General features: G+C 42.2%; 1 protein-coding gene and 2 non-coding genes across 5 annotated transcripts; 1 reads left to right on the top strand and 2 right to left on the bottom strand.

The window, feature by feature from the left end:
• Positions 1–33435: 33435 nt before the first annotated feature.
• TRNAE-UUC lies at positions 33436–33507 on the bottom strand. The gene has a single exon. It is a non-coding gene; the product is annotated as a tRNA-Glu (tRNA).
• An 854-nt stretch (positions 33508–34361) lies between these two features.
• On the bottom strand, positions 34362–34433 carry TRNAE-UUC. Its single transcript has one exon. It is a non-coding gene; the product is annotated as a tRNA-Glu (tRNA).
• An 8197-nt stretch (positions 34434–42630) lies between these two features.
• Positions 42631–71807, top strand: LOC117361414 (ras-related GTP-binding protein A). Of its 3 annotated transcripts, none has more exons than XM_033946712.1 (10): positions 42631–42750; positions 43657–43690; positions 43881–43980; positions 44510–44576; positions 45618–45840; positions 48209–48304; positions 56746–56868; positions 60309–60400; positions 66974–67089; positions 69307–71807. In XM_033946712.1, the coding sequence occupies exons 2-10, from the start codon at positions 43664–43666 to the stop codon at positions 69402–69404; spliced, it is 942 nt and encodes a 313-aa protein (XP_033802603.1). In that variant the 5' UTR covers positions 42631–42750; positions 43657–43663; the 3' UTR covers positions 69405–71807. The 3 variants fall into 3 exon arrangements, with proteins under 3 accessions (XP_033802603.1, XP_033802604.1, XP_033802605.1); XM_033946713.1 differs by having other exon boundaries at positions 42725–42855; XM_033946714.1 differs by lacking the exon at positions 42631–42750 and adding an exon at positions 42924–43100.
• Positions 71808–72089: the final 282 nt, after the last annotated feature.

Raw genomic sequence — 72089 nt, 5'->3', positions numbered from 1 at the left:
GGGAATCGGATCAGAGGAGCAGGTAGTGGAGAGAAGATGTGCAGTTTCCTCTTCAGTGATTTCAGAAGAGTAGGAAAGGATGGCAGGGGTTGAAGTGAGATTGGCAGAATGGAGAGCTAGAAGGGTGGTAGGGTATTATCTGAACTGGTTTACCATCTCAGGATGTTATGATCTGCAGTGGTAGGCTGTGGGCAAGAGGCTCCTGAGCAGCATAACAATACAGAATTTATTCATGTAGTTACAATAAAGACTTCACAGCTTCCTCTTACTCACTTTCCAGTTCGTCAATGCCACTGTCACAAATACTTGGGATGTTCCTTCGTTTCAGCTGTTCCAGATGCTCTTCATACTGGCAGCAGGGTCCCTGCTCAAAATCCTGAATCGTCTCATCAAACTGACGCAAAATGTCCTCCAGAGCATCATCAGTAAATGCTGCTGCAACTGAGGAAGATAAAAATATAGTTAGAAATAGCCACAGCCATCCTTGGAGCCACTTCAGAAATCTTTATGTGCAGCACGTGTTATATTAATCAGGTTTTCTATTCCGCCCTAACCTATTCAGTGCAAGGTCGGATTGCATTACAAGAGGTTGGGTCAGCCAACGATAACCTGCTTGAACTTGTAACTATGTATCTGAAATTATGACCTAACTGTATTAGTAACTGTACTGATCTATCTATACTAGCAAAGCTATTGAATGACTATGTCAAACTGTCCATTGTAACTAATCCAACTTGTTGTAATGTAATCAGACCTTGAACTGAATAGGTAAAGGCAGAATAGAAACCCTGATTAACATAACATAATACTTATACCAAGAATCTTATAAGAATGGAGTGTGATTACAGCGTTCCTACATTCTACCTCAAAGATGGGGCTCCTAGGGCTTGATAAGGTATAAGGTAAAGGCTGCCTCTGCTCAGTCCCCAAGGCAATCTCATCCATCATGCAACAATGACCTCTAGTGTGCCAGACTAAGGTTGCACCAGAACCAGGTTTCAAAGGAAGTCACAGCCTGCCACAGGGATAACTCGGGTAGATAATGGGGCAAAAATGGGGCAAAACCCTGGGTAGCTCAATGCACCATGGTCTTGCAGGAGACCATTCCAAAAGAGCTAAAAATCACCAGGCCAAAAACATACAAAGAAATAAAAGTATACACACATAAGAATATTGGTCATGGGTATCTATCGGGTTTTCTAGAACTATCATAGAGATGAATCAAACCCAAAACATTACATATCCATCTGTCTATGTAAAAGAGTTTCCTTCCTTGTTTAAAGATACTCTGCTGTCTAAACTAGCATTTAGCAAGGTTACAGGACACTGAGCATGGAACTTTGGATCAGTATATTACAGAGGGCTGAAATATATGGAAGAATAAACCAGGCATATAGATCAGTGGACTTTTCTGCGAGAATTTGTAGAAAGACCAGAAACCTGTTCCAAAGTTCCCCTTCCTCTCTCTGCACACTAACGTAGAAGCTACTTAGGCACTGGAAAAGATAGAATTGACTTTCTTCAATATGAAAATCCTCTACGAAAGAGAAAGTTATCTGCAGCCTTCAGACATCTAAACTGAGCCCATCATCACAACAATAGCCTACATGGCTACATGGCTTATGACCAGTGTTTGCCACACTTTTAGCTCTCTGTTATAACTGGCCTGCTGGTTAGAACAATAGGCTGAGAATTGGGGAAACAAAGTACAAATCCTACATCCCAATAACTTGGCTTGTGATTTTCTATGTTATTCCCTTAAATATTCATGCAGATTGTAAGTTCTGTGGTGCAGGGATTCATCATACCTCAATTCAAATCATTCTGTATATCACCTTAGGCATTTATAGATTTGGAGCCTCAGTTTTCCTAGAACTATAGTACAAATCTCTGCATGAATGGGGTAGAACCAGTGGCAAGATACAGGGGACAGAGCTCTGCAAGGCTGCTCTAGACACAGAAAGGAAGAATTGTGCTGTATTGTAAAGGTAGGGTTTCCAGCTCTCCAGAAAAAAACTCAGACATGTCCTCTTTTTAGAAGATTGTCCGGGTGCCTGGAGGATTTCCAGCAGTTTGTCCAGGTTTTGGAAGCTCCCAACCAAAAGCCAAGGCTGGAGGGTGTCTGCGCATGTGCAGACATTGACATGATGACATCATACACGTGCACATGTGCGTGACATCATGCTGACATCCGCGCATGTGCAGAAGCGGTCCTGAGCTCGGGGAGGTTCAAGTGCAGGTGAGGTGGGGGTGGAACAGGGTGGAGCTGGAGGCAGGACCAGGTGTCTTCTTTTTTCATAGAGGAAATCTGGCAACCCTAAGTAAAGATTCTGCATGTGGTGGGGGGAATAAAAGAGAAATGAAACCCACCATAAAAGGCCTTAATACATTTAGGGTGGAGGAGTGGCCTAGTGGCTAGAGCAGCTGCCTCCACACCCTGAGGTTGTGAGTTCAATTCCTATTATAGCTCCTGATCAAATCACTTAACACTTCATTGACCCAGTTATAAAAATATGCAAACTGCTTAGATTGGAACCACACAGAAAAAGCAGTATGTCAAGCCCCATTCCCTTTACCTGCAGTATACATCCTCTCATTCCCTGCAACATAGGATTGAGGAATTGCACTTTCAAACTACCATCTCCTCTGCTGATCACAGACATGCAAACATATCCATGCATACACAAACAAACAGATGAACATACAAAACAGACACATAGATACAAACATGTGAATGCACATTTGTACACACATACAGGCAGAGGAGTTGGAAAGAATTTCATTAGCCATGCTCTGCATGCTTTTTCCACTTGTTAACTAGAGCAGATTTTTAACTAGGGTTCTATCTTTAGAATTTGCCACATTTGAGTTTTGGTGCTTCCGTTTTAAGTTATGACAATAAATACAGTAGAAGAGGATAGCATGGAATAATTGTTACTTTGGGGGGGGGGGGAGGAATGAAAAGAAAGCACAATACTGACCCTGTAGATCAGAGAACAAAATTAACTCCTTATATTGTTTCTGCAGATATCAGGAAACCCAGCATTGCTCTGCACATGCAAGGGACTGCTAAAAGCGACAACCACAAACTGCAGGGGGGGGCGGGGGGGAAGGGAGGAGGGGGGCATACTCTAAAGGCAGCAGGAGAGAAAGAAAGAGCCGGTGCCACCCTGTATGGTGATCAGCTATAGACCAAGGGAAAAATGCATTTACAGTTCATTCTATAGAGCCCATTTTCAGAGCACTTAGACACATAAAGTACCACAGGAGAGATGCTAACTAGCATGGAGCAGCCTAAAACACAAGGAGATATTTTTCTCAGGGTCACAATGTATTTTAAATTCCAAGAGTTCTCAAAAATCCTAGATCAGTGCCCTAAATCCTGGAGCACTACCCTACCCCTTCTAAACCCCCGCTATATCACTGGCACTTTCAGCTTCTGCATTTCAGCTCTAAATCTCTGGAAAAAAAAATATCAACAATTTCCAGTAGCGGAATGCCAAAAAACTTCTGGGAAACTTGAGGAGTAAAGCCAGTAGCTTACCAATATCTGGATTTTAAAATGACATTGTATAACTGCATAAAAATACAACTATAAGTTCTCCTTACAGAATGTATACCATAGAATGCCTTATGTATATGACCATGACAGTCTCTATTGCTATTCACATAATCAGGAGCATAGCTATCATTGACCTACCCCAGCAAAATGCCCAGGGCTGCCAAATGGTAGGAGCCACCTGCTGTTGCCCTCTTCCCAGCACAGATCCTAGCATTCCCCCATTTTTCTCCCCTCCCCACTCTCCTGTATCCCTCTGCGATCCTTAACACCAACTCAGCCTCTTGGGTCCAGTGTCATTTCTCATCTTTTCTTCCCCAGGTTTCAATCTCTTCCATGTGTCTCAATTTCCTCCCCCATACCTCTACAAGTCCTGGTATCCCTACCTTCCTCTGCTCCACCCCCTGTGGTCAAGCATCTCTGTAACCTCCTCCCCCACCCCATAGGCCTTGGCATCTCTCACCATCTACCCCCCCCCATCCCTGCAGAACCCAACATTTCTCCTTGCTCCTCCCCCTAAGAGTCCCACCATCTCTCTAATCCCCACCCCACAGCCTTGAAAACAATGGCAGGTCACCTGCAGAGGCATCAAGACAGAGTGCCTCCAGTTAGTGCCACCAAAGTCTTTCCTCTACTGCATCCCACCTCTCTGATGTCACTTCCTGGTACACTAAGGCAGTGGAAAGGCCTTAGTGTACCAACTGGAAGCAGTCTGTCTACCTCACTGCCTCTGCCAGCTGTGGGTTTTGAAGATTGCAGGGAGGCCATGGCAGGGTCATGCCATCTCACTCCTATATGTCAAGACCCTGCCATGCATCTTCCAGCACCAGCCATTGCCCAAATAGCCAGGAGTGCTATATCAGCAGCAGTCCAGACACTAACTTTCCCCACAACCTGTGCTGCCCCCAACCTAATTTTTACAGACTCTCAGCCACAGAACTCCAGAGCAAGGGCTAAATAGGCAAACAGAAGGCGGGGAGGGGAGACTACCACCAGGACCAAAGTGCAGTTGCTTCACAGCTTGGACAGATGACAGCAATTCAATGCCTCACAGTCACACACACAGATTAAAGAAGGCTTTTGCACTGTGTATATTCCAAAGGACTGGTGTTAAACGGAGCAGCCACACTATAAGGGCCCCCAAGCCTTCCTGAAGCTAAAGGAGATGCTGACTGCTGATAGGCCCCAGGCTTCAATATACAACCCCAGCCTTGGTTCTCCATAAAGTACATAAATAAATAAACCAACAGAACACTTGGGCAATCACCAGGGGCAAACTGACTAGTCTGTGGGCCCACAGCAGTAGAGAGCTCATTCTCCCCTAATCAATAATAGCCAGGAATATATGTTGGTTGCGTGATTAGGGAGCTATGATCCTAATTGTCTGGTTCCCCTAGTAGATACAGCACTTTTTCTAGGCTAATGAATGCATGAAGGTGCTTGTTGTTGGGCCCCTGCTGCTGTTGCTATGTGAGTAATGGTCAGAGACTCATACTGACATCATATAAGCATAAATACAACATAAGCTGAGAACGGTTCAGAAAAAGTTTTAAAATGGAGATGGTGCAGGCATAATGAAAAGGCACCAGCCTTTTATCCTCTCCTTCTCCCCCCATCCCACCCCAAACAAGGTGTACAACTGAGAAATAGAATATTTTTAGGGCCAAACAAGAAAACAGGAATAAAAAACAATGGAGCGACAGAAAGAAGACACAGGCAAATTGAGGGTCTGAAGAGACTAGTTGGCACTATATCCTTTAAAGCAGTGGTTCTCAACAAGCGTGTCAAGGCACACTGGTGTGTCACCAAAAATCTGACAGACGCATAATTTTGCTTTTCTTAACTATGTGTGCAGTAGGTTGGGGAGAGCTGAGAACCAGAAAGTCTGGAAAACTCTATAACTGGTCCCTACTTCTGTCACCAGCCCCAGATGAAAATGTTGCAGCCCACCTATCTCTTCCACCCAGACATCAAGCTTGCAACTGTATTTTCCTTACGTCATTGATAGCAACAATTAAATGACACGTGGAGGCATATTTTCAAAGCATTTAGAAACACAAGTTCCATTGGTTACTATCAGGCTCATAATAAAAAAACATAGAAGTCCAAAAAGCATCCTTAATCGGCACTTGGACATCCTAATTGCCAGGACGTCTAAGTGCCAATAATCGAAACTGTCTTTCTGTACATCTAGCAAGATGTTCCAGCCTCTGTGCATCCAGAACATGAGATGGGGGTGGTGGAAGGGTGCTAAGGGCGGGCTTTGAGCGGTCTCAAGGCTGGATTAGACATGGACATCTTGCAGTGATCATCACACATTTTGCAAGACATCCTGGATAGAACTTATATGTCTGGAACTAGACCTATTTTAGAAGGATCTAAGTGCCACAAAGGTGGCCAAACTGACCAGATGACCACTGCATGCATCAAAATGTCCCTTTGCTCTGTTGGGATGTCTATGTGGCCAACCCACATCTAAATGGTCAGGATTAGGACGTTTTCAACCTGGATGTTTTTCTGATTGAAATGGGGGTATAAAGGCGTCTAAGTAGACAACTTTTTTTTTTTTTTAATTATATTTGGACATCCAGCAGTTTGCCATTTGAAAATGGTCATTTTTGTTCCTCCAACTCTGGACATTCAGCTGGAAGCGTCCAAGTTGAAGTTAAACATTTTTTTCAAAAATGCCACTCCACGGTACTTTGTATGTCTAAGTGTTTTGAAAATGAGCCCAACAGAGGGTTTGTTTTTTTTTAAACCTGTGTTCAACTGCATATTGTAATATCTAGTGCAGGGGTGCCCAATAGGTCGATCGCGATTGACCGGTAGATCGCCCAGGCAAAGTGAGTCGATCGCGGAGCCCATCCCAGGCTCCGTGATAGACTCACTTTGCCTTGGCGATCTACCAGGCCGATCTGCCTTCCTCTCCCCGACGTCAATTCTGCCGTTGGAGAGGAAGTTCGGGCCAGCCAATCGCTGCCTGGCTGGGCCAGAACTTCCTCTCCGATGGCAGAATTAACGTCGGGGAGAGGAAAGCTGGTCGGCCCGACGCAGGGAAGCAGGGAGAGCTTGGGGCAGCGGCGGCTTTGGGGCCTGTTACCTGATGGCAGTGGCTTGGGGGCCTGTTCCTCGATGGTGGCAGCAGTGGCTTGATGGAGGGCAGGGAGAAAGAAAGAAAGGGGGCAGGCAGGGAGACAGAAGGAAAGAAGGGAAACAGAAAAAAAGAAAGGGGGCATGAAGAGAGAAAAAAGAAAGGGAGGCAGGGAGAAAGAAAGGGCAGGGAGAGAGGAAAAAAAAGTTTGGGGGGGAATGAGGTCTGGAGGAGAGGAAGCATACAGGCTGAAAAAAGGGAAGAAAGATTGGATGCACAGTCAGAAGAAGAAAGTGCAACCAGAGACTCATGAAATCACCAGACAACAAAGGTAGGAAAAATTATTTTATTTTCAATTTAGTGATCAAATTGTGTCTGAATTTATATCTGCTGTCTATATTTTGCACTATGGCCCCCCTTTTATTAAACCACAATAGCGGTTTTTAGCGCAGGGAGCCTATGAGTGTCGAGAGCAGCTCTGGGCATTCAGCGCAGCTCCCTAAGCTAAAAACTGCTATTGTGGTTTAGTAAAAAGGGAGGGGGGTATATTTGTCTATTTTTGTATGATTGTTACTGAGGTGACAGTGCATAGAGTCATCTGCCTTGACCTCTTTGAAAAAAACCCGGAATAGGAATGATAATTAACATTTTCTCAGCATACAGTGTGCTTTGTGTTTTTTAAAAATTTTATTGTTGGTAGATCATTTTGACTTGGTCATTTTAAAAGTAGCTCGCAAGCCCAAAAAGTGTGGGCACCCCTGATCTAGTGTGTCAGACATGTGAATATTGTCTACAAGGTGTTTTACAACAGAAGAGAGGTTAAGAACTACTGCTTTAAAGCTATGGTATTAATTTCCCACTCTAGGTACAGAAACTTAAGTTGGAGAGACATTTTAAATTGGAGAGAACTGGAATTACAGCATCACCAACCCCCTCCTTTACTAACGCGTAGCGTAGGTTTTAGCATCAGCAGCGGCGGTAATTGCTCTAATGCACATAGGAAGTCTGAGTGTCGGAGAAGTTACCGCCACTGCTGGCGCTGAAACCCGTGCTACGCATTAGTAAAGGAGGGGGCAAGTACAGTATAATCTCGTTATAACGGACTTCAAGGGACCTGGAAAAACTGTTATATCCAGAGTTGCATTTTTTTAAAACTTTATTTAGGTCAACTTGAAACAACATACAATCAATGAACAACAGTCACTGCACAAGCATGTCAGCAACATCAATAACAAAACTCAGCAAAACATTGGTATGGCACGAAATGATTGCAAAACCAGAACACGAAAAGATGTTCTAAAGCATTATGTCGTACTGTACTGGAAAGAAAAATAATCTGTCATTATATTCAGGGCTGCATTTTGATACTATATCACCGGCACGTCACGCGCCTTGTAGGCGGAGCCTGCATGTCTGTTATAGCCGAACAAAACTACAGCTAAAAGCAGCTCTGGGGACCAAATTGGTTGTCCGTTATATCTGAAAGTCCATTATATGCGAGTCCACTATATGCGATGATTTTCCGCATGTTTATAAAGGCACACGGCCGGGACCAGTGGACCTCGTCCGCTATAGACGAGGTTCCGTTATAAGCGAGTCCGTTATAATGAGTTTATACTGTATCATGACAGATAAAAGTAGATCCGAACTCACTATGGGATAAGATAGAACATATTTATAGTGCATAAAGTAATGTAATATCATCTTATATTCTTTTTTCATTTTATAGGTTTTTAGTTATTAAGTAGTCAGAACTTTGAGCCAAACTTTCAGTGGGAAAAAAATTGGGGTGCAGTGTGTGCTCTGGCTGAGATGTGAGGCTACATTCAGGGCCAGTCCAACTGTTAGGCAGGACTAGGTAATCACCAAGGCTGCAGCTTGAGGGGGGTGGAGGGGATGTCGAAAAAGCAGCTACAGCCAAAGCAAAACAATAGGTTCTGACAACCATACCAACTCAAGGAAAGAACAGGGGCTACTTTCTCCTGTTTCTGCCACTGTCTGGTACATCTCATGAAATTTTAGAGGAAGGTTGTAGACATTCGAAACCCAGCAATAATAGCTAGCACTCTTTGTCAAGATGGTACTTTTTTCTTTCACCCACTTAGAGGTGCTGTTAGCAGGTAAGCATTTTTAATATTTCTAGTAGACATGTATGTGTGCTTAATAATCATCTCATTATTTACTGAAATTTCTTATATACCATCTGCAAGTTGTTTAAATAAACATTTAGAAATACTATGAAGGCTTATTTGCTTTCAGAACTTTAACTTGGGTTCTGGAATGGAAATAGTTAATCTTAGAGGATGTGATGAGATCATATAGTATATACCAGGGGCCGCTGAAAAGTTCTCAACCCAAGCAAGAGAATGATGTGGAGTCATGATACTTACATGTTGTTCTACACTTTTCGTTTCATTTCAAATCATTGAAATGAAAAGTGTAAAAAAAAAGTGTGGCATAAGTGTAAGATTCATGGCTCCACATCATTCTCTTGCTTGGGCTGAAAACTTTTCAGCGGCCTCTCCTACAGCTCAGAAGTAAAGCTTTGTCAATCAGTCTATGACATGTCAAAGAGAAAATGGTATCATTCTAGCAACCCAGCATGCATCAAACTGCCACATCAAGAATTATACTGTATATATACAAAACGCAAGTCTGACCATGCCTCCCCACTCCTTGCCAAACTTCATTGGCTCCCAATAATCTCCAGAATCCATTTCAAATGTTCCTGCCTGGCTTTCAAGATCATTCACGGAATCCTGCCTCCTCTTATCCCACTGTCTTTCAACTCCTCCAGTCCCGACTCCTCCAGAACTGCCCAAAGGCTTAAACTAGCCTTCCCCTCTCCACGCGGCATCCACTATTCAGGCAAACTGGGAAAATCCCTTCTCTTCAAAATCACAGGTCTTTGGAACGACCTCACCACCCCGCTGCGGAACCTGAGCTCCCTTCAGTTATTCCGCAAACAACTGAAAACCTGGCTTTTCAGCAAATTGTAGCTCTATCCTTCCCCCCTTTCTCTCCCCCCTTCTACACATAAGTTCATGTAATCCTTTTTCTTCTTCTCTACCCACTATTTTAAGTTCTTGTAAACCGTGTTGAGCTCCATTCTCATGGAGATGATGCGGTATATAAACTTAAGGTTTAGATTAGATTAGATTAGATTAGATATAGTAGTTCTTAATAAAAGGCTGCATATCTATGGCACTAAAAATAGACAAGACTTGCCCTCTAGATGTAGGGTTTTTTTCTTCCTGCTCAGAAGAGGGGGGGGGGGACTTTCCATTACCTCATGGCTTTTCCCCATTTGCAAGTTTTTGAAACTCCTTCCTTTTAGTCATAATACAAAAAATAAAGCTTATAATTATTGCATGTTGTATAAAATCATCAATGAACAACACAAAAGATAAAACATCTTGCAGTTATTGAGGTTTCTTAACATCTAATCCCAAAATAGGAAAGTTAGGTGTGACTAAACTCCTAAGAGGTCCGCTATACACAGAGAGCACTGACAGGTAATTTACACCAGCTTCCTTTCAGCGATCTGCCAGGGTGCACTCAAAATCAAAGTTCATGCTGCAAAATCCTTGTTCAGCTTTCCCTCCGCTATCAAAATAGGCATTTGACAGCTTAAAGCACTAGACAACGCAAATCCATTTTAAAACGAGGTTTTAACAGATCAATAATTGCCTTGTCATAAATGGTGTCTTTTCTCAAACTGACATTTCAGTGATTGCAATTAAAAGATACGAACCAGAAATTATGAGCTCGTACTCACTATGTAAAGTGAGCATCATTTATGAATTACAAGTTTAAAAGCTTTGTTTTAAAGTGATTATTGTATAGCGATTGGGGAAAACATAGAAAGTGAATATTAAAATCCTGATATTTTATAATTTTAGAGAGAAAAAAAAATCATATTCTAAAAAATACACTAACCTGCATTCTCCGTGGTTTCTGAAGCCATGATGCCTGCTAAATTAAAAAAAAAAAAAGTTCCACTTTTGTTTCTGTCTCTTTGAAACGCCTTCAGACCGTAGCTATTAATTCTGCTACTTGGTTAGAAACATCTGCACTTTTGTGTTTTTTTGCTCCACCCATTACTGTTACATCAGCCAATCAAAGGAAAGTGCCAATGAAAAAAAAAATCCAGAAAAAAACCCTCTCGAAGCTATACCTTCAAGTCTAAATTAATCACGTGCGGCATGGGTGGAGCCTGCGGGATTTCTGAAAATGGAACACCCTAGTAGTAGAAACACCAGGCTGTCTATCAAAGGCAGCAATTACTGTGTGTGTGATATCAGCAAAAACTGACCATATGTCGGAAAGAGACAATGAGAGGGCAGGCTTGCAGAGTTCTTTTGTGGCCAGTCAGTTATTATTTGTAGTGTAATATATCTCATATTATTCCTGATTCATAGCTATTTATTCTTGTTCTTTGTATTCCTAGGTCTTAGTATGTTTCACATCTCTGTCTCCCACTTGTTCCCATTGTATGCGAGTTTTATACTTATGGGTGTGATGAGATTCTGATGCAGTAGGTAGAGTTGTGCCTGGTTTCCTTCAATAATAATAGTTATGGTGGAGGAGGTCTGTCCAAAACTTTAAACATGAATATTAAAAACTGGATGTCCGTCAACAAATTAAAACTAAATGCCTCCAAAATAGAACTTTGGATCTGCAAAGAACACTGCAAATTCACTTGACCCTCGCTACACTAGGACTTGCAAAAGACCAAACACGCAGCCTAGGAATACTCCTTGACTCCAACCTATCACTTTCCAACCATCAAGGTTTCAAGGTTTTATTAAAATTTGATTTAATCGCTTCTCTAATTTCTAAGCGAGTTTACAATATATATAAAAAAAGAGCATGAACATAATAAAAATGCCATTAACAATACCATTAATACTTACAAAAAAAAAATTACAAAGAAACATCAACTAATAATTGGCATACTAAAAAGGGATAAATGAGACAGACAGACGGGACACAAAAGGAAATAGGGGTAGAAATACAATTTGGATAGGAACGAAAGACAAATCAGGAAAAAAACCAAAAGGAAAGGGCTTGTTGCTGCTTAATTCCTTAAGGGAGTTAAAAAGGATACTGTAAAATTTAAATCAAATGTTAAAAGCTTCTTTAAATAAATGGCTCTTGAGCAGGCTTTTGAAACGTTCGAGATTAGCTTCTTCTCTAACAAGAGCTGGTAGGGTATTCCAAAGTTGAGGGGCTACGACTGAAACAATGTCATGCCTTTTGGGGAAAGGACCGTCAGCAATTTACGATTAGATGATTTAAGACTGCGAGGTGCGACAACTCCGAAAAGTAAGGAACTACTTTCCTGAATATGACTTCACCCAGCTACTCTATGCCGTAGTCCTTTCCCGTATGGACTACTGCAATGCGCTATTCAATGGTCTGACGGCAAAGAACATATGAGTCTCCAGCATGTACAAAACACAGCAATCAGACTTCTGAAAAACCTCCATGCCTGGGGCCCTGTCTCCCAGGCCCTATTGTCAGCTCACTGACTGCCCATAGCCAAACATTGTGTCTTCAAAGGCCTGACTAGCATTCAAATCCTTACACGACATAGCACCGGGCTATATGACAATGAATCTTCCTCTGTACGTGCCAAACAAGGCCCTCCCCTCCCAGGATGAAATACACCTCAAAACGCCCCCTAGTCGTGCCCTTCAACTGCAAACCACCAAATGACGTTCCTATTCCCACTTCATACTGAGCCACCAGAATCGACTGCCCCCCACAAATTAGATACTTTAGGAAAGTAATAAAAACATACCTCTTCGCCTAACTCCCTCCACCCATGACCGATAGATTACAAAGAAATGATATCAGATCCTTGGTATGTGTCGCAATAGGATAAAAACTTGTATTGAAAATTCTTGTATTGTAACTATGACAAATGTAACCTGTAAACTGTATACAGTACTCCCCCAATCATTCGCGGTCGGCGATTCACAGTACCGGTTGTTTGTGGTATTTTCCAACCGCGAATGGCTGGGTAGGAGAGGGCAGCTGGAGAGGCAGGGGAGCGCCGGCAAGTGAAGGAAATCACTCGCGGTATGCTCCAACCGCCTCTTCCTGCACTATGGTCGGGCCTCACCAATCAGGATGCAGACCTAATGATACATTTACAGGGAAATCTGAGGTAAAGAAACACTCCCCAATTGATGTGCCTCCAGGCTTTAGCAATAAAAATTGATGTCTTCGCTTTTGCATTTCTTTAGTAACATCAGGGAATATTTGGATTTTCATACCTAAAAATTCTTAATCCAGTTTTTGTCAGGTGTTAAAACAACTGTAATTAACATTTTGCGAGTTTGGCTAATTGTTGATCTGATGACTCTAACATTGTAGTGATATCTATTTAATTATCTGGGGAAACCTGATCAGTCTCTTGATCCTCACCTGGTTGTTCCTTATCTCTAATAGGTAGATAATATACAGATGTTAAGGGAGGAATTGTTTCTTCTGGGATGTTCAATATTTCAATAAAATATCTCTTAATCATTTCTCTTGGCGTTGTTGTTGGAACTTTTGGAAAGTTTATTAGGCGTAAATTATTTACATGACTGGTATTTTCAATATTTTCTAGTCTTCTTCTTAAATACAAATTATCTTTTATCAAGACTTCATTGACCTGTTTAACCTCATCCAATTCTTTTATCTATTTTTCAACACTTTTTTTAGTAGATGATAATTCTTGTTTAACTCTTTCATTTCCTCACTATGTCACACTACTCTCTTTTGCAAATCTACAATTTGTGGGGTTAGAGATTTTCCTAATTTAATAACCAAGTCCCACAATGAGTCCAAAGTCACTTCCTTGGGTTTTATAACAGAAAAGAAACTCTGTGAAATGATCATTAATTTCTCACCAGCCATTCTTCCATCTTGATCGCCTCGGTCCTCTTGCTGCCCTGATGTTCCAGCCAATCCACTGCTCTCAGGACTAAAGAAGTCCTTCCTGCGATCCTGAGTTAAGTCACTAGATGAATTGGCCTCTCATGCAGGGAGTTTTGCCTCTTCGGACAGCAGTCCTTCACACGGCGAGCTGGCTCTCTGCGGCTGCGGGAAAGGGACTCTCAGGTCGGGGCTCAGTGTGGTGTCTAGCCCTGGGAGATCCAGCACGGCTTCACTCCTTGCCTGCGGCTCCAGGAGGCGAATCCCCAACGTTCCCTGCACCCCCCTGAAGAACACTCAGAAAATCCTGAATAGTGCGGAGAGGAAGGTTCCCTGAGCGTCGCAAGGCACCAGCGACGCTCCTTCCTCTCCTCTTCGGCATTTTACGATAGGTAAGCAGTATTAAAACTGCTAGAAAAAACCGTTAAATCCTGAGCGTCTCTCCACCGTCAGACATTCACGGCCATTTTGGATCCCTTATCACATTTTATATTTCTTTTTAATTATGTCTATAATAAACTTTCATTTTTTGAATTCATATAGGTTTTTTACCCTTTTACCACAACATTGGTGATTGATACAAGTGGTTGATATCAAGAGATTTAAGCACATTGCTTCTCCCTATTCAGTGTTGGTTATTCCATGTTTTATTGTATTTTTTATGTTCTGCATTGTACAATTATTACAATTTGTAGCATTTTTTTGTAAGTGTATATTAGGTTTATGTTTTACACAAAGTCCAGGAACTTGGCAATGTGGTTTTGTCGCATCTGAATTGTTATTTATATGCATGCTTTTTATTTTCTATTATTTTAGACTCCTGAGGCAGGCCTTATTGGCCGAGACATCATTCGTGTTGAGTCATCTACAATAACATTTCTTTTATATGTGCTTGTGCCACCCTGACTATTCTTGACTCCACTACTGTTCCTTTGTAGTACTTCAATAGTGGGGGATTTTGGTCTTCACACTTGATCCATCTAAATAAAATATTGCAACTACTGCTATTTTAAATCTTAACTGTACAAATTATAATTGTTCTTTCAGTCCACTGTCAACATAGGGATGTAATTAACTTTATCAAGATTCAGAAATAAGAAAATAAAGAGGAGAGGGAACATAAAGGAAGAATCGAGGTTGCACAGCTCTGTGCTGGAGACCTGGAGTGCCTCCGATAGCTTCCTGCCAGCTCATATTTTACTTTTGGCCGGCCACAAGATGACCAGATAAAATTTATATGAATTTCAGAGGAGATGGGATTAGATGCATTCCAAGGCAGGGCCAAAAGTTAAAAGATTACAAAAATATGCCATGCAAAACAATTGCTTTATTTTTTCCTCATGCAGTTTCATCATGTTTACCATTTCACCAATGATACATGGTGTCCCTATTCCATTTGAAGATTCCACTGGAATTTTAGGAGTGCAGATTGATAATCATCTTACTTTTATAAATCACTTTTTGTCTATTCTCCAGAAATCATTTTTTGCTTTAAGACAAATTTGTTTAGTCTGCTCCTTTTTTTTTAATTTAAAATATCTTAGTTTACTTATTCATTCACTGATTATTTTGCACCTAGATTATTGCAACTCCTTTCTACATGGTGCCCCTCAGTATCAATTAAGATGTTTTACAATTAGTTCAGAATATTGCTGTTAAAATTAATTCATGGAACCAAAAGGTATGATTGTGTAACTCCCTTATTACACTTTGAACATTGGCTTGCAGTTTACCATTGCATTAGCTACAAAGTTCTCACTTTTATTGTATTATTTCAATTCCACACTCCAGTTTACCTTATTTTCTCAATAGAGCACTTATTCCCTATTTGCCTTGTCAGCTTTGAGCTAGATGCACTAAAGTCTCCGATCGTCTAACAATCGTCACTAAACTGGTTTGACTGGAGAAGGATGCCTACTCCCTCCTGCTGCTTTGAACTCCCCTCCCCACTGAACTGACCCCCCCCAATCAGGAACCTCCCTGAATGACCCCTCCCCCTGTCCCACTTTTCCAAACATCAGCAGGAGGGATGCCCACTCCTTCCTGCCCATGGATGTCCCCCGGCCCCCTGAATCACCTCCACCCCCTCCCGAACCTCACCCATACCTCACATATGGATGACAGCAGGAGGTATGCCCAGTCCCTCCTTCTCTCATGCCCACCATTCAAAAATGGTGGGCCTTCCCCTTCCTGGTACATCCTAGGATGCACGGGGAAGAGCCTAAGGCCCTGATTGGCTCATTCTGTGTATCCTAGGATACACAGGAAAGAGCCTAAGGCCCTGATTGCCTTGACTGAGTAAATCAGGGCCTTAAGTTCCTCCCTGTGTATCCACTGTAACAAATCGGGTGCATTCTGCCTTATTAATAGGGTGACCAGGGTACCCATTTTAGAAAGAGAATTTTTTTGTCAGTCCTAGTTTTAAAATTACATCCCAAAGCAGTGTAGTATTTGTAGTCCATGATTCTATTGAAATCAGTACTGCAGGTCCCATAATGCACCAGGATAAGGTTGGCAGAAATCCAAAACTGACCAAAAAAATCTCCCTTCTGCAATGGTGTAAACCTGGTTACCCTACTTATTAAATGAGTTGGATATTTGACTGTTGGGCATTTCTGTTGATGGATGTCAAGATAGTTGGGGTAGCTGTAATGGTTATCCTTGGATTGGCTTAAGGTTCCTTTTTACAAAGTCTCCCTTAATCATCTGTTTGGGAGGAGCAGGAAGAGGGGTGGGGAGGAGGAAGGGGAGAGGAAAAATTGAAAAGTTGTCGCTCTTGATGCCTCTTTGTATTTATATATGGTTCTGTATTCTTTAGCACAGGGGTCTCAAAGTCCCTCCTTGAGGGCCGCAATCCAGTCGGGTTTTCAGTATTTCCCCAATGCATTTGCATGAGATCTATGTGCATGCACTGCTTTCAATGCATATTCATTGGGGAAATCCTGAAAGCCCGACTGGATTGCAGCCCTCGAGGAGGGACTTTGAGATCCCTGCTTTAGCACAATTATTGTCTTTCTGTATTTGTGACAATATAGAGCAGGGGTAGGGAACTCCGGCCCTCGAGAGCCGTATTCCAGTCGGGTTTTCAGGATTTCCCCAATGAATATGCATTGAAAGCAGTGCATGTAAATAGATCTCATGCATATTCATTGGGGAAATCCTGAAAACCCGACTGGAATACGGCTCTCGAGGACCGGAGTTCCCTACCCCTAATATAGAGAGTTACACATAAAATATGCTACCTTTTAGTTTCATGGAGTGCCACCTAGTCCTGATACAGTTGCAAGCATTAAAAAAAAAACAAATTCTCTGTCTGTTTCATCCCACTAATGATTTCAGAAATCTCTATTGTGGTGTATATGTCCCTTGCATAATTATGGGTAATTAGGAATCATTTGTTTACAGTGATTCGTGCTCTGGTCATAAGACATCTTGATTATTATAACTCCCTGTTTATGGGCCTGGCAAAAAGTCACAAATTAATCATCTTAAGAATATTCAGAATACAGAAGTCTGTACTATCCCTGATCTAAAACTGTATTATCATAGTTCCCCTGCTTTACATCAATTGCAGTGGCTAACAATAGCAGTCAAGATTCATTTTAAAATATTATCTATTACTTCTTACACCACAAAACTATACATGAGCCACGGTTTGCTGTTATATCCCTAATAAGGATCTTCACTCATCACAAAAAGGATAGGAAGACTTTATAAATACAGTATGAATGTTGAGAGGGGTCAGCCCAAGGGTATGTGACACCACAGGTGAAACTTCAGTACGTTACCCCTCCCTAAGGGCAGCACAAGGTCCTCCAGAAGTTCCTCCTCCATATCCATCATCTCCCCTTTCCTTCCCTACTCCTCCCTAGTCCATCATCTCTCCTTCCCTTCCCTCTACCCCACCTCCAAGGCGTTCAGCACTGTCAAGGAGCCCAGCGTCTTGCTTTCTCTACCTCTGCTCACTCAGCATCTCTTTTGCTTCCCTTCATCACCACAAAGTGATCAGCAATTCTCCCTTTCTCTGTCCCCTCCCTGTCAAGATATTCAGTGGCTTTTCTTCACTTTTTTAAAAACATATATTTGACAATGTGTAATAGATATTTCTTGCTCTGCTGTCAGCAGAGATTCTCACTATGATTTCTGTAGGAGTTAGTGTTGTGATATGTATGGATATTGTCTGGTTTATTTATCTGATTAGATATGTCTTTCCTATATATTAATAGAGTTCCTTTCCTTACTTTTACATTATTGTTTTAATTTTGTTATGTGAACCGCTTAGATCAGATGATGGTAAAGCAATATATCAGATTTTGAATAAACATGAACACTTCCCAACCCCCTCCAGGGTGGCATAGGCCACAGCAGACCTTGAGTGTACTTAAGGCACCAAACTGGCAGTGATGATTCCACCATAGATACAATGACTTCCATGCCACCCCCCCCCCCCAAATTATGTCATCATAGGTGGACTCCTAGTCAGCCTAGTGGTTGGGCCAGCCCTGGAGGTACATACTATACATTTTGGTGATCAAATTCAACCAAACAAGCACAAGTAATAAAGCCATAGGTGACTAGGAATAATCAACAGACTACAATTACATAATTTATTCAGATGAAACCCTGGTGGATTGCTAAAACTTTTGAACTGGCAACACTGACGCTCAGCATTTTCATTTCCAAAATACGCTCTCAACAGTTAGATTGTGAGTGCACTGGGACAAATAGGAAAAAATACTTATATCTGCTCCAACGTGTGTTTTAAATTAAGCTCTCAATCCATCTATGTATTCCTTTTGTAATTGTTCAAGGTATTACCATACAGGAATGTCTCCAAGCATACAAGAATGTATCCAAGCAGTGTTGTGTCTCGCCTAGGTGGAGCTGATTCATTAATTTTCCATCTTCCTTTTCAGACTTTTTTCTTTGTTTCCTCCTCTTTTCTCTTTATACACCATATCTCAGTAATCTTCCTTCTTTAAATTAGGGCTTCCCAAACCTATCCTGGTGACCCCACAATCAGCCAGATTTTCAAGATATCCATAATGAATATGCATGAGATAAATTAGTCCATATCAAAGGGGGCTAGATGTAGTTAAGTGTGCAACCAAATTAGCATGCTATAACTTGCATTAATGTGCATAATTTATAAAATGGCCCATTTTATGCAAAGAGCCCACTATACTAAGAGCATGCATCAATGATGTTAGCATTCCATCTTGCAATCAGAGTCAAACTGGACTACCGCATAGAAAGTGTTAACTTTTTGGATACTACAGTTTCAGTCATCAATGGTCATCCACAAATATCTGTATCCACAATAACAATGGCATAGCTTTGACTCTTTCCCTTTCCCTTATACACGACCAAGTCACATGGTATCACTACTACTACTACTACTAATCACTTATACTGTATAGCGCTGAAAAGCACACACAGTACTGTACATTTTGACATTTATAGACGGTCCCTTCTCAGAAAAGCTTACAGTCTAACTTGGACAGACAGACATGACATATAGGGTTGGGGATGCAGAACAAAAGGTGAGAGGAGTTAGGAGGCGAAAACACTCTCGAAGAGGTGGGCTTTTAACTGGGCCTTGAACATTGCCAGAGACGGAACCCACAGAAGGGATTCAAACAGCTTGTTCCAAGCATATGGCACAGCAAGGTAGAAGGGACATAGTCTGGAGTTGGCAGTTGAAGAGAAGGGTACAGATAGGAGAGACTTACCATGTTGGTTTTATCCTGCCCATTCACCAAAGGGTATTGGAACATGGTTCTGGCATGTTCTAGCAGATTTAAAAAAACACATTTAATATTTGTTAAAGTCATTTTACACAAACCCATATTCAAATATCACACCGCCAATCTACATCCACCTATTGCAAACAGAACAGATTTTCTTGATTCTTGAATTTTTTTTTTTGGTGGGGAGGAAGAGATTAGCTATGCTGATGCTTACTAATAAACCACAGTTCTTCTTTCTATATATCAAGGTACTTATTCATGATAACATTTATCATATCTATTTAGGCTGATAACTTCAGAACCTCAGGGACACAACTTCGGGCTTGATACACTCATAGCCCTAAGCTTTAGTCATCTCTTCGCTGGTTCTATATAACTCACTTTCATAAAAATTCAGACTTAATTTATAGTACTTAGCTTTGTAGTCTTTGGAGCCGGGGAGAAAGCCAACATGTTTTGATTGCTGTTTTTTAAGGCTAATCCCCTGTATCCAAACAACAAATAAGTCTAAGTCTAATCATTAAACAGGCCACTTTTTAAACTAATATTAATAGCTAATAGCTACAACTTTACTAACGTTCATACCACCAGCAACCATCATGACCACTTCTTCATTCATGATGGCAGTGGCATTCTAAATCACCCTTTTTAAATCCTGACTCTATCGCAGCCGACTCCTATGCCATCTTACAAAGTCAGCTGACTGCAACGTCAGGATTCCACATTAATGCACAGAGGCAATACCTCTAACTCTACTGAGTCTCAACTCCAACAGGCATCCTAGATCAGCGACACCATTATAAGTCAGCATTTAAACCTCATGGAACCACTGTATGCAACCAGTAAATCCATCTTTGCTCTTTGAAATTTAATATCTCTTCTAGATTCCCACCCTCCCTCCCTTCAAATATTGTATCAATGATACGCCACTTTAACTGATTTATTGCATGATCATGTTCAATCCAGTGCTGAACTATAGGAGCCTGGATATTTCAGGTTTTAATTCTAGATTTGTGTTCATTTAATCTGATCCGCATCGGGCGAGAAGTACGTCCGATGTACATCAGATCGCATGGACACATACAGTATATTACTGCTGCTGAATTGTGGTGATTGTCAATGGTGCCCATAGATGATTGAAGGGCATGAATGGGTGGACCCCCAGACAAAAAGGATAGCGAGAGCACGTAGTCACACTGTTTGTAATTCAGCATCAGTGATATATATGTATTGATGTAACCTTGTGATCTGATTTATGTCGGATGTACAGTATGTTTCGCCCAATGCGGATCAGATTAAATGAACACAAATCTAAAATTAAAACCCAAGGGGGGGCGCTAGTGAGCTCCGCTGGAGATGGCCGCTTGAATCACTGCTCCAGCGCAAAATCGAACTAAGCCTCAAAATCAACCTTTTTTGTTTGGGTGTTCTGCCTTCTCAATCGCTGAAACTCGTTGCTAAGTAGCATGGCTACCTCAAAAGCCGGAAAAAAGAGAAACATCAAGCCGGCTTCCCCGTCAAAAGCTGCAGCTAAACTTGATGAGGAAACAGCGTCCTAGCTCCTAATGGAGTTTCACGCTCTTTGCACGCTGCTGGGGGATATGAAAAATGACTTGGACGAAATTAAATCTCAGTTCCATGCATTTAAAGCGGAGCTCACTGACCTAAACCGCCGCGTGGAAACGGTGGAATCTCAATCGGCCATGCATCTTGAAAATATTAAATCGCTGCAGCGACAGACCAAGCGCATTACACTGCTGGAGGCCGAACTGGCTGATGGTAATAACCGTGCATGACAGAATAATTTCCGTATACTCGGCCTACCAGAATCGCGGGAGGGCCGCGACCTCATAAAATTTCTTGAGACCACGATCCCGAAGCTGTTGGATCTTGAATTTAGCCACGCTTTTGAAATAGAGCGTGCGCATCGAATTCCCTCTCGCCAACCTACCAATCCTACTAAATATCCAAGGCCGATCATCGTGAAGCTACTCCGCTACCCGCAGGTGCTGTCCATTATGCAGCAGGCTCGTCTCAAAGCCCCGATCAAACTAGACAGCCATTCTCTGTTATTCGTGCCGGATCTCTGCAAGCAAACTGCTAAAGCCCGCAAGCAACTACTTGAATACCGACCTAAACTTAAGCAGTTGGGAGCACGGTTTGGAATGCTGTACCCCACGAAGCTCCGGGTTACCTATAATAACAGCACCAAGGACTTCACATCACCTCTTGAGCTTGCAGATTACATCGAGACTATTTCACCCAGTGAAATTGATAAAACCTGAGTATGCCTTAGCTGTGTTTCTGTGCTACTTTTGTGGTCATATATACCCTACTTACCAGTCAATTGTTTAATTGTTCTATTCAGTTTGTTGATGTATATTCTGCCATGCGCTGTGAGATGGTGATTCTGTGCTCTCCATGGGCTCTCTGACCCTTGGTCAACTTCTATGTTCCTGTTTTGATTCCTTGTTCTTACTATTCTGCATCTACTGTTTTTTTAGTCCTTGTACTGCTGAACTCCATCTCTGCTTTGCAAGTTTTATTGTTATTCCTTATAATGCATACTATACTCATATTAACCACTTTCTTTTACAGAATCATACTGATGTTTTACCGCTTACTGTTTTCAAATTGCATATTTGACACTGTTTCATATACTAACCTTTTATGCCTCTTAGATGTTTGACATTGAATGTCAAAGGTTTAAATAACCCAGTTAAAAAAAAGAAAATTATCAACTATATATCCAAATTCAATGCGGACATACTTTTTCTACAAGAAATGCATTTAGATACCAACGAAAACAATCAATTAACCTTATCTTGGGCTCACCCTGCTATATTCTCCCCTGCTGTACTTAGGAAAAATGGTGTTTTATTATTTCTCCGTAAAAGACCTGATCTCAAGCTCATTTCACACACCTCTGACACTCAAGGGAGATGGTCCCAGGTTTTGTTAGATGTTAATGGTCACAAAATTATGCTACTAAATGTGTATGGGCCTAACTTAGATGACCCGCAGTTTTTCATGGATCTGGCCGACCTTTTGAATAAATACAGAGACTATCACCATATACTGGGTGGTGATTTTAATGTAATTCAACACCCTGTTCTTGACAGAAAATCTACAACTTCATATAAAAAATCTAAAAATTGGCATATGCTACAAGATGTTATTGCTCAATTTCAATTGGTGGATCCCTGGAGAATTACTCACACAGTTAATTCAGAATTTACTTTTTATTCCAATCCACACAATTCATACTCCCGCATAGACTACTTTCTGATCAGTCAATCCCTTGTGCAATACATTCATGCCTCTGATATAATGGAGATTAGTGTATCTGACCACGCTCTGGTACTTTTGGATTTTACCTCTCTTCTTGAAACCACTAAGAAATCCCAATGGCGTTTCAATAACACTCTGACGCAAGATGAGGAGTTTAAAACATATCTTTCAAAACATATAGATGAATATTTTGCCTTTAACTCACCAGCTGCATCCAAATGGCCTGTGGTATGGGATGCCTTTAAGGCATTTATACGGGGGTCAATCATCTCGTATACAGCCTATAAGAAAAAATCATCTCTGGAGAAGCTGGAGCGGATGGAGGCTGATATTAAATCGCTGGAATCCTTACACTGTGCTTCACCTTCTAATATGAATATCTTAACCCAGCTTCGGGCGCAAAGATACTCTTATAATTTGGCCCTCAGCAATACTGCTGCTAAGCAACTATTCTCTCAACATGCTCACTATTATACTGATGCCAATAAGTGTGGACATGCGCTAGCCAATTACCTGAAGGGAAAGGTGGATCGCACTACCATCTCCTCCATCAAGGCTGATAACCAAACACTGCTTACAGATCCTAATGAGATTCTGGCTCATTTTCGTTCATATTATGACCAACTCTACACCTCTGCTGCAGCCTCTCAACCTGAAATGGAAAAATTTCTTGCTCCTCTACGTCATACTACGGTTGATGACCATGCCAACTCTGTATTAAGTGCCTCTCTCACTCCAACTGAGATTGAGTCCGCTATGGACCATATGGCCAAATCTAAAGCACCAGGGCCTGATGGCCTGTCTATTGAGTTTTACCAGTGCTTCAAATCTCAATTGTCTCCACATCTACTCGCCTTTTTTGATTACCTCATATCCTCTGGAGATGTCTTCGGCTCTTTCACCGAGGCTAATATTATTGTTTTGCCCAAACCTAACAAAGATCCCTCTTTAATACAGAACTATCGCCCTCTATCCCTCATCAATACAGACACCAAATTGTTTGCAAAACTGTTGGCTCTCCGATTACAACCTATTTTACATACAATCATTTCGCCAGAACAATCTGGTTTCATGTCGGGTAGGTTGTCCAGCGATAATACTCGCATCTTCACTAATGTCATAGCCCAGGCTGGTTCATCAGAGTCCCCCATCGTTGCAATGAGTCTCGACGCAGAGAAAGCCTTCGATAGGATCGAATGGCCTTTCTTATTTCTAGTGCTACAGTGGTTTGGTTTTCATGATTCATTTATCAACATGATTCGGGTATTGTACTCCTCTCCAACTACTAAAGTATACATTAATGGGCTATCTTCTGATTGCTTCAATCCCACCCGAGGCACTAGACAAGGGTGTCCGCTATCCCCCTTGCTATTTAACATTGCTTTAGAACCACTGTTGTTAGCTTTTAAACAACGTGTTGACATCCATGGGGTACAATTTGGCTCTCAAGAGATTAAAGTGACTGCTTATGCAGATGATGTGCTGCTCTACATATCTCCAGACTCCATACCATCCATACTTAACACCATTTCCAGCTACTCTGCAGTATCAGGACATAAGCTTAATCGTTCCAAAATGGAAATCATAGCTTTGAATTCACCGGAAGTATATGATTCCATTAAGGATCTAGGTTTACAGTGGATGAGTGGAAAAATGAAATATTTGGGTATTTACTTTGGCTCCACCCTGAATGATATCATAGAATTCAACACGGATCATCTTTTGCATACCATCAATGCTTTAGTCTCCAAATGGTCTCCATTACGTTTATCTTGGTGGGGCAGACTGGAAACCATAAAGATGATGATAACCCCGACTGTTAATTATGTGCTTAGTATGATACCGATATACTTAAAGAGATCCTCTTACAAAAAATTTTAAACTTTGCTTACGCAATTCTTATGGAACAAGTCTACGCCACGTATTAGTCTTCAGAAATTGAAAAGAGAAAGATCTGAGGGGGGTGTCCACTTTCCCAGTTTTTTTGAATATCATACCGCTTTCATCCTTCGACAAGGATCTTTTTGGCTTTCCTTCCAATCATCTACTTCTAACCCTCTGTGGGCTTTGATTGAAGAACAGCGTGTGAAGACATCTGACTTACAACTATTTACCTTCTCTGGTAAAATCTCTAATTTGGACACTCAGGATCACATTTTAACGACCAAAAAAGCTATACGGGATCTGGACAGTATTCTTCCCATTGGTTGGAACACCACATTATATGCCTATATTTGGGACAATCCGAAAATACTCATACAAAATAAATCTGTCCATTGGAACAGCTGGATCACCGCAGGGATTTATAATGTTGGTCATCTATATGAATCGGGGGTTTGGATTGCTTTTGAGGGTTTATGTTCTCGATATAGCATTCCCCAATCACATCAGTTTCGTTGGATGCAACTCCGACACGCTATTTCTGCTGGATATGACGTCCCCTCTCTTACAGCAGAGGTTCCCTCAATATTGACTATGAATAAATTCATTCAATCTAAGAAAAGGGGTCAATCAGCTATGTGGTACAAATTACTGATGGAACCTATCTCTGAACCACCTTTAGGTATCACTGCTGTATGGTCCATAGACACGGGTATTTCCCATGATCGTGACACCTGGAATCTCATTTGGAAAGAGTCACTTTCTGTACTTCATTCTGCTTCTATTTCACAAACTATATTTTTCCTCTTCCATCGAGCATTCTGGACTCCTTATAAACTTTCAAAACTACCCAATAATGGTAACAATATGTGTTGGTCGTGTAACACCACGATAGGCACATTAGATCATATGATTTTTTATTGTTTTCCAATCCGAACATTTTGGGATTCAATATGGATAACTATTGCCAAGATCCTTGACATTGACGAACCCATTACCTTGGCGGTGCTGATTTATGGAAATAAAGGCTTAAGGACTCCCGTTGCTGATGAACAGGCTAAATTGTTACGTTGCCTATTGTTAATAGCTATAAAATTAATCTTAACTAACTGGAAAAATGCTGATAACTTATCCTACAATTTATGGTGGTATAATGTTTGTTTGATAATGCGTTATGAGAGATGCTTTGCAGAAAAACATGGGTCCTTACATACTCATGACAAACGTTGGGCACCCTTAACTTCCTTTTGCGGTTTGTCTTAGATGATTTACTATGTATACGAATATTCTTTCTTTACTTGCTGTACTACTAACGTGGACTACTCCTGTTTGATGCAGTCTGTTCTTGTTACTGATTTTTCTTCATACTGGACCCAGCTTGTATTCACTTTGTTCTTTCCTTGTATATTTAATATACTTAATAAAGATATTGCACTTAAAATTAAAACCCAAAATATCCAGGCTTGACCACTTCTTTAAGCAAGATGGTGGCAGATGGTTACATACTATGGATTCAATTGGTCACCTTTGGAGGAAGCTGGGTTTAATGACCCTTTGCTCTGACCCAGTATGACGGGTTCTTATCTATTTTTCTCAAAACAAGATATAGCTAGAGAATGTTTTCTTTGGATAAGAGAGCTGAGTGACCACTCTACAAAAGTGTCTACATGATAGCAGAGCATTCCCATTCCGTGGGGTCCATAAGGAAAGGAAAGAGTCTCTGCTTATCACTCACGCAGACCCCTGAAATCCGAATAAAGCACCATCATGGTTATATATTATCTTTATTCATAAAATAAAATGTAAAAAAAGAGATATAAGAAGTGAAAATCTCCCTCAAGAATGGCACAAAATCACAAAGGATCCACCTGACCCGAGCAATGCTTTAGTGGCTGAATATGGCTCTTTCTCTCACTCTTCTCCCCCATGCTGCTGCACTATCAGCCTGATGATTCATTTATGGATCATTTCTCGGCATTGCCAGTGTCCACTACTTCTAGCTATCCCTGGCGGCATAGGGACCAACATCTGAAAATGAATGGGGCTGCCAAACCCAATAGCTGGACATAATGCCCCCAGTTCTATAAATGGTGCTCAAAATTGCATGTGCAAATTTGGATATACATCCAGTGGCATAGTAAAGGGAGTGCGGGGGGGGGGGGGGCATTCCGCCCAGTGCGTGTTCTTCCTAAGGGTGCAGCAACCCTCCTCTTCTCTGCACCCCCGCTCCTTTCCTTGCCGCGCACAAGCGCCCCTTGCCTTCCCCCGTACTTTTTTTTTTACTTCCCGGCACAAGGTTGCTGCCTGCATCGGCATTGCTGCTCTCTCTGACCTCGCTTCCGGGACCCATGCCTAGGAAGTGACATCAAAGGGCAAGATGACAATGACGTGGAAACGCTGCTCACACTGGAGAAGTTAAAATGGTACGAGGAAAGGGAAGGATCCGTGTGCACGGCGGGGGGGGGGGGGGGAAGAAGAGGGTGGGGGAGGGGCGCCATTCTCCCTTACTATGCCACTGTGTACATCCAATTTAATTGAATAATGAGCTAATTAGTATCAATAATTGGGCATTAACAATCAATTACTGGTGCTAATTGGCACATCTACTAGTGCAAGGCTTTTTTTTTTTAAGCAGGTCCTCAATATTTTATAATAAGAAAATTAAATGTAGCCCTGGCCATGAGAGGACGCCTGCTCTGGATCTCTATCCTTTAAAGTTTCTTGTAGACTTGTGAAGTCCCTTCCTTAGCTAGCAGGATCCTTTTACACAAGCACATTCTTGTGGATGATCACTTGGGGCTGGGATTTGGATAGCAATTTGTGATTTCTTTCTTGAGAGGCAACGGAAGAGTTAAACCTCAAGGTCTGATGTACTGTATATGGATAACCTCTGACCCTTGCTGTGTCTTCAGACACACTCCTGACCACTCCCATCACCCCAGCAATAGGTAAAAAATGTAATTTACTGGGTTTTAAAATTTAATAGTTGTGCTACTTCAGAGATATTATCCCAAAAAACAACATAGAAAAAAATCAAAGCAAAACATACAGTTCAGCGGTTGAAAAGTACATTCACAAAGTCTTCTTTGATATTCTCCTCTCCTTTTTTCATTTGTAGGCTTACCAGTTCAGTATCTCTTCCTCAGTCATTCCTCTTTTCCCTGCAACTCAGTGTAGACTCACTTGCTGAGTAGTTTCTTCCAAATGAAGGACACTTTCAGTCCAGGAATCAGTGTAAGGGTACTGGGTAACCTAATTTTATGAGTTAGATGCTTAAATTGGCACTTTCTCCAAGCCCCTTCCCTTGTTTAAAAGCAGACTGAAAACCAACCTTTTTTATATAGCCTTCAATCCATAACCCTACTCCCCACTGCCCACCAACTCAGCCAGCAGATTAACCATTCCCCTTAACTGTATCCATGACATCCTGTTTGCCTGTCTTATCTATTTAGATTGTAAGCTCTTTCGAACAGGGACTATTTTCTTTGTGACTCTGTACAGCGCTGCGTATGTCTGGTACTGCTATAGAAATAATTAATAGTAGTAGTTCCAAAAAAATAACTAGGGCAGAGCAGTGGCGTACCAAGGTGGGGGGGGGGGGGGGTCCCCCCTGGGTGCACGCTCCAAGGGGGTGCACAGCCGGCCGGGTCCGGAAGCTCACTGTTGAAAACGGCACCTCAGCATGCCTGCCGTATTTATTCCAGAGCATAAATACAGCAGCTGTGCTGAAGTGCATGAAGGTCCCGTGATGATGAATACTGTGCCACTGCTTCGGAAGAGATAAGTGACATCGGAGGGGGGTGGACCGGCAGCCACAGTCATCGTGGGACCTTGCCGCAATTCCCTGCATCTGCCAGCCCAGCCCCCCCTCCAACGTTATTTACATCTTCCGGAGAAGAGGCAGCAGTAGTCGTCATTGCTGAATTGATGGAGAGAGAAAGAACCATAGTAGGGTGGTGGAAGGAGATAAAGGGGGTCAGGGTGGTATGGAAGGGTGGTGAAGGGAGAGAAAGGGGGTCAGGGTGGTATGGAAGGGTGAGAAAGGGGGTCAGGGTGGTATGGAAGCATGGTGAAGGGTGAGAAAGGGGGTCAGGGTGGTATGGAAGGGTGTGGAGGGTGATAAAGGGGGTGAGGTTGGTATGGACGTGTGGTGAAGGGTGAGAAAGGGAGCAGATGCTGATGGAAGTGGGGGGAAGGGAGAGGAGAGAGTGAAATGCCAGACCATGGGGGTGTGGGAGAGATGGAAGGGGGAGGCATAAAGTTTCTGGAAGGTGAATAGAAGGAGAGAAGATGCCATATAGAAGGGGCAGAGAGAGGGTAGACAGTGGATGAAAGGAAGAGAGTGACAAGAAGATGAGGAAAGCAGAAACCAGAGAAGACAAGGTAGAAAAAAATTATATTTATTATTATTATTTTTTATTTTTTTTTGCTTTAGGGGAGATGCATTGCTGTTTCTATGGTGTTGCATTGTATGCAGAGTCCAGCTTCTTGGTGCTTCAGTTTAATCTACGTATTTTTATTCTATCTCCCCATTTACAAAACTGTAGAGCGTTTTTTAGCATTGGCATCTGAGCAGTTACCACCATGGCTAAAAACCACACTACAGTTTTGTAAAAGGGGGAGGGGTTAGTTTATGATTACATATTAGGCGAAGGTGTTTTCTGTGTTCGAAAAGACATGGTTTTCTGTTAGGATTGACTGTGTAGGATTGATCTGTACTAGTCTGGCTTTTTTAGTTTTACAATGGGTTTATTGACGTACTGCTCACTGCAGTATGTAAGATGCTGCCTTTTCCTAGGTACACTCTTATGTGATGTGTGGATTGTTACTAAAAATCATGTTTTTCATACAGATGGGGGGGGGTGTCAAAAAATGATGGGCCCCGGGTGCCACATATGCTAGGTACGCCACTGGGGTACAGTTGCTAAATGTGTGTGGCTGTGGATATTTTTATTAGGCACCTAAACCCAGACAACTTAAAAATGGGAAAAGCCATGGTTAAGGTCAGATCAAGAAAAGCAGCCAGCCTAATGTAGGCTCTTTAAGGCTACAAAAGTTATTTCCAGTAGAAGCTGCACATTTACTTACTGATCACAGGCTCTGATGAGGAACTTTTGCTGCTGAATCAACACTGCCAGAAAGTGCCAGGTCATCAAATACTTTTTTCAACCAGGACTTCTGGCCTTGACATGTCTCTCTGCCCAGGTCCAAGCTCTGTTGCAATCAGCGGCTTAGGAGGAACTTGCCGTTTCCAACTGAGTGATGTAGCCCAGAGGCATGAAAGGGGCCTAAATTACAAGAGAGAGGAGAAAAGCAAAGGAAGTGAGTGGAGAGGAAGCGGTTAAGTGAAGATGGAAGAGGAGGAGAATGAGGGAGGGAAGGGAAAACAGGAAAGGGGAAAGGAAGGCAAGTAAGTAAGACCAAGTCAGGAGAAACCTGATCAATGAAGATGAAAAGACACCACAAACCAGTGGAAAAAAAGGCTGCTGTATTATTATTATTATATAAATTGCTCAACAACACTTTCACCATTTAAACGCAGAAAGTCAAAAAGACTTATTAACAGGTATTTTTTTATATATACAATACATGTATGATTTCACCTTATCGTTTGCAAATGCTCTGACCAATCAAACATGAAAGGAGGAAAAAGCCTCAGATGACGCCGCACAAGCCAGCTGTGACAACAGCTGTAAAGCAAGTCTAAGTGATACCTCACGGGCATTAAAAAAAACCTCCTTGAAAAGTGGTGCAGGGAGAGAGCCGCGAGCACTCCCCAGTAGGAAGATCGATTAACAGTTTACACCCTGGGGCAGCAAGAAAATTGTGAAACGTTGGCCATCGTTGAGGTGTCGATCTTGAACAAAGATAAGTAAATTGTGGTTGTTTATTTTGGACCTTTGAAACATTTTCTTAACCGTTTGCATTACACAGAGCACTTTTCGAGCAAAATAAAAGAGGGTTTTTTTATGCCCGTGAGGTAGCCTTGCCTTATAGCCATTGTCATGGCTGGCTTGTGTGGCGTAATCCAAGGCTTTTTCCTCCTTTCATGTTTGTTTGGTCAGAGCATTTGCAAATGATAAGGTGAAATTATACATGTATATCCGCTATAATAAAACCCTTAGCGCGCATGTGCACCTCATACTCCATGCGCACCTCATACCGCATGCGCAGAAGGAGCATGGTTTTGTGTGTCGGTTTCTGCATGTGCAGTGACAAGAAGGAGCATGTGGCGGTTTCCTCATCGCGACAACGAGCATTGAAGCTTGCGGCGGTTTAAATATTGCCTTCCCTCTGCAACGCTGCAAAAACCAGGAGACTTCTCCGTATGCTACAGATTGCCGTGACGCTGGACAGGGGGAGCAGGGAAGGGGTACTGCTGGACAGGGGGGAGGTGAAAGGAAGGGAGAAGGGCTACTGTTGGACAGGGGAAGCAGGGAAGGGGTACTGCTGGACATGGGAGGTAAAAGGAAGGGAGAAGAGGTGCTGCTGGACAGGGGGAGCAGGGAAGGAATAAGGGGTACTGCTGGACAAAGGGGGGGAGGTAAAAGGAAGGGAGAAGATGGGGGAGGGAAGGAGGACCAGAGGAGAAGCATGCAGGAGGCCCTGGAAACATAGTTAAAAGCATAGAAAAATAAAGTCACCAGACAACAAAGGTAGGGATAATGATTTTATCAATAATAAGCATGCATGTGCACTTGAAACTCCGTGCCTCCGTTTGTCCGTGCCTTCGAAGAAAGACAGACAGACAGGGGGCCAGGGAGAGAGACAGCAAGACAGACACACAGAAAGACAGGGGGGAAGGGAGAGAGACAGAAAGACAGACACACAGAAAGACAGGGGGGAAGGGAGAGAGACAGAAAAAAAGATAGACAGACATTGGGGCAGGGAGAGAGAGAGACAGACAGACAGTGGGGCAGGGAGAGACAGAAAGACAGACAAACAGGGGGCCAGGGAGAGAGACAGACAGACAGACAGACAGGGGGCCAGGGAGAGAGACAAAAAGACAGAAAGCGAAAGAAAGAAAGAAACGCCTCAGTGCCCCATTGTGCTAAAAGATTACACATCTATTCTAGCACCTGTTAATGTAACGGGCTTAAACACTAGTATATATAAATACTTGTTAATATGTCTTTTAGACTTTCTGCATTTAAATGGTGAAAGACTTATTGTGCAATTGTTGATTGATTTTCACTTTACTGTGTGGATTTTTTGTATTATTATATGAAACCATAACAGAACCAGTGGCCCAATGGGGCCACATTTTGGCTGTAACCTGCATCAGAGGTATAGTCAATATGATTTGAAGAAACAGGATGAGTGTGAAACTGTGTCATATTCCTGCTTTCTACTGAGCTTCAGAATTATCAAATGTATGTATAAAAATAGAGATGGTGTAATGAACCACCTCAGCCCTGCCTGGCATTTCCTTCCAATGGAAATGGAGAGTTAGAGGAGACAGATAGTGAGAAAGTGACTGGAGAGGGGAGAAAAAAAGGTGATTCATATATTACACCCACTCAAATGCACTTCACCCAGCACTCACTTCCCCATGCAGTCACACACCTACAACAACACCCACCCAAATCTACTCCGTCAGCCATGTTCCCATCCATTTACTCATGTACTACACACACAGACCCTATTTGTAATGCCCATCTCTGCCACCCAAATTCACTGCATCCAGATCCTCATTACTCACCTGCACATCCCACTTATTTAAACATACCACATCCAGCTAAGGAAATAAGGAAACCCCCAGTTCTATCATTCACACTTCCTACTCAAATGCACACACATGCACAGACTGTTAGACTCCAGAACTGAAATGTTAGCATTGACTGAAAGATGCCACACCACTAGAAGGCTAGTTGAGAGTCATTGCAACAAATCTCTGGGAAATACTACATACCCTTATGATAGGTACATTCAGCACTTAACAAATGCAGATAAACTAATATTTCTCAAACTGGAATTGCTCAGATCTGAAACACCCCCCAGGAGATCTTTCACTTCTATTTTTAATCCCTGCAACTGCACAACTCTATAGCTGTTAATCTGAGAAAGGCTTGAACTCAAAACCCAAATGAATCACTTGAAAACAGATTTTTGGCCAGAAAGTGGTCCTGAGAACTTTCCGAAAAAAAACAAGCAGTCATACTACTAATTATAACAGCAAAAGGATCCCTGGGGAATGCTTGATACCAAAGGAGTATTGCCTATGAATCTCTGGATCTTAAAAACACAGATATGTGAGATAGATTTCAAGTACTACAGCAAAACAGTGGGAACTTGGAGGTCCTCATGTATAGACCCCTCATTCCCACTTTATTCACATAAACCACTTCCAACTGTTCTTCACTGATGCATTCTTAAATTTCCAAAATGTTTAATTTGCGTAGTCCAGCTTTACATAGAGAAGCACACTTTTGGGTCATTCTTTTAAGCATGCACTTTCTAAATTGTTAGGAATCAATCACAATTGTGAAAACTGTTCACAAAAGAACAACTGAGTGCTAGATCTGTTCTCCTATGAATGATCTTTCAGAAGATATGGGAACCAATGCAAATTTATTTAAATCAAATATCCATAAAAAATGGCAACATATGTCACACAAGTGGAAACATATGTTGGACCCAACACAGTCCTTGTTTCAGCTATCCTTGCCTTTTGTCAGGGGTCCTAATGTTCCATGAACATACTGGAATTGTTGCTAGCAACACTCAGGAATGACATAGATATACCCGCACAGTACTCAAAGTTTATGTCAAGTCATAACTTCTAGTATGTTCATGGAACATTAGGACCCCTGACAAAAGGCAAGGATAGCCAAAACACATACTGTGTTGGGTCCAACATATGTTTTCACTTGTATGACAAATGTATTGCTATTGCCCTCAAATAAAACTGATTACAAAATGAAAATTTGTAGTTCCCATACCGGGAGTCGAACCCGGGCCGCCTGGGTGAAAACCAGGAATCCTAACCGCTAGACCATATGGGAGATTGATGAAAAAAACAGAATTGCTTCTGTCGGCTACTTTTGTAACTTCAAATTGGTTAATTGGGACCCAGTATATAAAATTATTCTGTACACTGACTATAGCCATATATGTATATCAATCGTCTCTTTTGCTAAAGTCACTATAAAGGAAAACGTTCAGTAAGCTAAGCCACTCATATCTGTAAGCTAAGCCGCTCATATCTGATTAATTTGTTTTTAGTTTCAGAGCAGGATACAGAATTCAGGAAGAGTGATTTTTGGCGCCGATGACAATAAACCATTATCTGATATTATTAGATACTAGATCTAGCATGAAACCTGCGCCCCCATTTTAAAACTATTGTATTTGGAAATAAAGAAAGAAAGAAATAGAAAAAAAAAGTAATTCTGGTTTTCAAATGGCTAAGCATATTCAAGTAATAGGCACGTGAAGGTACCTTGTCAGTCTGCTTACCTTATAGTGAAAAAGGCTTATGCAATCTGTGTGTGTCTTTAATAACAAAATCCTGCCTTTACTCAGTGCCATGTGGTTGCGAATATAGGAGAATAAAATCGATTTTTTTTTCTTTCCCTCGGTGTGCCAGTCACTCCCTGTTAACTTTTGAACGGGGATTGCCCATAGAATGTTTTTGCTGTGGAATAAAAATACAATTCAAGAGCACAACCTAGTGGTTGAATAAGTCAAAGCAAATTCTTAACAGCTTATTAAACAAATTGATAATTTAACTGTGACTAATGTTGTTGATGTGTGTAAGAAAAACAAAGTTATTTGTAGTGTATTTTATTAAATGTATATAGCTACTGTGATAAAAATAAAAGTGAGTAGAAATATACAAAAAAATGAAAATTTGTAGTTCCCATACCGGGAGTCGAACCCGGGCCGCCTGGGTGAAAACCAGGAATCCTAACCGCTAGACCATATGGGAGATTGGTGAAAATTTGTTTCAATCGTTTACTTTTCTAACTAGAACTCTCAAGCAACCAGAAAAAAAACTTTAAGCATAAACTTGGCACACACCACCTGATTATGCCCACATACATGTGTTTGTTCTACTTAAAGCAGGTCATAGGCATTTGAATTCACTCCAGTAAAAGAGAACTTCAGTAACCTGTGTGAAAGCTAATCTGTATCCACTACTCATAATCAATTTTTTTTTAATTGTTTTTGATATACAGCTGGAGAGCAGGTTACAAAATTGAGGATCTGTGATTTTTAAAGCCAATGTCAATAAATGGTTAGCTGATTATCCATGTGCTGGATCCGTGCATTGTTCTTCAGACGAGTTTGCCTTTTTTTCCATAAAAAAGTTAATATCCTTTATTGAGAATTCAGGCCAGTTTCCTAACAAAGGTGCTGAAAAAGTTTTAGTTCCCATGCAATAACAAATGGCATGCAAATTACTGCAGGGTTATAAAGCGTGCAGTGATTCAGAGTCTATGTAACAGACTTAAAGATAAATTTTGGTTTATTTAGTATGGCCTCTTCCAGTGGCGTACCAAGGGCAGGGGGGCGGACCGCCCCGGGAGCTCACCCTAGAGGGGAGCACAGTCGGCCAGGTCTGGAACCTCCCGCCCTACTCCAACAGGACCTGCACCTCAGCATGGCTGCCGTTCCACCCTCTCCGATGTACTTGTTCCGATGCAAGGTTCTGCGATGACTGTGTCTGCTGACTCTGCTCCGGAACAAGTGATGTCAGAAAGGGATGGACTGGCAGCCGCGCTGAGATGCAGGAAGGTCCCACGATGACTACGTCTGCTAGCTCTGCTAGAAAGAAGTAAGTGACATCGTAGGGAGTGGACCGGCAGACGCAGTAAGTTGCTGCAAGGTCCTGCGATGACTGCGTCTGCCGGTCTACCCCCCTCCGATGTCACTTACTTATTTCCAGCAGAGCCAGCAGACACAGGTATCGTGGGACCTTCCATAGCATTGGTTTGGGAGCAAGAGAGTTGTATGGAGGAGTAGTAGAAGGAGAGAAAGAGGGCAGATACTGATGGAATTGATGTGCAGGGAAAGGGGAGAGAGACATAAGGGGGAAGGATACTGGATGGAATTGGGTTGGAAGGAAAGTGGGCAGGTGCTGATGGAAGTGGGTGGGGGGAAGGGAGAGGAGAGAGAGTGAAATGCCAGACCATGGGGGTGTGGGAGAGGGAAGGGAAGAAGAAGAGCGGAGAGAGATGACAGACCATTGGAGGAGGGAATGGAAGAAGATGGATGCTAGTCCAATGGGGGTGAAGGGAAAGATGGAAGGGGGAGGCATACAGTTTCTGGAAGTGGCATAGGAGAGAAGATGCCATATAGAAGGGGCAGACGGTGGATGAAAGTAAGAGTGTGACAAGAAGATGAGGAAAGCAGAAACCAGAGAAGACAAAGGTAGAAAAAATAATTCTATTTATTTATTTTTTTTTGCTTTAGGGAACGTGTCACTGTTTCTGAGATGTTGCATTGTATGCAGAGTCCAGCTTCTTGGTGGTTCAGTTTAATCTTTGTCTACATATTTCTATTTTATCCCCCCTTTTACAAAACCATAGTGTTTTTTTAGCGCTGGCCATGGTGGTTAAAGCTCCAATGCTTAGAATTCTATAAGCGTCTGAGCTGTTACCACCGTGGCAAAAAAACCCACACTACTATTTTGTAAAAGGGGGAGAGGTTAGTTTGTGATTACATATTTCCTTACTAGGCAAACGTGTTTTCTGTATTCTGTGTGTTCAAAAGACATGGTTTTCTGTTAGGATTGACTGTGCAGGCTTAATCTGTACTAGTCTGGCTTGTTTAGTTTTACAATGGATGTTTTGATGTTGTACTGCTCACTGCAGTATGTAAAATGCTGCCTTTTCCTAGGTACACTCTTATGTGACATTTGGATTGTTACTAAAAATCATGCTTTTCATACAGATGGTGTGTGTGTGGGTGGGGGGAAGTCAACAAATTATGGATCCGGGTGTCACATATGCTAGGTACACCACATCACAGCTACCCACAATAACAGAAGGCAGTGATTGTGCCTCTGATCCATAAAATGTCTACAGTTAGACTAGAGCTGCCACAACAGCATTTATTGTTGCTGTGAAGTGCTGCTTACAGCAAAACCCATGTAAGGTTCTGGAATCAAGCAATGCATCAAGTAATAGTGACTTTATTTCTATTGTATACATGATTATGTCTGAATTCTGAAGGCACACCAGCCTACCATGTAATACTGATGCTGTTCTATACAACTCATATACCATACACAACTTTCTGAGTTTTATTATGCTGCTGGAAGACATATGGCAAAAGATATCATAGTTAGGCAGAGTACTGTGAGTGAGCTCAAAATCGGGAAAACAGCCATGCAGCCTTTGTGGACTGCCACAAACCAAACTCTTCCATATTTTAATCTGATATGTAGGCTGTTCTCCTCATAGCTTGTTACATAGCTCTGCTCCATTGGAAATCTCCATTTATTTGAAATGCTGGGATCCTGGGTATAGCAGTTTCTCCAGTCAGGAGCCTATAAATAGATTAAGTACTTAAAAGTTCTTTTCCTTAGATAAGTGAGGCATCTAACAGTAGGTTTATTTCCCTATAGCTGCATGCTGCTGCAGAAGGAATCCACTCCAGATTTTACACTGTGCCTCTGCTATACTTCACTGAGCTTTCTAGCTCCATCTTCAGTTAGTACCCAAGCATGTAGAGCCTCCCAATACATGTGAAGTAGAGGCACCTGTAGCAACAGGCTTAAAAAAATTGTTCTGCTCAAAAGTAACTAAACAGTACCGTTAACTACCAACACTGGCTTCATAGGATCTCAGAAACTACTCCCCAATAAATTGAAACATATATACAAAGTCTTCCCAGCCCCCAAGAATTAGCTTGAAGAAGCATAAACAGACTGAAAACTGCAAGCAGGCACAGGAAGGACAGGGCGGGAGTCTAGAATGTCTCACCTATTTACTGGAAAAGAGCTTACCAGGATAAATACATAGTCTCTTTTTCCAGTGCAATAGATGAGACAGTTTCTAGACAGTAGGGACATACAAAAGCAGTCCCCCCAAAAATCTAGGGGGGGCTTGCTGTGCCGACCCTTAAGACCAAGGACCCAAAAGCTAAGTCCTGTCTTGCCACCACGTGTAGAACTTGGCAAACGTGTGAAGTAAAGACCACATCACCGCTCTGCAAATCTCCTCAGGAGAGACAGAGCTAGCTTTGGCCCATGAAGAAGCCACACTCCTGGTAGAATGTGCCTTAATGAAAACAGGAGACTGTTTCCCTGAAAGAATGTAGGCTGACAAAATGGTCCTATGGATCCATCTGGAAATCATGGCCTTGGAAAAGGGAGCACCCCGCTAAACTGAATGAGTCAGCACAAACAAATGGTCAAAGAGATGAAACTCATTGGTGACCTTCAAATAAAGCAGAATAACTCTGCGCGCATCCCGTTTTTTCAACAGGCACCCATGGTCTGTGAGGCCAACCTGGAGCTACCAGAATGATGCAGCCCAGATGAGCCGCAATCTTCCAAATGATCCGGCCATTCATCGGCCAAGGAGGAAAACATACAGGAGAATCTCCTGAGGTCACGGTTGCACCAAAGTGTTAAGCCCCTCGCTTCCGGGCTCAGATCTTCGACTGAAGAATCGATGCACATTTTTGTTTCTTGCTGCGGCCATCCCTCATCATCCCACTATCCCTTGGAACGCCTCTGGGGACAGGACCCACCCGCCTGGATTCATAGTCTGTCTGCTGAGGAAGTCTGCTTGAACGCTGTCTACTCCTGCCACATGCGCTGCCACAGCACTAGATGCTGTTTCGCCCAAAGAAAAAGAAGGTGGGCTTCCTGAGCAAGGGGAGTGCTCTTGATCCCTCCCTGGTGATTGACATAGGCTACTGCCGTCGCATTGTCAGAGAAGACCCCTATAATTTCAAAACCCCTTCTCATAATCTTGGCAGAAGCATCCCTGGTGTCTCAAAACCAGATTATATCAGTGCTATACAATACCACAAAATAAACCCACATCTGTAAAACTGCTACGATAAAAAATCACATTTTAATCCAGCACTTATCAGCCTTTCTGTAGGTGGGGGTGACCCCATTTACACAGCATTAAAAGCATGCAATTTCCTGGAGACATAGACTAATGCCATCTTATGAAGGGTCGACCCAGGGTCATGATGCTGCAAAGGTTTAGCCTTATTTTAATCAACTTTCTCCCAGGTGTACATTTTCCTGTAAGATATACATTCTTGGGTACAGAGTTCCACAGGTAATAATGATGTAGAATCATGTTGTCTGAGAGAAAGAAAGAAGTTTCTGAAGAAACAGAAGGTAGGCAAAGTATAGAATGAAATATCCCTGAATGATAAAGATTGAAGAGACTCCTAAAGACAAAAGAAAAGTTTTGAGACAAGTTTCAAGTTTATTAAAAATTTGATATACCGCTTATTCGACTTCTAAGCAGTCTACATATTTAAAACTATAAATTTGGGTGGCGGATACTATAACAAACAGACATACTGCAACAATAGGGATAAGGGGTAACAAATACATGTAAAAATAGGAAAGCAACCAGAATGACTCAGATACAATGAAAAATCAGTAATAATAAATAGTAACACTTTCACTTAAATTGATGCGTGATGTCAAGTTGTATGATACCAGAACAGCACAGGCTCTACAACAAGCAGAGCCTGTGCTGTTCTAGTATCATACAACTTGACATCACACATCAATTTAAGTGAAAGTGTTACTACTTAAAATGGGAAAGCTAGCCATTTAAGGGTTGTACAAAAGGAAGAGAATCCCATCTGTAAGCAAAAGTTAAGAAAGAAAAATATGTTAAAAGTTAATGGCGTTTTTGAATAAAAATGTTTTTAATTGTCTTTGAAACGTTCTAATACTGTTTCTTTCCGTAATTCTGGGGACATTGCATTCCAAAGTGTAGTGGCTGTGAAAGAGAAGATTATTATATGTTATGGGATGGAGGGCACAGCCTTAGGAAAACATAAAAGTTGCCCTACTGGTTCAGATCATGGGACCATTCTAGCCCAAATTCTATTTCTAACAGTGGCCAGTCCAGGTTATAAATACTGTACCTGTCAGAGTCCAAAGTGACAGAATTTGGAGGAGAAAGCATAGCTGGCATGGAAAAAAGTTAGCCCTAAGTAGGTTTACCATATGGCTCCAGAAAAAGGATGACGGATTGAGACATCTGGGTTTCACTTCCATTGAAAGCAATGGAAGTAAAATCCAGATATCTCATTCTGTCCTCCTTTTTCTGGACTAACAAAAACAAAAAAAGGGAACAAAAAACAAAATGAAAATGCCTTTAAACCACGAAGGTGCTCAGAACCATTGCATGGTAAGAAAGTGTCCAAACCAGGGCAGCAACCCTTGTAAGGACTTTCAAAGAGTCTATCATAGCACCATCCTCAAGCGGTAGAAAGGTATTTAAATTTGGTGAGTGTCTTTTTATACTATTTGTTCCCTTTTTTGTTTTTGTTAGTTCATAGTCTTTTGGGAACTTTTTCTGTTTGAATTTCACCCAGTTGTTATATTGGGAATCCAGAACTCCTTTTTCTGGAGCCATATGGTAACCCTAATCCTAAGAAGAGTGTAAGACAGAAACAGGAGTTTTCATAGAAGAGAATGAGCGTTTTGGTTTCAACAGAATCTCCTCTGACAATTGCTCTTTCATTCCCACTATAACAGAAAACAAGACACATCCTACTTCTGGACTATTCCCCTCACTGGATTTCATTGAATCCTTTCCACAACCCCACACTTTGACAGAAGAAAAAGATACTTGAAGATTTTTATTCTTTTTTAACTTTGTTTATTAAATATTTTATTAGGAAAACCAAATACACTTTCACTTAAATATAAGAAAAAATAGAAATCATAAACACTTGAGTTTAACATAGATATTTGCATTTGATGCATTATTCAGATAAGCATCATTTATTTCTTTAGATTTATATCCCATCTGCCCCAGAGAGCTCAGAACAGGTTCAGTTTACATTCAGTGTTACATTATAGGGTTTTTGCAATATATCTTCGTATAGGTTTATTTACTGATGCTAGTAAAGGGTTGAGGGAGTGAGAGGTTTCTATCGTGGACCGGCAAAGTAAGTGCTTTGACACTCACAGGAATTCTATGAGCAACTGAGCATTTACCTTGTTGGCCCTCAGTAGAAAAATCTACCGTCCTTTAGTAAAACCCAGTGTAAGTGAGTTGTTTTTCCAATTCATTGTAGGCTTCCCTTTTGAGCAGTGGGGAGTTTGGTAGGTTACCCTGTTCACTTTGTAAACCCTATCCCTGGTAAAGAGGTATAATGTTCACCTATAGTAGCCACAGATGAGCTTCCAGGAACCAATAGCTACTAGGGCATGTCCGGACACAACAGGCTGGGGAGCATAGAGAGCCAAAAGCAAAGTGGATCCTAGAGCAGGAGAGGGAAATGGGCAAGTTGCCTACCCCTAGAAGTTCTGGCCACCATTTAGAACCTAGAGTTGACATGGGCAGCAGTGAAAGGGGGTCAGTGCTCTCTGTTAGACCAGTATTTCCCATGTTGGTCTTTGAGTACCTTTTTGCCAGTCAGGTTTTCAGGATATCCATAATGAATATGCATGAAAGAAATTTGAATATAATGGAGACAACATATGCAAATCAATTTCATGCATACTCACAGACCACCAGGGGATCCTTCTGATAGGCCCAGAGGAAGCAGGGGGAGGGGAGGGGAGTTGTCTTGTGGACAGGATGGATGTGTTTGAGTGGTGGTGGGGTGTTTGGCAGCATGGAGTATGTGGGAAATGTGTGGTGCAGTGGTTAGCACTACAGCCCCAGCACCCTGTGGTTGTGGGTTCAAATCCTACACTGCTCCTTGTGATCCTGGTCAAGTCACTTAATCCCCCACTGCCCCAGGTACATTAGATAGAGTGTGAGCAGATAGAGTGTGAGCCTGCTGGGACAGATAGGGAAAAATGCTTGAGTACCTGAATATTTTGTAATCTGCATAATATAAATAAGGGTTTAATTGGAAGAGGGGGAAATCTAAACTGGGATGTGCTGCTGCTGTCCAAGGTAGCTGCTGCTAGAGCACAATGAAGAGTGTATTCTGGAGCGTACGCAAGTGCGCCCTTGCCCACGGAACCATGTCAATGATCACAGCCATTGCTCACAGCACCTGCAAATAATGCCAGGTCGTTGGAGCTGTCTTGCTCCTAAACACCCATATCTGATGCAGCTTTTCTTCGGGGCTTCCGGGAAGGCTGGAGAAAAGAGTATAGAATAGGGTACTGCTGGATGGGAAGGTAGAGACAGAAACCACAGGAGAGGAGGTTGAAAGGAGAGGGGCAACTTCGAGGAGGGGAGGTTGGGGATTGGAGAGAGAAAGAAGCACCCACAGGAGAGGGAAGAGGGTTGGAGGAAAGGGGGAAAGAGAGAGAAGCACTGAAAGGTTACAGAGGATGGGAAGGAGAACCAAAAAATGGGTGGTGTGGGTGGGGTCATGTGTCCTTTTTTTTTGTCTTCACAAATATGGTATCCCTACCATTAGCGAATGACATGGGGACAAATTTTTCCTAGTTCCTGCGGGAACTCATTTTCCCATCCCCGCTCCATTCCTGCAAGCTCCATTCTCATCTGAACAAGCCTCAAACCCTTTAACCATAAGTGTTCGAGGATTATGCGGTTATGGCAGAGCTTACAGGAATGGGACAGGCACAGCCACAAAACTCAAGGGTAAGGAACGGAGAAATTGAGTTCCTGCGGGGACGGAGACAAATTTGTCCCCGTGCCATTCTCTACCTACCACTGAGCCCACCAGAGACAGCTCTAGGTAGAAGACGAATCTCGTACCTTGTTCCCCGGGAGAATCCGTTGGGATCCATCCTTTACCTCGTTCCTTAAACTTGAGCGCAAGGCGGGAGTTTAGGAGATGCTTCCCAGAATCGTTGTGCCCTTTACTTGACACGCAGAAAACCTATCTCAAACGACGGATCTGTACTATAATAGAGAGGAGCTCTCTCCTTGATAATTTCCAAAGTTTTCCTAAAGTCTTCCTGTTCGGGCAGCCCCCAGACGCATCTCAAACAGCCCCAACCCCCACCTCCTACCTTCAAACTACAGTATTTTTTCACGTCGCTTGTGATTGGTCCCGCCTTCTCAGACGTAAAGTCTATTGACCCGCCTCCCCTCTGATGCGACTTCCTGTTTCCGGTAGGAGAGGACGCGGCCGAGGAAAAGACTTCAGTTTCACAGGTAGCGGGATGCTGGAGAAGGGAAACGGTGGAGCCAGTCATGAGAGACTTTAGACACGAGTTGGAGGATGGGATGAGGAGCTGGGAATCTGAGAACGAGTGGCAGGTGCCTTACCGTGGTTGGGGAGGGGAGGCGGCCGGTCCTCGGATGTGTGTGAAGAGAGAGGAATGTTTGGCGTGTGAGCTTGAGGGTAGTCAGTCACATGCAACATGTCACACGCCTAATGCATGTGACTTGGTGTCTGCATTGGGAGCAATTTCTCATTCAGCTGTTTGCATGGCAACTGTACAATCCTTTAGCGTTAAGCATTCCTTATTAATGAGGTGACCACGTATTTGAAAGAGACTGAGGTGAGACCAGCAATTGCATATAGAAAGATTATTTCCTTCTTGGATAAAGTTCTTTTGAAATCGGTCCTTCAGTTTGTGCTTCACTGTTGACATTGTGTTTCCTTGTGTGAACTCAAGAAATGGCCAGTTGTATTGTGTAGAAGTTTGCCTGAGAGTAGAAAATTGTTAAAGACTCAACTCTGATAGGCTGGTATCTTAATGCATTCTGCTTCATTTTTTTCAATCAAGTTCCTTATATCCAACTTGATGTATTTTATTTATTCTATGTATTACTTCTTTCCCTGCCATGCAGGTATTTTCTGCATTATATTATAAATGCTTTCTGTCTTTATCTGTTTTTAAGTCCATTATTCTAATTTGTATTTTATCTGTATCCCATGTAGTATTAGCTCACCTTGTTGTGAACCACCTAGAACTTTTTCAGTATGGCGGTATTTAAGAATAAAATTAATATTAGTGGACCTGTTTCTTTGGTCCAGGGATGAATATGTTGACTGCAGTAGCCTTTCTACTTAGGATTCTGCTTAGTTAATGTGGCTGTTCTTAATATTTGCAGTTGTGGGATGCCGAGCACAGCTATGAAGAAGAAGGTAATAAGAGTTTTATTATATAAAATTTTCCCATAGTTGGATATAAAGTATGCATATGTATAGATTTGTAGAATTCAGGTCATACATGTTTTGTGTTTATTTTTGCTTTGTCTTTTGTTCTTTCATTTGTTGTTTTTGACTTGAGGTTTGCTTTTATATTCTGGCTTTTTAATATTCTTTTTTTAAACAGGTATTGTTGATGGGAAAGAGTGGGTCTGGGAAGACCAGCATGAGGTCTATTATCTTTGCAAACTACATTGCCAGAGACACAAGACGCCTTGGAGCCACAAGTAAGACTTAACAGCAAAGTTAATAGAATGGATATCAAAATCAAAGAACCCTTGCATAGGGCACTGTTGAATCCTTTTCTGCCTGGTCTCAGTGGTTTGGTGTTTTTTTTGGGGGGGGGAATAAAATGGGGCAATATTTCATTCTGTGTCTGAAATGATACCCACAAAAGAGTGTACATGCCAACAGAACTGGGACAGATGATTCTTTATTCACTAAAAAGACCCAACACTGCCAGTGTTTCAGCTCTTAGCCTGCTTCAGGGGTCTCTTAAGATGTCTCTCATACAAATTCTTTACAAAAGTAGTCCCGATGTTAATTTAGACTGTTTACCATGATCTATACTCAACAAACCACCAGTGAATGAGACTTCTACTCCATAATGAAAAGTTCCTCTTAAGGATGAGGTCTGTTCAGTCCTTGAAGAGCACCATTGACTTGTCTTTCAGAATTGCACTCCTTATACAATGCTTAAAATCTGTTTTAAAAAAAATCACAATTGCATTGCATTGTTTTCCTCTTCTTTTCTAGTTGATGTGGAGCATTCCCATGTACGCTTTCTGGGAAATCTGGTTTTGAATCTGTGGGACTGTGGTGGGTAGGTAGTATTTATAGCATTTTAAAAATATATATATATATTTAAAGTTTTTATTCTTAGACTCAGAAACCCCAGTGGCATTCAAACATCTTCACTGCATTTTGGTTTCAGCAGTAGTTAAAGAGAAGGTCAACTGTTTTACAAATCATTCTTCCTAGAATTCATTTCACTCTGAACAAGTGCAGTGTTACTGTTGAGTGACTAAATAAAGTTAGTTGTATACCAAAAAAGTCACTGCATGAAAAATGTTCATAAATAATATTTGCACTTTAAGGAGAACCCACGCTGAGATGATATTAGCTAACTGTATTTCACATGAGCTTTCACCTCCAGTTTAACTGTAATTGTTTGTTGGTTCCCTGACGAAGGACTGAAACGTGGCACGTCGGAACCTGCTACTGCTTTAAAGCTAAGTTTGAATAATTTGCTTTTCAACTCTATACTTGTATAAGCAGCTAAGCATAGCTATTGTAGCTAGCACATAACAGTTAAAGATAATATCTTACTGGAGAAAAAATGAACACTGCAATGATTGGTTGGTGAGGCGTAACATATTGCCTTCATGTCTCTGAGCAGAGTTCTATTAGTTAAGAATTGATATTTGTGGAAACATCTTTGAAAAATATTATTTATGAACATTTTTCATGCAGTGACTTTTTTTGGTACTTGAGACCTGGAAACAGGATACTGGGCTTGATGGACCTTTGGTCTGTCCCAGTATGGCAACTCATATTCTTATGTATGGTGCAGTAGAGGTTTTTCTGCAGTACCTCATAACCAGAGGCTCCATGATATTTTTTTTCCAGTGACCCAGTTAGGTTTCTATCCATGCATACAGCCTTTCAAGGGTCGTAGTTATCTGTGTAGAATTATATTTCATTGTCTTCTTTGGACGCTGTCACATAAATCCACTCAAGTGATGTTTGCATGGTTCTCCACCTAAGTGTAGAGTGTTGTTGTTGTTCTGCTTTTAACACTGCAGAGATATTGGATAAAGAATTGATCTAATATTGCTTTCCCTGTCTTTTCTTCCTCACTTAGGCAGGATATGTTCATGGAGAACTATTTCACCAGCCAGCGGGATAATATCTTCCGCAATGTGGAGGTGCTAATCTATGTGTTTGACGTAGAGAGCCGCGAACTGGAGAAGGACATGCATTATTACCAGTCATGTTTGGAAGCAATACTGCAGAACTCCCCTGATGCCAAAATCTTTTGCCTGGTGCACAAGATGGATTTGGTCCAGGAAGATCAGCGGGACTTGGTAAGGGAGAGAAGGGCCACTGCTGATTCTACGAGAGTGGTATGAAAAGTTTGGTAAAAAAGCAAGTTAAACAACTTAGTCTCCCCCCCATGTCGTGCTCCATCCCTGGCAGTGTTCAAATCCAAGCTAAAGGCCACTTTTTTGAAACTGCTTTCAACTCTTAAATTCCTCACTGCTATCAGATACCTATATTCACTATAATCTCCCCAACCCTGCTGCTGTCAAATACCTATACCCACTATAACCTCCCCAACCCTGAAATGTCCTGTCTAAATTAGATTGTAAGCTCTTCTGAGCAGGGACTGTCTACTGTATGTTAAAATGTACAGCGCTGCATACGCCTAGTAGTAGTAGTAGTCCAGCGAGTTTCCAGATTTTTTAATATCGTAGGAAAAATAGCCTACGAATAAACTGGAAACTTGCTGTACTAAGTGTATATCCCTCGATGGAGACTACGTTATTTAACTTGCTTTTTTACCAAACTTTTCAAACCATCCTCGTATTTGACCTAATATTGGGTAAAACAAGGTATGATGGAGGAGACAGGCAGAAATGCAGCATAAAATCCTGCTCTATTTTAGTGTTAACATAAAGTTGGATCTTCTGGAATAGGACCCCAGAGGTTCAAGAGAGGCCACATAAGACATTTCAAGCAACCAAACAGGCTAAGAGGGGGTGAAAATGGGGTTTCCCAGTGTAATTGACTGAACAGGGTTGAGCAATTTGTTTTCTTCAGTGTATGCAGCCTGGGAACCCTATCAACTTTGCTACCTTAACAGCTTCTATTCATACAAAAAAATAAAATTTCCTCTGCATGTTAAATTCAGATGTTGGCAGAAAAAGTGTGATAGGCTAGAAAAATGAGCACTTTGGCCCTCAATTTAGGAACTCCTGCCCTGGAAAAATGAACCTGTAGTCAGACTTTAGAGCTAAAGAGGACCTTTCTGAGATATTTTAACTTGTTCTCCTTTTCTGTGAGCTCAGGTTAGTTATTTTCCAAATAATGTCCTTTAAATGTTACTTCTGTTTCATGAGTGGCTTTGACAGGTTGCTGATTTGAAAGTGTTAGCTTTGGGAAGAAAGCTGTGCTCTGGAAGCATTTTATAAAAAAAAAAAAAAAGATTTATTTCAGTAGTCATTATGCCCAAATGTCATCTGAGTTTACTGGAAACTGGTCACCTGAGAATATCAGACACTGTAATTTGACAAATTGTAAGTGGTCAGGCCCACCTTCTTTTCACAATTTTGACAATTGATATATCAGGTGAATATACCTGCTGCATAAGGCCATCATTATCTTTCCATATATGTAATATGCTGAGACTCTGATTTTGTGCATGCATTACTCTAGAAGAAGCTATGGGGGCTTCAAGGCTTTCAGATGTGTAATCCAGAGGCTCACAAGGCAGGCTAGCAGCTACTAGCAGAAGACTTTGGTTCCCCCCTCACCTGCAGATATTCTTCCTTTTTTGCCCACAAAAAGTCCTATCCTTCCCCTCCTGCTGTGCATTACCTTCCAGCCATTTTTATATTTTAAAAATATTTTTTATTTCTGTATAATTGTAAACACTTTGCATTTAAAAGCGATATATCAAGACCAAATTAACTTGAAACTTGAGGAGTTGACAAGCAGCATTTTGTTTCCTTCTTTTCCAATTTCTCTATGCAGTCAGAATCATGCAGGGTCCCTAATTATGGAAGCTTCATAATACAGGTTCACGATCTTTTATCCAAAATGCTCAGGACCAGAGACATTTCGGATCTTAGACTTTTTTGGTTTTTGGAATGGTGTCACCAGATGCTGTAGCGATTCATAGTCATTGTCTGCTGCAGCTCTGCAGGCTTCTCTCTGCTGCCTCCTGCCTTGCTGGCATCACTTCCTCTTTCCTTTTTGGCTGGATGTGACAGAGAGAAGCATGTGGGGCCTCAGCAGGAACAAATATGAATCACTGGCCACCTGCAACACCTCAGAGGTATACCAGTGTGAGGTAAGATGAAAAAAAATGAACCACTATCAGCATAGAGTGAAGTCTTTTTAAAGTGACTTTGGGGCCAGGTTTCACTTTTGATGCTAAAAGTAAGCTTTTTTTTAACAAATTAGTAATGTAGCAAAAAAGATTTCACTTTTTGGAGCTTTTCAGTTTTTAGAATTTTGGATAAAGGATCTTGAACATGTACGTCCTATTATGAAAAGGAGGACCAATCCTGCCTTGTTCATAACACAAGCTAGAGGGAAGGTCTTCATGGCGGATAATGGGCCATACAAGCTGAAGTGAGGCCCAGTGCATTTGAACAAGATGGAGAATATTTCACTGGATTATAGCATTATAAGGTAAAAATAATATTGTTTCCTTTTTTCCCCTTCCAGATCTTTAAAGAACGGGAGGAAGATTTGAGGCGTTTGTCTCGCCCGTTGGATTGTGCATGTTTCCGGACATCTATCTGGGATGAAACCTTGTACAAGGTGTGCATTCTGTGATCTGCCCTGCCAGTGATTAATGCTATTCTAGAATACTGCTACAGCTGGTGGCAATCTTCATGTTCTTGGTATCTCTTAAAAGAAAGAAGTGAGGAATAGCAGTATTATATTCTCAGTCCTGGTCTCCTTATTTTGATTCTTATTGATTCTGACATTGCACAAGTCCATTGACTTTCCTTTTGCCTTTTGAGTAATAATGATGACTTCCCTTGTGTGTGATAGTTACTGGACTATCAACACATCTAATGGGCTCATATGCAGAGGAAAGGATCGACTATCGAGTACTTTTGTTTATCCCAGGACAAGCAGGCAGCATATTCTTGACTGATGGGTGACGGCACCGACGGAGCCCCGGTACGGACAATTTTAGAGTGATTGCACTCTAAGAACTTGGAAAGTTCTAGCAGGCCGCACCACACACGTGCAAGTGCCTTCCCGCCCAACGGAGGCACGCGGTTCCCAGTTTCTTAGTTTCCGCAGAGCTAAGAAGACGCGTTTCTTTCAACGGCCGTTAAAAGAGTTTTTTGTAATCGCCCTTCCCGCTCGAGTAAACCCTTTTTGGAAATAAAGTTTTCTTTATTTCTTTTCTTTTCTTTCGCTTCGCCCCGGCGGGGCCTGTTGCCATCATCGAGGCCTCGGCCTTCGATTTGGCAGAAGCCGTTTTCACTTTCATGCCCCCTCAACCCGGGTTTAAAAAGTGCCAGCGGTGCGCTCGACCAATTTCACTGACAGACCCGCACAACTGGTGTCTGCAGTGTCTTGGTCCTGACCATCGAGCGTCCACCTGCACCCGCTGTGCGACTTTAAAGAAGAGAACTCTAAAAAATCGCCAGATCCAACAGCGGTTGTTATTTGGCGCCAAGATGTCTGATTCCGCAGCACCGGCACCGACATCGGCCCCATCTCAGTTGGCACCTACTTCATCGACACCGTGCGATACCGCGCCGGCGTCGCACCCTGCAGGTAAGCCGGCTAAGAAGCCTTCCCCGTTGGAGCGTCCTCCGGTCTCAGTAGCAGCGAGTCCAATCCTGCCGACCTCGAGGCGTCCACGGAAGCGCTCCGCTCCTATTGAGGTGAGCCCCTCGACATCGGGGTCCTTATCCTCGGAGCGTAGAGCGGCACCACAGGTACCGCAGAAGAAAAAGGCGATACCGGTGCCTTCGCTGGACGAGCGGATTGCTGCTGTCCTGCAAGTGCAACTTAAGGAGCAGTTGCAACAACTCCTTCCCGCACTTTTGACACCGAGCCTTCCAGTCCGGTCTGAGCCACCGGTACCGACAGTGGAGCGCCCTCTTTTATCGGCATCCACTTTGTCGGTACCAGGTCACACTGCTTCCTCGACTTCGATGCCAATCTTAGCACCGGAACCGAGAGCTCAACACCAGGTGCAGACCTCGGTACCAACGCAGCAGGTCACATCTCCTGGTACCGTATCTATGAGGTCGGGTAAGTCGGCGCGCAAAACCCGACACCTGGAACCCTCCACTCCGGAGTCTCGAGACCGTGGCTCTCAGATTCGAGACCCTGATTTGTGGGGTGATTCTGAAGAGCCCTTTCTATCTGAGGGTGAGTGTTCCTCTGATGAAGAGGATCAACTTGTTGCTGATCCCTCTTCTAAACATGATTCCACATCTTTTACTTCTTTCTTAAAAGAGATGTGTGAATCTCTTTCTATTCCCTTGGAAGCTGAGTCGAAGAAATCCAAAGCATTCCTTGATGCTCTGGACTTTGACCAGCCTCCAAGGGAATTTCTCAAACTTCCTCTCCATGACATCTTACGAGAGACTTTCTATAAAAATTTAGAGACTCCCCTAACTGTACCAGGAGCTCCTCGTAAATTGGACTCCTTATACAAGGTTATTCCTATCCCTGGTTTTGACAAACCTCAGCTCCCACATGAGTCTCTTTTGGTAGAATCCACACTTAAGAAATCAGCGGGAGCTAGTGTATATGCCTCAGTCCCTCCTGGAAGAGAAGGAAAAGCCATGGACAAATTTGGCAAACGTTTATATCAGAATGCCATGTTAGCCAATAGGTCAGGGAACTACGCTTTCCATTTTTCATTTTATTTAAAGCACCTCATTCAAAACATGGCTGCTTTTGAAAAGTACCTCCCTGACCACAAGAAATCTGCTTTTCATGCCTGTTCTTCCTCTCTTCTCCAGTTACGGAAATTCCTAGTTAGGTCAATTTATGACACTTTTGAATTGACTTCTAGGGCCACGGCTATGTCTGTTGCCATGCGTCGGTTGGCATGGCTCAGAGTCTCAGAGCTCGATGTAAATCATCAGGACCGCCTAGCAAATGCTCCCTGCTTGGGTGATGAGCTCTTCGGAGAGTCCATGGATTCCACTACACAAAAGCTGTCTGCCCATGAGACTCGGTGGGATACTCTCCTGAAGACTAAGAAAAAGACTCCACCTGCTCGGCCTTTTCGCCAACAATCTGCCTACCAGCGCCGCTATGCTGCCCGTCCCTTGCCACCGGCTACTCAACAGCCTAGACATCAGCGCCAACAACAGCGACAACCACCTAGGCCAGCCCAGCAGCAACAGGTGAAGCCTCCTCCACCACAAAAGTCTACCCAACCCTTTTGACGTGGTTCTCCAAAGCATAGCCAGTATTCCACCATCTGCCTATCTCCCTCGACCCATAGGAGGACGTCTTTCTTGTTACACCAGCCGTTGGGAGAACATCACATCGGATCAGTGGGTCCTCAACATCATCCGCCACGGCTACTCTCTCAACTTTCAGACACGTCCTGCACAAAGTCTGCCAAGAGAGTCTGCTTTGAACACCTCTCAGTCTTCTCTCCTTCTTCAGGAGGTTCAATCCCTCCTCCTCCTGAACGCCATAGAGGAAGTTCCTCTAGATCAGAAGGGGCAGGGATTCGCCCTAAATATTAATAAATCCAATGTACTACTGTTTCCTTGGAAAGACAATCCTAAACTCAAATTCCCGATTACTATCAAAGATCATCCACTTCAAGAGGTAATTAATATTAAAATATTAGGAGTTATCTTTGACCATAAACTTTCCTTTCATAACCATATTAGCTATGTTATAACATCATCTTTTTTTAGGCTACGCCAAATTCGATCTGTAGCACAGTTCCTCAATAACAATTCCCTTAACATTCTCATCCACTCACTCATTATCTCAAAGATAGATTACTGTAACGCTTTGTTCAAAGGCATAGCCCAAAAGGAAATTAAACGCTTACAGATAATACAAAACACTGCCGTTAAGCTTATCTTCAAAGCAAAAAAATTTGATCACGTAACTCCACTCCTTAAGGAAGCTCATTGGCTTCCCGTTGCTCATAGAATCATCTATAAACTTAGCCTACTTACTTTCAAATCTTTATCTTTTAAAACTCCAGCCTTTATCTATAATCTTCTAATCCCATACATAACGAATAGGACTCTCAGATCAACTGATCAACATCTGTTAACAATTCCATCTCTTAAAATTATAAATACACGACGTCAATACATTTTCTCTGTTACCGCACCACAAACCTGGAATTCATTACCTTACTATCTAAGACAAGAATCTAACCTAGAAAAATTTAAAAGTAATCTGAAATCTTTTTTATTTATTGATGCCTTTATAAGTCAACAATAATTTCACGATTAAATAACTTCAAGAATAGGTTTTCCCCCCAGCCTTATGTACTTTCCCTAAATGTTTTACCCCTCTTTTTATGAAAATGTAACTTCATTCCCTCCTTTACCATAATTGTTTCTAGTAATGTTAAATAAGTTTTGTCTGTTTTGTCCACATTCTTAATCTGTATTATTTTAATTTGTAATTTTACTTTGTACATCGCTTTGAAATAAGATAAAGCGATTAATCAAATCCAAATAAACTTGAACTTGAACTTACTCCCGTTATTTTCTGGTCCCCAAAAAAACAGGGGATCTCAGACCCATCCTAGATCTTCGCGATCTCAACAAATGCTTGGTCAAAGAGAAATTCAAGATGCTTTCTCTGGCAACTCTTTATCCTCTTCTCCATCAAAGCGACTGGCTATGCTCCCTCGATCTCAAAGAGGCATACACTCACATTCCGGTCAATCTGGCCTCCAGACAGTACCTCCGCTTCATGATCAATCATTGTCATTACCAATACAAGGTGCTGCCCTTCGGTCTTGCCTCCTCTCCAAGAGTGTTCACCAAATGTCTGATTGTGGTGGCTGCCTTTCTACGCTCTCACCACCTTCAAGTCTTTCCTTATCTGGACGATTGGTTAATCAAGGCCAATTCATCTCAAACAGTGCTCCTGGCCACCAACCAAACCATCCTGTTTCTACAGCTTCTGGGGTTCGAGATTAATCTACCCAAATCTCATCTCATCCCCACTCAGAGACTTCAATTCATTGGAGCGGTGCTGGACACAGTCCTCATGAGAGCATTCCTGCTGTCCAACCGTCTTCAAACTCTTCAATCTCTATGTCAGCAGGTGCTTCCACAACGTTCCATCTCTGCCAAGCAAATGATGATACTCTTGGGTCACATGGCCTCCACAGTTCATGTCACACCCCTCGCACGTCTTCACCTGCGCACTCCTCAATGGACCCTAGCTACCCAGTGGTCCCAAGCGACGGATCCTTGCTCACGACACATATCTGTGACATCATCTCTTCGTCAGTCTCTACAATGGTGGTTGATATCCTCAAATCTCTCCAGAGGTCTTCTGTTTCACCTACCTCCTCATCAGCTTGTCATCACCACCGATGCCTCCCCTTATGCCTGGGGAGCTCATTTGAACGAATTCCAAACTCAAGGACTTTGGACAGCCCAGGAAATGAAACATCACATCAATTTCCTGGAACTCAGAGCGATGTTTTATGCCCTCAAGGCCTTCCAACATCTTCTCTTTCCTCAGGTCCTCCTGCTGTGCACAGACAATCAAGTTACAATGTACTACATCAACAAGCAGGGTGGGACAGGATCTCGCCTCTTGTGCCAGGAAGCCCAGAAGATTTGGGCTTGGGCCACAGATCACCAACTATTCCTGAAAGCTATCTACATTCAGGGAGAACAGAATTCCTTAGCGGACAAGCTCAGCAGAATTCTCCAACCTCACGAGTGGACACTCGATCCTGTAACTCTACAGTCCATCTTCGCTCAGTGGGGCACTCCTCAGATAGACCTCTTTGCAGCTCCTCACAATCACCAGCTGCCCCTATTCTGCTCCAGACTCTACTCTCCTCACCGTCTAGCAGCGGATGCATTTCTCCTCGATTGGTCCAATCTGTTCCTGTACGCTTTCCCTCCTTTGCCTCTCATGTTACGAACCTTGTTCAAGCTCAAGAGGGAACGAGCCACCATGATTCTGATTGCTCCACGGTGGCCCAGACAACATTGGTTCTCCCTTCTACTTCAACTCAGTTCCAGGGAGCCTTTTCTTCTTCCACTGTTTCCTTCTCTGCTTACGCAACATCAGAAGACCCTTCTGCATCCCAACCTTCCGTCTCTGCACCTGACAGCTTGGTTTCTCTCGGGTTGACTTCTCATGATACTCTTTTGTCTCAGCCCGTTCATTCCATTCTGGATGCCTCCAGGAAACCGGCCACTCTGCAATGTTACCACCAGAAGTGGACACGGTTTTCTTCCTGGTGTCTTCTTCATCATCATGATCCCACTTCCCTTGCAGTGGAAACCTTATTAGATTATCTTCTTTCTTTGTCTGACTCTGGCCTCAAGTCTACTTCCATCAGAGTCCACCTCAGTGCTATTGCTGCTTTTCATGAGCCAGTTCATGGTAAACTTCTCTCGGCTCATCCCTTGGTGTCCAGATTCATGCGGGGTCTTTTCAATGTGAAACCACCTCTCAAAGCCCCTCCTGTAATCTGGGATCTCAATGTGGTTCTTTCCGCCTTAATGAAGCCTCCTTTTGAACCTTTGGCTACCGCTCCTTTCAAGTTTCTCACTTGGAAGGTACTTTTCCTTATTGCTCTTACCTCTGCCAGGAGGGTCAGTGAGCTACATGCACTAGTTGCTGATCCACCTTTTACAGTCTTTCATCATGACAAGGTGGTTCTGCGTACGCATCCAAAGTTTCTCCCTAAGGTTGTCTCTGAATTCCATCTCAACCAATCCATTGTTCTGCCTGTCTTCTTTCCGAAACCTCACTCTCATTCTGGAGAACAGGCTCTGCATACTTTGGACTGTAAGCAGGCTCTAGCTTACTATTTAGAGCGTACTAAGCCCCACAGATCAACTCCCCAACTCTTTCTGTCCTTTGATCCGAATAAATTGGGACATCCTGTTTCTAAACGTACGTTGTCAAATTGGCTTGCAGCGTGCATTTCATTCTGTTATGCTCAGACCGGACTGACACTGGAAGGTTCTGTCACGGCCCATAGAGTTCGAGCTATGACAGCATCTGTAGCTTTCCTCCGTTCCACTCCTATTGAGGAAATCTGCAAGGCTGCTACTTGGTCCTCAGTTCATACTTTTACATCTCACTATTGTCTGGATGCTTTCTCCAGACGGGATGGACACTTCGGCCAATCTGTTTTGCAAAATTTGTTTTCCTAATGGCCAATCTTCCCTCCATCCCTCTTTTTGTTAGCTTGGAGGTCACCCATCAGTCAAGAATATGCTGCCTGCTTGTCCTGGGATAAAGCACAGTTACTTACCGTAACAGGTGTTATCCAGGGACAGCAGGCAGATATTCTTGCGTCCCACTCTCCTCCCCAGGTTGGCTTCTTAGCTGGCTTATCCTAACTGGGGACCGCGCGCCTCCGTCGGGCGGGAAGGCACTCGCGCGTGCGCGGTGCGGCCTGCTAGAACTTTCCAAGTTCTTAGAGTGCAATCACTCTAAAATTGTCCGTACCGGGGCTCTGTCGGTGCCGTCACCCATCAGTCAAGAATATCTGCCTGCTGTCCCTGGATAACACCTGTTACGGTAAGTAACTGTGCTTTCTGCCTGAGATCAAGGAGTTGCTGAAAGCCAAGGCCCAAATAATGTTAAACGGGTTAGCAGACAAGAGAATGACAGACTATAACAGAATAGTCTTGGCTATTTCCTGCTCCAGACAGGAAAAGTAAGAAGTATTATTATAGACTTTGTGATCAAAGTGATGAGCTCGTGTAGGGACACCAGGGGCAGCAGCAGAATTCCAGAGATAAGCAAAATACTAGTATGGCGCACAGAAGAAAACTGGACAGATCCGATAAACTTCATTTGAGCAGAATCCTGCATCAGGGGTATAATATCTACTATTCAGTAAAGGGAATGAATTTCCAAACAACAACAAATGACCTTAGTCTCTAATAGAAAACATGAATCTTTAGTGCAAATTGCTGAATATATTTGGTTCAACTGCATGTAAAGCTGGCACAGAATAACAGCTTAAAATGCCCATTCTGCATTAAAGGTTAATTTATTCTTTTCGAGGCTTAGGTCATTTGTTGCTTTGTAGGAATTAATTCCCCTACTGAATGTGGACATTATATCCTGATGCAGAAGTCTTCCGAAATGTGGCCATCTTGAGTCTCAAATAAATTTCTCCCTTTGTGCTATACTGGTGCTTTGTAGTGTCTGAGGATCTGAAGGGAACAAAACAGTGTGACAAAGCGGTGGCTGTAACCAGAAGGATGCTGCACTGTATAGAAAGAGGCATAACCAGTAGAAAAAAGGAGGTGCCCCAGTACAGGCCCCTCACCTGGAGTACTGTGTTCAATTTTGGAGGCCTTATCTGGCTAATGATGTAAAAAAACTTGAAGCAGTCCATATAAAAGCGACGAAAATGGTATGGGGCTTGCGCCAAAAGACGTACAAGAAGAGATTAGAAGACCTGAATATGTATAGTCTAGAGCAGGGGTGGGCAAAAGGTCGATCGCAAACGCAACACGAGTCGATCACTGAACTCATCCTGGGCTCTGCGATAAGACTCACGTTGCCTTTGCGTTCTCCCCGTTCCCCAACGCCACAACAGCGACTACAGAAGTGCCAGGCAAGCCAGCTTTCCCCGACATCAATTCTGACGTTGGAGAGGAAGTTCCGGGCCAGCCAGTCGCTACCTGGCTGGCCGGGAACTTCCAGTATAAAACTCAGAAACTGTACATGTCACCTGTAGCAAAACTGTCCGTGGGCTAGAACTTCTGAATTCATGGGATTCAAAATTCATAACAGCACATCCTGTTAGACCATTTATCCCTTGTTGCTTTATCTCCTTTGTCAGAGAACATTAAACATGCTAAATATCCTAGCCAAACTTTTTGAAAGAAAATATCTGTCTTTTAATAGTGCACAATGCATTCACACAGCATCATACAGTTCCACAATGTGAAATTAGCCTGAGCATTTGATAGGAATGTTTGATATTTGGATTAGAGATTACATTCATGCAGTTGAGAAAATAATGTGGTAACAGATGTATTGCTTAAACTGGATAACTGTTATACCCACAGGCTTGGTCGAGTATCGTCTATCAACTGATTCCCAATGTCCAGCAGCTGGAGACGAACCTGAGGAATTTTGCACAGATAATAGAGGCAGATGAAGTGCTCCTATTTGAGAGAGCTACCTTTTTGGTGAGAATATTGTTATAATTGTTTTTATGTTAATCTGTTAACTATGGCACTGGTTAGGTTCCAAAAGTGTTAGATTTTTCTTTTTCTTTAAAATTCTTTGAAATATTTGGGATGTGAGAATCTGAATTTACCAGAATATCTGCCTGCCTAGTGCTCAGAAATGACTTGTGTGCATCCATATCTGGCATGGTTTGCACTGTGAACATTAGAAATCGCCCTCATTTTCTATATAACTAGGTCTGAAGATGCTTGTAACTGACATGATTTTTAGAAAAGATACACCATTTCCCAGCCCCCTCCAGTCTTCTGTTACAAGGGAGTAGCCTAGTGGTTAGTGCAGTGGCCTAAGAATCTGGGGAACTGGATTCGGTTCCTACTACAGGTCCTTGTGACTCAGATCTCATTTGTGATTACAAAACATCTAGTCTTGGGATATAAAGCAGGGGTTTTGAATCCCACCACCAATTTATTCATAGGAGATTTGACCCAAGGGCTTAGAGGAAAAGTATCACTGTTTGCCGACGACGCCAAACTATGCAACATAGTAGACAAAAGCAGTGTGCTTCACTTTATGACGCAGGACCTACGGCAGCTGGAACAGTGGTCATCAACTTGGCAGTTAGGCTTCAATGCTAAAAAATGTAAAGTAATGCACCTAGGCAAAAAAAATCCACACAGAACTTACACACTAAATGGTGAAACCTTGTCCAGGACCACGGTGGAAAGTGATTTAGGAGTGATCATTAGCAATGATATGAAGGCTGCCAATCATGTGGAGAAGGCTTCGTCCAAGGCAAGACAAATGATGGGCTGCATCCGTAGGGGTTTTGTCAGCAGAAAACCTGAAGTCATAATGCCACTGTACAGATCCATGGTGAGACCTCATCTCGAGTATTGTGTTCAATTCTGGAGACCACACTACTGGAAAGCTGTGTTGAGAGTTGAGTCGGTTCAGCGAATGGCTACCAGGATGGTCTTGGGGCTCAGGGATCTCACGTATGAAGAAAGACTAAAAAAACTGCGGATGTACTCACTGGAGGAGCGAAGAGAGAGGGGGGACATGATTGAGACCTTTAAGTATATCACGGGGCGTATAGAGATGAAAGATGATATCTTCAGTCTTACAGGGCCCTCGGTAACCAGAGGACACACGCTGAAAATCAGGGGAGGGAAATTTCAAGGTGATGCTAGGAAGTACTTCTTCACCGAAAGGGTGGTCGATCATTGGAACGAGCTGCCTCAGCAGGTGATTGAGGCCAACAGCATGTCAGATTTTAAGAGAAAATGGGATATTCATGTGGGATCTATAGGGGAGTAAGAATCAGGGAGTGGGTCATTGGTATGGGCAGACTCGATGGGCTATGGCCCTTTTCTGCCGTCAATTTCTATGTTTCTATGTTTCTAACCCTCCATTGCCCCAGGTACAGATTTTGATCTGAATGGTTCAAGGAGAGCCCCCGTAAATATGGGACTTTTAAAAGACATAAAGAGTGATTCAATGTAATTTTGAAGAGCATCAGCCCCTGAGGAAACTTGCCAGTGAAACAGCTGGGTAGCCATCGGGCCACAAGCTAAGTGCTCTTCTTAATATTAATTATAGCACCACATTAGTGTATTTGGGTTTTGCCTGCACTAAAATAATAATTGTTACACGAGACCGATGATGAACACTTCACCCCAGTAAGGACACAAAATATGTTCTAGTAGTGTCTTGGATGTTTGAGGTCTTGGTTTTAAGATAATCTGCTGTGGTTTGTTTACAGCCAGTTTATCGTGAATCAGAAGTTGAACAAACTGTTTTTCCATTATCAGTCTGGACTATCCCCTCTCATATGGACATCACCATGATGTTGATGGAGCAGTGGGATTTCCCAGAGGATCTCCTGCGGGTGGCGCAGACTATGGCTAAATTGTATCCGCTGGCTCAGGAATTTCAGGCACTTTTTGTTTTGCAAAAGGTGGATTCCTTGGTAGCGCAAGACACCCACCACAGTTCCCTTCCCAACAAGTGTAGTATGGTTCTCAAGGATGCACAGGACCGCAGACTAAACTTGGCACTCAAAAGACAGTTGAAGTGTTGGCATTGGGGCTGAAAGCAGTGGCAACAGCCTCATTCATGGCCTGCACCCATCATACTCTCCTGCATCAGGCCCCTGCAGAAGAGGAGTAAGCCTACCCTCAGTTTCTCTTATTGAGGGTGAATTTTGTGGCAGACGCTCTCTACAACATGTTTTGGATGATGAATAAGGTCTCGGCCTTCTCTATCTTGGTTTGCAGAAAGATCTGGATTCACCAATGGGCTGGTGACTCTGCATCTAAAGCAGGGTGTCCAATATGGATCCTCAAGGGCCACAAACCAGACATGTTTTTAGGATTTCTCTAATGAATTTGCAAAAGATCTGTTTGCTTGCACTCCTTCCATTGTATGCAAATAGATCTCATGCATATTCATTTGGGAAAACCTGACTTGGCAAGGGCTTAGGTTGCTCCCCTCCTGTAAAGCCACTGTCGGCTACCTTTTAAAGGTCAGATGCTATTTGTAAAGGGCCTGGATGATCTCATGGCCTGCATGGCAGAGATGCTGCTCATGGAGAGGGGGACAAGAAAGGAAAGAGGAAGAATTGGGGTTGGGGAGAGGAAGGGAGAGATGATTGTGGATACATGAAAAAAAATAAGACATCCTCTGAAAATAAGCCCTAACGTGTGTTTTGCAGCAAAAATTAATATAAGACCTGGTCTTATTTTTAGGGAAACATGGTATCTAGCATAGCTAGATTTGGAAGGGTTTGTATGAATTCTGGGAAGAAAAGTCCTTAATCAGCTAATAGTTAAGTGGAGTTATGGAAACCCTCTACTTACTCTCAGAGTGAGAAACAAGGACTAGATGTATTCCTTGAGATCTACAGGTTACTGCATGGTGGTCTGGTTTGGCCACAATCTTCAGAAATCCTAAGTTTGGAGAATCAATTCAGGGATTATTAGCATGGTAGTGTGTAGCTCTCATCTACTGTAAGTGACTGGGCCAGCCAAGGTGCTTTCAAATAAAATTAGGAAATTAGTCATTCTTTGACTGATTTCTGACAAGAACTTATTTTGCCTGTGTGAACATCTATGGGGTGTTATTAACAGAATGATTTTGTCTATTGAGCTACCTCCAACCTTCCTTTACTGTCTGCACTGTATATCCAGAGAGAAAACTTTCCTTTCCCTCTGCTGTTTGAGCAGGCTTCTTGAGTCTTGATTGGTGTTTCATCAAATGCCCCTTAGATGCCTTGTTAGAAGTGGGAGGAGGGTTCTTTGTGTTATAAATCAGAATCAGTTTTAAATTGTCTGATGTTCAGTGATGGCTATAGAATGCCAGGGACAGGAGTGCTGAGACAGGGGAATCCCTCTCTGGTACTTATCTGTCTGCTAATTGTGGCTTACCTTTTTTTTTACAGGTTATTTCTCATTATCAGTGCAAAGAACAGCGTGACATCCACAGATTTGAGAAAATCAGCAACATAATTAAACAATTCAAGCTGAGCTGCAGGTAAGGATAGCATAGGGGAGGCCTCATCAAATATTTTTTGCATTTAGGAGCCAGCCACTGTGACATCTCACAATACCCATCTCCCCTTCCCAGATCTACTTTAAACCTAAGTTACAAAGACTTTTCCCAATCTTTGTCTGTGGGAGAAGAGAGCTTAAAAATCAGGTTCTTAATGTGACACTGCACAGTCTAGAAGAAGCTGATGGCCTTTTTCCACTTCTGCCCCATCCCCATGCTGTCGGCAACATGTTGATAATCCCAATAGCTGCACCTGAGGCAACTTAGCCATTTTGCTTCACACATCACCAAGGCCCAAGTCCCCACTGTTTCCTTTTGTTCCCCTACACTCTGCCATGTGTCTCCTCTCCCTCCCCCCTCCATTTCCATTCCCCTAACAAGTCTCTTGGGATATCAGGATATATCTATCCTTCTTTAATTAGAATCCTATGTACTCAATTACACTAGGGGAAGTTTGTGGGTTTTTGGTTTGTTTTTTTTACTTCAGCTTGTGCAGCTTCCTTGGTCTGCCATGAGCTGCATTTGCTTTGAAAATATAAATTTTTATTTGAATCTAGTTGGCTTGAGATATTCCAGAGAGTCCATATTTAGAGCTGGGGTTCAGAACCCAGAGAATGCCCAATTGTTGGAAAACCAACCTGGGATTTCTTTGAGCCATCTATTTGCAGTCTTTGCTCATTCCTCGACCCTCCTTTGTACACTCTTAAATCAGTGGCTCTTATAGGGACTAGTGACTATGGGCTGAATTTTTTTTTTTCAGCACTGTTTCTTTAAATTTTATTTTTCTAACATTTCAAATTTACAATCACTTCAATATATCCATGATAATGACATTTCAGTAATATAAGAAAAAGAAATCAAAATATCGGGAAGAAATAAAATCTTAAGACCATCCACAATTTGTCAGAAATAGGATCCAAGATACATAGAAATAATCAGTAAAGGGAAAAAAACCCCATCATACTCTGGCGGCTTCCCCACATCATTATCTCAGCCCAAGATAACATTCCCTCCTCATTGGAAAGTCATACAGACACCTTAATCTCCTGTTAAGCTACAAGAAAATCCAAAAGTTGTTTAGGGTCAAAAAAAGTTAAACTCACAAGGAAATTTCAATACAAAATTGGCCTCCAAAGCAATCACTCTTGGTCTGTAAGCCAAGAATGACTGGCACTTCTTTTGTGTGTTGTTTCTAGATAAATCAGGAAAAATCTGAATATTCGAACCCTTAAACTGCTGATTGATATTGCAGAAATACAAACGCAAAACTTTATTGTAATCCAGCTCCAAAGTAAATGTTACAATTAGAGTCGGTCTCTGGGTAACTATTTTGAGAGGTGATTCCAGAAAGTCAGTTAAGTTCACCATCAAATCTGGTCTCCCCGAGGTCCCAGCACCTCCCTTTTCTTTCCCAGATGGAAACAGAGCTTTCACAATCAGTGGAAGTGCTTCAACCAGTATCTTACGGACCTCCTTCAGATATCGTCTCACCAAGTCCACTGCTGATTTCAAAGGGGACTTGGGAAAATTTAAAAATCTCAAATTATTCCTTAACTAATTTTCCAAATATTTAATCTTTCATTGGGTTAAGGTCTTAAATTTCACCAAAGCTACTCCCAAATTCTATACCTCCTCAACTTCTACTTCAAAGTTGTTACTTTCTCCAATTGCTGAACTAAGCCTTAGGACTGAGAAGCAATTTGTTTGGAAACATTTTTCATTTCACCCTCCATTTTTATCCTCTCTTCTTAAAAAAGAGGAATTCAAGTCCTGTATAGCCTCCCATAGTATCTCTAAGGTTATAATGGCTGGCTTCTTATTTTTCACACCTGCAGAACTTTCAGAAGTGTGTTTCCCCCCACATGCCCCACTCACAATTTGAGCTGGATCCAAAGTCTGTGGAGTGGATACTCTCATTGGCACAACTCGCTGTGGGGGGGGGGGGAAAGCTTTATCGGAGAGAGGTTCCCAGACTGCGATAGAGAAGCTTGAGTTCCAGCTTCCACGCTGATATTCTTTATCCAGTAGACTCCTTCCAGGCTGCAGGGAAGCCATTCTGTTCTCAGGATTTAACAAGATCCCGTTGCCGCTAGCGCAACTCACACGTACATTTTGCACTTAATGTGCTTGCTCAGAAGAGACAACCAACGGGGGTCCATTCGGCATTCTGTAATCCTCCGAGGCAGTTTGTTTCATCGGTGATATTTGGCTAACTGCCGGGGCTCGGACTTAGCCGTTCCCTTTCTCTTGCCCATTTTCCTGGCAAGAAAACCGATGCGTTCACCACAACAAAGCTCCAGAAAAAGCCGACCTCTCCAGCCTCTCAGCAAGACACCATCTTGGATCTGAAATGCTCCATTGTTTGTCTTTAATGCTCTACAGAGTTATGCCTAACACTCTTATAAATCTCTCTCATCTTTCTTCCCATTTTGTCTGAAGTCTTGCTGAATATCCTCTTCTCCAGATCTATATTATCCCCTATTCTTGATTATTATAACTACACAGTTCTCTGTACCTTCCTGTAGGTCACCAGCGCGCACATTGAAGACCCTGTTTAATTGCAGTTCATCACTGAGAACCAGCGCTACTAGCCATGACTTTAGCATCCTTCAATCTTTTGGATTTCCCATTTCATTCATGTGCTAACATTTTCTTCTTGAGGCCAGGCACTGAGTCAATATGGTGAAGTCTAGAATCTGCTAATTTGCTGGTTTACACCACCTATACTGGTACTGGTTTCAGGCCTTGTCATCTTCTGTAAGGTTCTTAAACAAAACTCAGCGGTAGCTCCCCTTCCATATGTTATTACAGAGTTTTTATTAATCCACAAGCGTCAAAACTAACCAAATGAGTTTTTTTGGCTTTCATAATATAACCCTGCTGGTTCTTATGTTAGAATTTTCCTGAGTTCAAGCAATGAGTTTTGCCCGCTAGGCTCCTTGTTGCTCTTCAACTGAATTTTTTTATAATGACTTAGGCTTGTGAAGACTGTACTGAAGTGTTCTTTTTGGAGTTCTGCTTATGCATGTTCTTCTAATGTAATTTTCTCATTGATCTCACTTGTGGTTATTTTACATAGTTGGAGGCATTCTTTTCTCCTTTGCTTAGGGCTAGATTCACTAACAATAGCGACTTAGTTGTTGGCCGATTTTCCAGCAACAGTTGATTCACTATTAAGTTTGCATGCTCATGATTGCACAGAGGTGCAAATCATTTGCATGCAAAACCACCGACTCAGTCGCTCAATGAGTGATTGAGACATGCGCAGAGCCCTCACAGTAGTGACAGGAGAAGCAACCTGTGCCATTAAAAAAAAACAAACCTGAAATAAACCCCCAACAGGCAGACCTGTTGATAACAGGCATAGGTCTACAGCAGTCTGGTTTTAGGATCGTAAAACCCGATGCAAAATAGCCAAGCAAATGTAAGTGAATCGATCGCTTGGCTATTTTGCATGGGGTTTTACTAAATTTGCATGGCCGGATCGGAAAATGGGCAATCAAGAGGAAAAACATGCAATGGGCCGTTTTGTGAATCGGGTCTGTTAGCATCGATCGTTGCTAAACCTGTGAAAACGGGCAGGTGGGAAATCAAGCCCTCCTGCCAAGGCAACCCCCACCCCGCCTGACCATGATCCGAGCAGGAGGGAGCCCAAACACTCCTGCCCAGGCGACCCCCCCCAGCCTCACCCGACAATGATTTGGGCAGGAGGGAGCCCCACCCCTCCTGCCCAGGTGACCCCCCCCCCCCGCCAACACTAAGATAAGGGCAGGAGGGATCCCAGGCCTTCCTTCCCTCCCCCGAACCCCTGATCGGCCCACCGAACACCCCCCCCCCCCAGCTGCCGACCCGCGAGACCCCCCCATCAAATGGCAGGCCTGAGGGCCATCATCTCAGCAGCCCCTTTTTCGGCACTTATACCTGTTTTGACTTGTTTTAAGTCAAAACGTATAAGTGCCGACTAGGCAACCTGTTAACACTTTTGGTTATACCTGCTGTACACCTAGGTCTAGGTTGGCCCACCTCTTGCCCTTTCCCCTCCTCTAAAAACGCCCTTTTTTGCTCTATGCGTTTAGAGGCAGGGGAAAGGCCTAAGCTGGTTTTAGATACGTCTGAAACCAACTTTGGTTATGGGTACTTGGACAATCAGGCCACTTTTTAGATGTTTTTTTTTATTATTATTATTATGAGCCCCATAGTTTATAGTAGAGATCTGTTGTTATTTTTTAAGCAGGGGCCAGTTTACCAAATATACCTCAATGTGAGATCTAAGATAATCATCAGACAAAGCGGTAGACACCCTTGTTATCCTCCACCAACTTGTCTCAACTGCATTCACTTCAAGCTGGTTCCCCCCTTCCTTTTTTAATCTTCCCCATGCTTTCTCTAGAGGCTTATTTTGTGGTGCCATTTTGGAACAGGTATTCTGTTTTCTTCCAGCACCATGTAGTTGACAGTAAATTCGAATTGCATGGTGCACTTTTGGTCTTGTGATTTTGAAGACACTTATACTGTCTTCTTTGGATTATTGAAATCTGTTGTACTGTATATAGGCTGTACTGAAAAGTCTTTTGTTCACCTACAGTTCCTTTAAAATATGGCGGCTAGATTACTGTTTAATGCTCATTGCCTAATGAAGGCTACTCCAGTCGTAACAGAGTCAGACCATGTTCTGTTTGCTTTCTTTTTCTCACTTTGGGGTCCCTTTACTAAGCTGTGATAATTGCTACCGTGTGCTTATCACAGTTTAAAATGTCATACCTCGAGATGAACTTAGGTGGCCTGCAGTAACTGCCAAATCACTGTGATTTCTTTCTTGGCGGGGGCGTGTTGGGGCAGAGAGTGGGCATTCCTGTATTAATGAACACAACTACATTACCACACACTAACTGGTTAGTGCAGGACTACTATGTGAGCCCTTACCGTCTACAAAACAGGTGTTGGTAAGTTCTCATGCCATAAATCCTTTTAATAGTTGTAAGGTTTGGAGGGGTAATGTGAGGTGGCCTTACAATCCGCCAGGTCCCAGGTTCAGTACCCTCGCAGAAGATTCATTAGGAAGTAAAATCACTGACAAAGACCACTAAGAGTACTTGCATAAAGAATATATATATTGTGCAGAGAAATAAACTTAATATTACAGAAAAGCAAGATTCATAAAGATTACAATTAAGCATTACAATTAAAGAATAAGTTTTACAAATACAGAGACTGTTTCTGTGCTCTTGTGAATAAGAGAGAACAGAGAAAGAAAAAATCCAAGGGAAAGAGAGACAGGAAAGGGTTGATGTTGAGACAGAGAAGCAAGATGTTCCAGGGAGAGCAAGAGAGAGAGAGAAAGGAGGGTGGGGGGTGATATTCCAAGCTTCGGGTTCCAGGGATAGAGAGAGAGTGTTGCAGAGAGGAGGCTTTTATAGCTTGTAATCTTATTCTAAATATAGAAACTATCGTATTTCCCAGTATCTTTCTGTTTATAATTTGTAAACTGTTTGAAACAATGGTTAGTTTAATTGATAAGGAAGGTGTGATACTTGTAGGCATGGTAGATGGGATTAGTCTTTGGCTTCTTGATAAACAATCCAGTCTGGCTAGATGCTTAATGTATGTGAATTCTGTGCAGGAGCATTTAGGGTCTATCTGCATCAACATTCCAGAGTCAGATTGATATAATGTCCCATAGGCCTTTGCTGACATTGGTTAGGCCAACCGAAAATGCTGACTGCTAGCAATGATAGGCTGACAATAGTGTGCACTAATACAGAAAAATTTGTCATTATACTGCTGGGAAGGGAGGGTGCAAGTGTGTGTGTGTGGGCTGGGTGGTGGCGCAGAAGGAGCAAGGGGACGCCACCACTTTGGGCGCCTCCTCACTATGCCATTGGTTGTACAGATATTAAACAGAATAACTGTTATTGGAGAGATATGCCAGCAGCAAGTCTGAAGGAAAAGGTGGAGAAAAGTTGTGTACTGGGGAAAGAGGGAGCCACACTTAGGGTAGATGGGGCCTGAGTGGTTCGCAATAAAGAATCTTGATTTATGGTGAGCTCCTATTGTGAAATGTTTTCACTTGGCTTCTTTTGTTTTTAATAACATGCAATACATCAGTGTTCATCAGCATTTTTGTTGCTTTCCATATCTTAATTGAATCAGTCATTTGCTTTGTGCAAAGAACAGTCCCCATACTAATTCTTTTCATGTCTATATAAACTGCAGATTCCTTTCTCCTTTCCTAAGTATTGTTGCTTTAAATTGACAGATGATCTTATCACTTAAGTTATAACCCTCCAGGGGTGACAGCCCTGTCTATTGATTGCTCCCAGAAGGTCTGTAGCCTGCCAAGGAAATACAGAACCCTTCATCAGTAATTGTATTTCTGTACCATTTTGTATTATAGCAATAGTGGGTCCAGATTCTGAGTTTTGTTTTAGAGATGCTCTTGATTTAGATCTTAGCTGCTGCATTTCAGAAATTATCCCCCAGCAGACCTTGCTAACATAAGTGCTGAGGTGGTGGTATCTGATTTATTGTGGCTTTGTTGTCTTCTCTGCCCTGCAGTAAACTGGCGGCGTCCTTCCAGAGCATGGAGGTTAGGAACTCCAACTTTGCTGCTTTTATTGACATCTTTACCTCGAACACCTATGTGATGGTGGTGATGTCTGACCCCTCTATTCGTAAGTATAAACAGAACAGCTAGCTGTTATGTAGTAAGCCCAGCTTTTGTTGGTTAGGATCAGTTATTTTTAAAAGGGGAACATGGGAGATGTTTTGTACTACTGAAAAAAATGCCTGAGGGAAATGTGGCACAAAGTCATTCAGTTATATGGTGGGAAAATGTGTCACTAAATCATTGTATTGACCATATTGTCAGTAAGTAGACAAAACTGGGCAATGGTGACTTCATTTTATCCAAATCATTTTATGTTTACTAGCTAATATCACAGCTTGTGTGAGTAAGAGTACAGAACCCACAATTTGTCTTTTTTTTTAGGAGAGTGGAGATGTTTATGTATATCTGAGGTGGTGGGGAGCTGTAACTCTGGAAGTTTGCTGGCACCCCATAGTAGATAACGCCCCTTCTTAGATAGGAAGGTAGATGGCATGGCACTCTGGACGTGCAGTTATTAAATTGTGGACATGTTAGCCCGACATATAATGGTCTACATGGCATGAGAACATAAAAGTTGTCATGCTGGGTCAGACTAAGGTTCCGTCTAACCCAGCATCCTGTTTCCAGTCCAGGTCACAAGCACCTGGCAGAGTCCTAAAAAGAGGCAAGATCCTATGCTACTTAATCCCAAGAACAGGCAGTGGTGTTCTCCAGGTCTTTCTTAATAGGTTTATGGACTTGTCCTCCAGGAACTTGTCCATACCGTTTGGTTTGTTTTTTTTAAGCCCAACTATGTTAAGTGCTTTTACCACTTGCTCTGGCAAATTTGCATATTCCTTATCTAAATGTAAGTTCAGTGTTTGTGGAAGTGGGGAAGAATGCCCTGCATAATGGATTTTTGTACAGGGCACAGCTCACTGGAAGTTTCCTAGGAGGGTTACTACACTAAATAAGATTTGATGGTCTGAACTAATTTATTCCTCATTGCTATTTGGGTTCCTGCCGGGTGTTTGAGACACATATTGACCACTGTGGAAACAGGATACTGGGCTAGATAGATCATTGATATGACTCAGTATGGCTATTTTATGTATAAAGAATGGCATTCCCCTCCCTCTGCAGAAAAAAAAAGCATTGATACTGTCCCATTTTCCCATCCATCATTGTTTTTTATTTGGGCTTAAGACACCATCCTCATTCGTCCGCCAGCTCTCTATAGGATCTTTCAGACATAACCAAAAGCTAAACTGCTTCAGCCTTTGAGGGTGGGGTAGTATTTCTGTCCCCATCTGTTCAGTTTGTTTTAATTATGTGTTGAACGAGATGGATTGATTAAGGTCAGGAACGAGTTCTGACACAATTGAAATATGACAAGTATATTAGCCAATTTAAGATGTCTGCTTTTTTCACCATCTGGCTATGGAGACAAAATATATAATTCTAACCAACGAGCCTGATCATTTGAGATGCACAAACTATACAGTGGCTTATAAGTATAAGGTGGTGATCATAAATGCTTTCATTTCACTCAATAAAGCATCTCATGCAGTATACCCCAGATGACATATTTTGTAAATGATTGATCCATATTGTCAAAAAAATATATCTTGTTCTTTTATAATGTACTTTGCTGACAGTCTTACAGCTTGAAAGTTTGAAGTTGTTTGGGTTTATATTTTAATGCCAATTGTAGCCCCTCTGGTAATCTAGCTATTTTTAAAGAGGGCAGAATGTTTACAAAAGATAGGAATACCTTCACGGTGTTTCCCAAACTGTGGGGTGGGATCCTCATATGGGATAACAAAAATGCTCCCTTTCCCTCTGCACTTCCACTGTGACCTATGTGTAGTAGTGGCAGTCAGCACAGAGCTTATGAGTCGGAGAATATTTGTAGTCCTGCCCCTTCTATCTGTGTGGGCTTCCTCTTAGAGTGGAAACCCAGGGGTCTGTGCATGCAAATTGACACAAGGGGTCCTGTGCTGACTGCCGTTACTGTTGCAACCACTGTTTTCATGGTGTGGGAAGCAGAAGTCTTCTATTTTGCTTTCATCATTTTCTGGAATCATGAATTTTTAAGTGTTAAGAGGGGGGTCATACTGGATAAAAATTTGGGCATCACTAATCATTGGCTGCTGAGCTTCTAAACTGTTAATCTCTTATTAATGTAAGGACATTGTGACCAGTTTAGTTCTGTCTGCACCATGGGAGCACTGTCTTTCACATAGTGAGTAGGACCTGGCCATATCCAGAGACATAGCTCATCTTGTTGGTCTTTTTCCAGCCTCTGCAGCAACGCTAATCAACATTCGTAATGCCAGAAAGCACTTTGAGAAGCTGGAACGAGTGGATGGGCCAAAGCACACCCTGCTTATGCGCTGAACACTGTCTAAAAAGAGCTTTTCTCAACTTTGTTGAAAAAACTTGAGGCCTTATGGAAAATGGAACATTCTTGATTATTTTTCTCCATCTGGATATGCTGAAATGACACTATTACCACTGCAGTGCTTTTTTTTGGTTTGGTTTTTTAAAAAAATGGCAAGACACTATTCGCACAGTGTCTTCTGGATATGCATCAAATCCTTCTTTGATTCCAAGGTCATCTGTCAACCTGAGAAAACGCTGAGGAATAAGAGGAAGATATATCTCCAGTGGACAGGGTCCATGTGACACAGCAGCCCTAAGCATTCTCAATTGCACAGAACTGTAAGACTTCTCATGTGAAAAAATTAAATATGTTATACATACAGGTAGGAATTTGGTGTGTTATATAAAAAATCGCACACATACTGCAAAGATTCCTCTTTATATTGTATATCAAAACACACATTTTCTGCTTTCAGTTTATTTCCCTTTTCTTAAATGAAGAATAAACCCCTTCCAAGCCCTGGTGCAGGATTTTGTCACCACACACACAAATGTATTTTATTTATAAAATATTGATCTATCACATCCCTGAAAAATCACTTAAAGCAGTTTACAAATTATTAGAATGGCAACATTCATAACAATAAAACGTTGAAACAGTTAATCTGGTGAAATGCCTATATAACTCCCTTATAAGAAACCCACAGCCTGACCCTCTACAATTATCTCTTCTTGTACAATCCTGCTCTATACCTGGACAAGTGGGTCATGCATTCCATGTCTCTAGACTGCTTGTAGGAAGCCTCATTTACATAATTTTTTCAGCCCTTCCACCTCAGGACTGCATTCAGGTTTTCAGTTGCTTTCCTATAAACGAGCCAGTAGGAGCTAGTCTTTTCTGCTTTTGATTCCTCCATTTTGGTAGCAAGCTCATCAGTCCCACCCCGACTCTACAGGACTGCTCTGTTATGTCCCAGGAATAGAGCGGGATTGTACAAGAACGAAAGATTAAGTTCTTACCTTTGCTAATCTTCTTGCTTGTAAATCCACGCTCTATTCCTGGAACCTGCCCTAGGAGTTGCTGATTTGCCAATTGACTGCCTTGTAAGCTGGACTTACTAGTTTTTGGCCAGCCTTTCTAAGAGTTCCATCCAAATATGTTATGCACTTTGCCTTGGGTTCCCTAGCGGTGGCACCCTTTCTGTTAGTGCAGGCTATGTTTCCTTATAGCACTGTTTCTATAAGGTTTATACTGTTTACTAACCTGCTTCAATTGTTTGTTATGACTTTTTCATGTTATAAGCAGATTAGACTTATTTGTCTGGGAGTGTCCCCTTACCCCTCCCTTTTGTCTATGCCCTCTAGAGATATCATGGTCTGCTTTTGCATGAACTGAATACCTGAGTGCAGTTCTGAGGTAAGAAGGGAGGGGCTGAAAATTATGTAAATGAGGCTTCCTACAAGCAGTCTCACGATATGGGATGCATAACCTACTTGTCCAGGAATAGAGTGTGAATTTATGAAAAAGAAGATTAGCAAAGGTAAGAACCTAATCTTTCCAGGTGGGCACCCATAAAGAGGTAGGTTTTTAATTTATTTTCTTTATAATAGCAAATTTGTCTCTGCCCATATATCTCCCTGGAAAGTGAATTGCATAAAAGGGACCACTGTAGAAAAAGCCTGACTTGTGAGAGCAGTTTTCCATGTTCTCTTGACCTGCATCTGCTGCAGGGACCTTTGCCTGGTGTTATTGCAGACCCTGCTGAGTCTCCATTCATCTCCTGCCCTTACAGCTACCTGTCTTTACTGTGTGTTTGTATTTATGCAGTCTTCTGTTTTAGCCCCACTTTTCACTTATGGGCAGTTCCACGCACCTGCTATTCTCATAGTAAAGACATATTCCCTAGCTTTCCACTGAGCCTCCCTACAATCATTTTCATATCATGAGCTTTGATTTCTATTAAAAACGCCATTGAAAGCAGCTGGGTTTTGAATGTTTCTCTCATCTTCTTTTCTCAGACTACTTCTGTAGAGCTTTCCTTATAGCAGCAGCTGCTGCCAAAGTTGAACCAAAATAGCTTTCAGAGGCCAGAAAGCATAACTCAGTTCATTTTCTCACCCAGTCCTATTCAGATGACCAGTATGCTGCTGCAGTACTTACCAACCTGACTCAGATGTTAGCAGTTTTCTATATATTCTAATTATGTCTGTATTTACTATTGGTGTAGCTGATACTACCTAAAATTAATTTGCATTTATATTTTGTATGTGTGGGTTTTTGTTTTATTTTTATTTAAACCAAATTAAGAAGCTACATATGAGGATGTGAATGCTTTTATAAAATATTGTATGTTTTAGACTGCATAGTGTACAAAATTGTACAACCGAAAATGCATTAAAATAGGAGTTTTTCACTGATCTGCACACTACTTTTCTTGTGTGATAGAATAATTTATAAAAATATTCAGAAACTAGTGAAGAATAAGATAATATAGGACTCCACATCTTTGTCACAGCAAACCCAAACTAGCGTCAGTTTCAAAAATTGTCTTAAGAAGGTTCAAGTTAAATAGAACTTACCTTTGTCTAATTTACAGTACTTTAATTGATTTGAATTTTCTTGGAAGAAAGATCCAAGCTGCTTCTGTGGTGCAGTGAATTTGAAGTACAGTTTTTTTTTTTTTTTTTTTAATTTTTATT

This window comes from Geotrypetes seraphini, chromosome 5 (genome assembly GCF_902459505.1).
Source record: "Geotrypetes seraphini chromosome 5, aGeoSer1.1, whole genome shotgun sequence".
NCBI classification, from domain to species: Eukaryota; Metazoa; Chordata; class Amphibia; order Gymnophiona; family Dermophiidae; genus Geotrypetes; species Geotrypetes seraphini.
Note: the sequence above shows the minus strand (reverse complement) of the source record. Positions and strands in the feature narration are given on the sequence as shown.

Coding starts and splice junctions, on each gene's coding strand:
- LOC117361414 (XM_033946712.1), top strand. CDS start 43,664: ATGCCGAGCACAGCTATGAAGAAGAAG. Junction 56,869..60,308: donor TTGAGAGAGCTACCTTTTTG/GTGAGAATATTG, acceptor TTTTTTTTACAG/GTTATTTCTCATTATCAGTG. Junction 60,401..66,973: donor CAATTCAAGCTGAGCTGCAG/GTAAGGATAGCA, acceptor TCTGCCCTGCAG/TAAACTGGCGGCGTCCTTCC.